Here is a 72,089-nt window from a genome sequence, read left to right on the forward strand (position 1 = left end):
AGTGAAGGAATTTCCCTTGATTCAGTGAGTCAGGATTTGCGAATCTGAGTCTGCTGTTGACTCGTGCATGATGAGTCTGCCTGGATCTCTGGATCTGCTACGGTTACGGCTCTGAGTCCGCACGAGTCTGCAGGCAGTTTCACTGATCCGCGTCCCCTGAGCCAAACGATAACTTCTGGCAGCTATCCTACTTGCTGAAGGGTAGGCAGATGGACTGGGGTACGTTGTAATGTGATTTTACATGTTATAAGGAGAGTAGAGAGTGACGCAATTTATAGTTTTAATTTGTACGTCACCAGGTGTAGGACTCAAAGGACTCGGGTTAATGGAGAGGGGAGACTCGTCACGACCAGCTCACTACTAGGATCCGGGTTAATGATCCGGATGAATCAGGACTCACCCATCTCTATACCCCAACAACGTCCAAAACACATCCTTAGAATGTTGCAGGCAAAATGTTCCACCTTTGTTAACATATCACATTAAAGGAACATTTTATAAAACAGTTTCTGTCATCTCAGGCCTCAATAACATCCTGAAAACATTTTCAGAATGTTACTTGGAGAATGTTCATCATTTGTTATCATGTAACATTGAGGGAACGTTTTATAAAGAACATCTTTAATGTGTTACCCAACAACGTCCAAAACACATCCTTAGAATGTTGCAGGCAAAACGTTCCACCTTTGTTAATATATCACATTAAAGGAACGTTTTATAAAAAAACTTTCTGTCATCTCAGGCCTCAATAACATCCTGAAAACATCCTCTGAATGTTGCAGTTAAAACGTTATGTCTTAGAAAAAAGAAAAAAAAACATTATTTAAAAAAAAAAAACATCCTAAAAAGGTTCTTTGAACATCAGATTAAAACGTTTCTTTAAAACCTTATTAGAACCTGTAGGTAATGTTAGCCACAGTTGTGAGAACGTTCCCCGCTAGCTGGGTTACCTACACTGAGGCATGCTGACTTACCGGTGTCGGGACGGGTGGCGCAGTGGTCTGTGCATCCGATCATCCGATCATCAGATCAAGGGGGAGTGCTGGGGAACTCCAGTTCGAAACCCACTCCTGCCGCCACTGCGTCAGGCCGTTGTGTCCTTGGGCAAAACACTTCACCCGGATTTTTTTTGTGGACAATACCCACAGTACATGTATAATACCAATGTGTACTTGAAAAAGCGCCTCGATGACCTCGAGGTGTGAAGATGGACGGTGTGAAACCCGCCGCTGCTGCGTCTGTAAAGCCGGTGTGTCCTTGGGCAAGTCACTTCCCCTGAACTTGCTCCTGTGGGTATTGTCCACAGTATCTGACCATTGCATGTATGATATATGTGTAATGTGTGTATATGTAAAAGCGCTTTGAGTCATTGAAAAAGCGCTATAATAAATGTAAGGAATTATTATCATTATTACCTTCACAAATAACAATTATTGAGAAATATAGAACCAAAAAGAAGGGACAACACAAAATATGTCTTTTGTCTTGGTAAGAAAACCGCAAAACCAACAGAAGCTGGAAAGATACCAGTCCCAGATCACAGACAATATATGGAAAATCTATCCTAAAACATGGAGCCAGACTTTAATTTGCTGACTACACCACATTCATTAGTATTATCACATTGCATACATGAGAGATGAGGCAAGTCTGGGGACTCTCTCATCTCAGATAAGAACAAAGAGATGACAATGAAAATGAGGAAGGAGACTCCACCAACCGCTGACAATCTGTGAGGTAGCAGCTATACATTTCTTAGCTTGCACATCATTGATGATCTCACCCAGACATATAACATCACCCATCTGGTCAGGAAAGCACAACAGCGGCTGTTCTTTTTGAAGAGAAATCTGGTATGACAGCAAGGATTCTCAGCAGCCTTTCCAGCTGCATCATAGACTAGCTGCACCACTTGTGGTATGGTAATCAGAATACCTTTATTAGTCCCACAGAGGGGACATTTGCAACAGCACCGCCATGGACTGCAAACACCTTCATAGAGGTAAAGACTGCTTAGAAGATCATCAAGATAAGCACAGAAGAGCCAACAGCATTACTACGGACCCTACCCAACCAATCATGGAGAAGGGTCCATTCAGGACTTTGAGGCTGCATATAGCAACAAATGCTTTAACTTGAATGGTCTTAACTCTTAGAGACCAACATAGCAACATTTGTTGTCTTTTTCAGCTTTTCAATCGGCTATAGTTGGTCTCATAGTGATGGTGGCAAACGTTTTGCATATTCGTGTAAGTGGCGATATTTGAAAGAAGAAATAATTGAAATACAAATATTTATGACACCATCCCCTCAGTATTAATTATATATAGAGGTTGCATTCACAAGGTTAGTAGTGAAACATCATTTTGCATCTTTGGAAATTGTTTCAGATGATTACTGGGATGATAACGTTACCTTACATTTTAGCATACTTAGCTTAACATGTTAGTGTACATATGTAAACATATATTTCACTAGCACAAATATTAAAATGTAGAAAAGTTTAGGTACACATGTTTAATATAATAACGCCAAGACCTATTTATTGACCATTAAAATAATATGGCTATTATCATGGGCGTCACTTTGTTAGAAAAAGTGGTGGGGACACTTTCTATAGATAAAATAAACACTACTCAACCCACGAACAATACATATACATACATATGCTTACAATAGCACTTTTTTGGAATTCCCTACAACTAGTGCAATACAATGCTACGCTGCTGCAAAGCAGGAGCAACAATTGCTTTACTAGTCTGTCTTCAATTATTACTAATATTAAACGTGTCGCAGGTCCAAAAAATAGTAAAAATATAAATGTTGCTTAATCAGAGCTCATGAAAATGACTTACTGTTCATATTTGTGCAAGGTTGTCCTTCTCACAAAGGGCACAACTTGTTTTTAGTAGTCATGAGGGACAAAAAACAAACACCATTAATCTAGGGACCAATCTTGCCCCCACAGCAATTACCGACATTCGAGTTCCACATTCCAAACACAGTATTGTCTTAAAGCAACTAATGTAGCCTAGGCTAATTCCAATTACTGAAAAAAACAATAATGACGCAAGAGAGGAATCAACTTCTGGGATAATGTTACTGTTATCCATTTCAAGAAGCCCTCCCAGCTAGCGGGGAACGTTCTCACAACTTTGGCTAACGTTACCTATTGGTTCTAATAAGGTTTTAAAGAAACGTTTTAATCTGATGTTCAAAGAACCTTTTTAGGATGTTTATTATTTCAAACAATGTTCCTTTAAGGTTTAAGGTTTAATGGTTTTTGTTACCATTCATTGTTCTAGGAATGTTTTCAGCAGGATGTTTTAGTTTGGTTCCCAGAATGTTCTTCTGAAAGGTAGGATAACGTGCTCTAAAAACAGAACGTGTGATAACTTTCTTAAGATGTATGAGCGCATTGAGACAATGAATAGGACGTATAAAAACGAATTTGCCTCCACTCCCAGCTGATTCCGAGTCTGATTCTGGGTCCCCTCCAGTACATGTGACACCGACAGTAACTTGTACTAGCTGGTACAATGCTGGTCGCATTTACAAAAAGAAAAGAAACGGATGAATCGGAACGATAAAGCACGTTATCCTACTCTAAAATAATAATATTCTGGCAACATCAACAAATCTAACTTGCAGCTGAAAACGTTTTAAGAATAGTAGGGCATAATGTTCTACGGTAACATTTAAAAAAGGTTATTACCAAACATTTTAAGAATGTTTTTAGAGAAAGTTATCCTACCTTTCAGAAGAACATTCTGGAAACCAAAATAAAACGTCCTCCTGCTGAAAACATTTTAAGAATAGTAGGGCATAATGTTCTAACAATGTTATCAAAAACATCTTAAGAAGGTTATCACCAAACATTTTAAGAATGTTTTTAGAGAACGTTATCCTACCTTTCAGAAGAACATTCTGGAAACCAAAAGAAAACTTCCCGCTGAAAACATTCCTAGAACAGTGAATGGTAACCTTCTCAGAATGTTTTTAGAACCAAAGATTTCTAGCTGGGCTTACTCTTCTCATGGGCTTGTACCTCCTTTTCAGAATTGGTGTCCTTCCTCAGACACAGTTCCTGTCCTGAAGAAAACCCCAAGGATAACTATGGCAAAGCGGAATGTAACCTCCATTTGCTCCAAGAAATGTATTGTCTTAACTTAAGAGTTCCCGAGAACTGTCTTGTCCATGTCCGCTTAAGGTTACTTTATTGTCTTGTGGACTATCTACTTCATAAAACCTTGTTTTCTCAAGACGTTATCAGTGAATCCCAACATTCACTCAGTCTGACTGCTCTCACTCACACACACACACACACACACACACACACACACACACACACACACACACACACACACACACACACACACACACACACACACACACACACACACACACACACACACACACACACACACACACACACACACACACACACACACACACACACACACACACACACACACACACACACACACACACACACACACACACGCTGTTTATCTACATTATCTTAGCTTTGAGTTCCTGTGTTTGTCCAGCTTTCACAGCGGTTAAGGGTCAATGGAATACAATGTGCCTGGATGACTGGAGATACAAGGCTTTGCAAAGCTGGTGAAGTTGTGAGCTGAGATGTTAGGCCGAGGGTTCAAAAGATAAAACACCATCTGAGGTCTATTAAGGGCGTCGTGAGGAGGACATGGAGGAGAAGTGTTAGTTTGTGCGGAGACAGGTCAGGAGTTGACACTCACTGGAAATGGAGCTACCCTCTTACACAAACCTCCACAAATCACTCCAAGGCTTTTATGGTTATTGTGTTACTTTCCAGAAAACATTTACGATTGACCTGCCAAAATAAATGCACAGAGTGAATTTGAGGGCAGAACATTTGAACTTACGGTTTCAAATTCACAGAAAAAACTGAAGCGTTGACTTTCATTTAATGTATTATGTCTCTTCACACTCGCATATCCACCCTGATCATTATCCATCACACATCCTCAGTTTTTATTTATTTGGTTATTTGATTGATTTATAAACTGCATTCATTGTCTTGTTTATGTCTCTTATGCTGGTGTTATGTATTGTGTATCTTGTTTTTTATGTGTTTGTACGGCGACCTTGAGAGCCTTGAAAGGCGCCTATATAAAATAAATGAATTAACAAATGTCACATGTATTAGGTTGGTTAAAAGCAATACTATACAGTTAAAACGATTTAAACTAAGTAGTATTGCTTTTAACTAACCTAATACAGTTCTGTGAAATATGTTGACATAATACATTTAATTATAGTCAACATTTCAGTTGTTTCAGTGTTGTCTGGAAAAGAAAGATCTGTTTCCAAAGCAAGCTAAGAGGGGCTGGGGAAAAGTGTTTCACTCATTCTCTTTTACATCCTACAATTCCATTCCAAAAATAGTCTCAGTCAACATAAGTTAGATAGGAACGTGATTTCGCTGGGGTCAATTGCATTTCCCTTTCCCTACATCGGTGGTTTAAAATAATGCCATGCTGTTCACACCCTTTGGGGGCACTCTAAGAGTGGTATACGTGCTTTGGTTTGAGTAACCGTAGCTGGTGTTAAGCATTATGTGGAGGCACAGAGGCCTTCACACAGGAAATTGTGAATCCAATTTTAGGTATAGCCCATCTGAAGAAGGGGATCATGTTTGAAGAGTCACCAAAATGGCACTGAAGACCTTGTATTAAATACATTACAGACAGGAAAGGAGTTATTTTAACTTTATAAGCATGGACACGACGTGGTTCTGCTGGGTGTTGGGGTTCCAGGCTGGATGTTGGTAAAGCTGTCAGAAGATGCCAAAGGGGGATTGGGGGTGGGGAGCCAGACGAAGGAGACAAAGTGGCTCCATCCCTGCTCACTGACCCGGGGTGCCTGTCACCGGGTCACCTCCCCGCCTATTAATACACCACCCGCGTCCATGTGGAGTGACCTGTTAATGGAGAATACCGTGGTGAAAGTATGTGTGAAAGGCCAAAGGGAAGTTAATACGACATTAGAGGCTGAGTGCGACTGTGTTGAACCTTCTGACAGTGTCTCGCTCTATAATATCCTATATACTTTTACACTTTTTTTAGACTGTTTTTGGGTTTTTGATTTTTTTTGGGTAGTTTTTGTTAAGGCCACGTGTGCCTTTAATGACATGACGGTGTTACAATGGGTAGACAGAGTGGATGACACAACATAAATGGTCCCAGAAATCAGGGCTGTCAAGCGATAACAATATTTTATCGCCAATAATTGCATGTTATCCAGATAACTCAAGATTAATCGCAATTAATTCCCCTTTTTTATCTGTTTTAAATGTAGCTTAAAAGGATATTTTGTCAAGTTGTTAATACATGGGAGTAGACAAGTATACTGGATTTATAAACATGCAGGTTTATTATTATTGCAACAATCCTATACAGTTAGTACATTGACCTTAATCGGCATGCAAGTGATATGGGTAAAGATTTATGTATTTTGACGTGATAATGGAAACTTGCATACACTAGTTTATACATTATAAAGTGTATTAGCACATTGAAGTGACCATTTATGGTCTCAATATTATCTATAGGGCATGTCACCTTTAAAAAGACATGTAATTGGTCAATTTTAACATTGTATGAAATGTGCAGTTACCAGGCAAAACTAAACACTGTACGCACAATAGTATAGTATTAGTACAGACTAAACAGACTATACATGGAATAACATGTCCATGTTCATTATTATTTTCATAAAGAAGGGTAAATGTTGATAACAACAAATGTAGCCGTTACATAGAAGAAAGACATTTAAAGAGCTAAACAAATATAACTTTAAAGGTCTCCTATCATGCAAAATGCACTTTTTGATGTATTGTATACATAAATATGTGTCCCCGGTGCGTCAGGGAACTCACGCAGCGTCAGAAAATAAAACCCTCTCTCTTTTCCTCCGTACCCAAATCTCTAAAAACGGGGGAACAACTGAGCTGATCCAGATTTGCGGCCGATATGACGTAATATCGGCGGCGGACCCACAGCACTATCAGAAACAATAGAGTGCCACAGTGACGCGTCCTAAAACCCGGAAGTAAGTTAGCATTTGACCACTTCCGGTTCCTTCGACAAAAAAGCAATGCAATTCCTCCATAGGATTTTGGAAAATAGCTGGAAATAAGTTCCGTGGTTGAGACACATTGAAGAGACGGATCACGTTTTGTTCTACGACATTAAATCCATCAGCAGTGACCCCGCTGGTGATTTTTGAAGAGTTTACGTGTCTGAAAAACGATGGTTGTTACCAAGTGGCTGAATAGGACTACAGAAGTTGTCGAGGCCGTTTTACGTCATTACGCCAAACACGTAAAACACTAAGTTTGTTTGCCCCTGTTCTGCTTGAAAGCAAGTACCTGCCTCCTGCAAAGTGTTCAAACACTTCAACTCGTACCATTTACAATCTGTATGTTTGAATATGGATCTTAAGTTGGCGTGACGTTGAAGTAGCGACCCTGCTGTATTCCTTTATAGCATAACGTTAGCATTTTGCTTCTGGTGACTAGATTTATGATTAGAACATTATAAAAGTAGGGTAGACATGTGGATATTATCCGGCTGAACAAAACGTGATCCGTCTCTTAAATGTGTCAGTTTTAGGACGCGTCACTGTGGCACTCAATGCCCGACTGTTTTGGACGTAATATGGTCGGTGTGTACATTAGCATCGCTAACACTCAGAGCTAACCTGTGCTGGAGAGAGCATGTGTGTGAGCAGGAAATAAAAAGGAACTCGCCTTGTGGTATAACCGGCAAGAGAGAAAGTCTTTGAGCTCCATACTGTTTCAGAAATAATCCTTGATCTAATAATCCTTGTGTTTCATCACTGCACCATTCTAGACAGTATCTGCCAGGTCCCGCATGAGCCGGCATAAGATCCGCCCCCTCTTATTAAAAAATGCTCAGTTAAAAAAAAAAAGAAGCTTTATTTATTTATTTTTTATCTAGCCTTTATTTATACAGGTGAACATCTCATTGAGACACAGGGTGTCATTCTCAAGAGAGACCTGTTTATACCCAGAATCAGCACTTTTGAAACAGGAAGTGACATGGAGGGATATGAGGCATGAGGCTAATGGGTGATTTGGTCTTTTGACCAAAACTCTTCAAAGACATGTTTTTTATATATTTGTATATATCTGAAACCTATGATATTGCCTAAAACAGCATGATAGGTGACCTTTAATGAAAGTACTGCATTTCAGATGGAGGAAACAATGCTAAGACATTAGCATTACATTAGATTTGCCTTTTGTGATTGCTCTGCCTAAAGCTTTCTGATTTTGTTAAGAAGATTTTGATCAGATATTCATAAATCAGATAATGCATGAGCCACAGACACCTCACAAGGTTTGTTACACGGTGTGAGGTAAAAACAACATTTAAATCCACTTCAATTAAAGGATCAGAGGGTCTTCAGTGTTGAAAGATGATAAACCCTTCCACAGCACCAGCTTAACAGAGAAACACTCCGGAGTCCTGCTGAAAACACGCCTGTTTTTCTTAGATCCTGGAGAGCTCAAGTTGTCTTCAAACACCCGCCAGACGTGTGTTTCAGCACTAAATGTGGGGTTAAGCCTTCAAATAATTCAATGTCATTACGGTTACATGTCCTTTTTCTCTTTGTGGAGAATGAATTAGTGGACCATCTGGGTGGCAGACTGACACTGAACCTTAATTATTCATGTCTAACTAAAAACACATGGAATTATTGTGCCTCCACTACTCAAAGTAGAAACTGGGCAAAAAAGATTTAACTGATTTCCCCCGGGAAAAAAGTAATCTGATTCGGATTCTGACACTGAAAAGACAACAGCGCCACCTGCTGGAATGACACCACAACTGTAGCAAGATGTACCATACTGACTGTGATGTAGGTTTTGCTTGCAGTATGTCAAAAAAGAAGGGCTTCTTTATTCTATTTGAACAATGCCTTTCTTTTTGTCTTCACAAAACACAGTCATGTCCATGTGTAATAAGTTGGGGTAACACCATAAAGCAAGGGAATTAAGCTTCTCTCATCGTGGTATAGCACTTTTGGGCTGATAGAGGTAATTAGGATGGTTTTATTGATGATGATATATCATTTCCGACAGAATAAATAAAGTATTCTGATCATGTTCCAATTTTGCTCCTCAAATATGTTACACTGCCCCTTTAAGTTTCCAATTATATAATGGCAGATAAAGAACACTGTGACACAGGGGGCTAATGTCAGGCTGCATATTGGCAGGCTGAGGGCCACACATTGACAGGTTGCTGGGGGCTTCAGCTTGGCTCCAGCTCCTGAGGTTTGCTGCCCAGCATATCAATGGTGTTGACTACACAGGGGACACATTCCTCAAACAAGAAGTGACTGCTGAGAATAAAAGGGCCGTCATTTACACCCCTCCACATCCTGCAAACATGGACGATTTGGGGCTGGTATCATTTTAAGGTTTTAACAATTTGTTCTAGACTTCATTTAACGTGGACTTTTTAACAATTTAAAGGAGAATAAAAAATTCAGCCGACATATTGAACTTTTAAATATCTATTCTGAATAAAGGGGTGCACGAATGAGTCCTAAAACGTGGACATTAGATGGCATTTAAGCACATTCTGTTGTCTCATCTTGAACTCAACAAATGTTTGTATGAGTTTTGGTTAGAGGCCAAAAGAAAGGCTGTGGTTAACACAAACTGAGGATATTGTCACGGTCAGTAATTAATTACCCCACTGGTGAATGTCTGAGGCTTCTGTGTGTCATTTGAAACAGTGACACAAGCTAACGGCACAAGTCTGTCGTTTTCTTGTAAAAAGAAAAATGCATTGTTTCGAGATTTCATGCGAAATAAAACAAAAGAGACAGAGATTAGATATAAAAAATATAAAAATAAATTAACAATTATAATAAGGACCTGCAAAAGTGAATACTATCGGAAAATACTAGACAAAAATAAAAACAACATTAAAGGAATATGGAGCATACTGAATAGTATTATAAAAAATGGGTCTAGAAAAAGTTATCCCACATACTTTATTGACAAGGATAAGGAAGAGGAAAATATGGATGTTGTATCCAACAGTTTCAATGATTTCTTTGTAAATGTTGGACCTGAATTAGCAAGAAAAATCCCTGATGGAGGAACATCAGAAAAAAAGCTGGAAAACTTAATAACACTTAATCCTTTCTCAATGTTCCTCACAGCAGTGGATGAAAGAGAAGTAGTTGATATTGTAACGAAATGTAAAAACAAAAAATCTACCGATTATGATGACATTGACATGACTGTATTAAAAAAGGTTATAGATGTTATTTCAAAACCATTCACACACATATGTAACTTATCATTCCAAACTGGTGCATTTCCTAACAAAATGAAAATAGCAAAAGTCATACCTTTGTTCAAAGCTGGGAACAAACATCACTTCACAAACTATAGACCTGTCTCACTTCTACCACAATTCTCAAAAATTCAATAACAGACTGGACAATTTCATAGAAAAACACAAACTTCTCACCGAAAGTCAATACGGATTCAGAGCCAATAGATCAACATCGATGGCTTTAATAAACTCACTTGAAGAAATTACTAGCTCAATTGACCAAAAGAAACATGCCATTGGAATATTCATTGACCTAAAAAAAGCATTTGACACAATTAATCATGACATATTAATAAAGAAACTGGAACGTTATGGAATCAGGGGTGTAGTTTTGGAATGGGTAAGGAGTTATTTAACCAACAGGCAACAGTTTGTGAAGCTGGGAGAGTGTTGTTCTATTTCGTCCCTACTGACCGCCAGAGGCGGTGCTTTAGCACTGGATATGGCCATCGCGCGCATGCGCAGCTCGAGTACCAATAACAACAAAGTCACCTGTGACCCTCGTCAGAGGATCTGTTCCTTTCATCTTCTCGCTGCGCGAGGGTACCGCGGCTACATTTTTGTAGCCTACAGCGTTCAGGTTTGAACGTTTGATCGGAGGGATTTCTCTGCAAGCAGCTGGCCGCGTGCAGCTTCGCGACTGACAGTCGGAGCTACGGGTCGTTAACACGTCCTCCATGAGCTGTGGCCGGCTGTGCGGTGTGCAGAGCCTCGACAGACAGGTTTGTGTCAGCTTGTTGCTGGTGATGGCTGTGTCCCCGCACCCTCTCCCAGCCAAGTTGTCCTGATTGCCGTCTTATTTTTTGTTTGGCTTAGACTTTCTGGTGACGACAGTGTTCCCGCTTCCTCTCCCATTAAGTTGCCCTTATGCTCTTTTGAAAGTTCTGCTTGTGGCGTTGTGCCCGAGCTATCATTAGCATTTGAGTCCCAGCTTTGGCTGTGTCCCTCATTCAATTTACTATGGAAAGCCCAGAGTGTCATACTTTAAACCCGTTTTTCGTTTTTATGCAGAGAGTAAGGTAAGTACTTTCTATTTCCTAGAAGCTATTATCTGGTCTTAACATTTGTGTTCTGACTTGGTCGCTTGATTGTTAGCAGCAGGCAGCCGCTTGGCTAACACCTTGCTGTTGAGCTTAACTATTAACTCAGGGCAGTGCTATCGCTCCCGGTAGCATAGGGTTTGATTGCAGTAGCGCTAGATCGTTGTATTACTGCTCCTAGTACTAGACTCCTAGCACTAGGATGATATGCAGAGAACATCTTCACTGCGGGTGCTGTGTGCTCTGCATGTGCGGTTACTACTGTAACCATGGCCTATGGTTCTATGCGGGCTGTTCTCTTTGTTAGAAGCTAATTATCTGGTCTTAACATTGTGTTCTGACTTGGTTGCTTGATTGTTAGCAGCAGCCGCTTGGCTAACACCTTGCATGTACTGTTAAGCTTCATTATTTAACTCAGCCGGTGAGGGCAGTGCTCTCGCTCCCGCTCCCGGTAAACGCATGGTATGGTTGCAGTAGCGCTATATCGTTGTATTTACTGCTCCTAGTACTAGACTCCTAACACTAGGACGATATGCAGAGAACAATCTTCACTGTGTGTGCGTGTGCTCTGCATGTATGGCCATTAAGGAGGATTTCATCCTCCCAATATTATATTGTCTAGTGGGCAGCCGTTGGCTGACACTTTTAGGCACCGGCCACAGTTACTACTGTAACTACGGTCCAAGCCGTGTAAGTACTGGCCATAGTTACTACTGTAACTACGGGTTTAAGCCGTAAGTACTGGCCATAGTTACTACTGTAACTACGGTTCCAAGCCGTGCAAGTACTGGCCATAGTCAATACCGTAACTACGGCTCTATGCTGTGTAAGTACTGGCCATAGTTACTACTGTAACTACGGTTCTAAGCCATGTAAGTACTGGCCATAGTTACTACTGTAACTACGGTTCCAAGCCGTGCAAGTACTGGCCAGAGTTACTACTGTAACTACGGCTCTATGCTGTGTAAGTTCTAGCCATAGTTACGTCTGTAACTACGGTTATATGCCGTGTGAGCCCTGGCCATGGTTACTGCTGTAACTATGGCTCTGTGCTGTTCTCTTCTTTAGAAGCTAGTTATCTGGTCTTAAACATGTGTGTTATTTGACTTGATCTCGCTTGATCGTTAGCAGCAGCCGCTCGGCTAACGTCTTGCGTATACTGTTAAGCTTCTTTATTTTACCCAGCTAGGTGAAGGCAGTGCTCTCGCTCCCTCTACCGGTAATGCGGATGTAGCTACATCCCTTTTTCTGTTCGGCGAGTAGTAGCACCGCTCTACTCTTCCCGTTCAGCAGGTAGCTGGTGAAGGCTGTGTTCCCGCACCCGCTCCCGGTTACACTGCATCTGGCATTCGTCTCTAACTCAACCAGTGAAGGCAGTTCTCGCCCCCGCTCCTGGTAGACGCCAAACTGCCTCGTTTTTCCATTAAGCAGGTAGCCGGGGAAGGCTGTGTTCCCGCACCCGCTCCCGGTTACGCTGCATCTGGCATTCATCTCTAACTCAACCAGTGAAGGCAGTGTTCTCGCCCCGCTCCTGGTAGACGCGGAACTGCCTTGTTTTTCCGTTAAGCAGGTAGCTGGTGAAGGCTGTGTTCCCGCACCCGCTCCCGGTTACGCTGCATCTGGCATTCGTCTCTAACTCAACCAGTGAAGGCAGTGTGCTCGCCCCCGCTCCTGGCAGCCGCGGAACTGCCTTGTTTCTCCGTTAAGCAGGTAGCTGGTGAAGGCTGTGTTCCTGCACCAGTTCCCGGCTATGCTGCATCTGGCTACCTACAGAATGGTTCATTCATGTAGCGCCTATATGGCTTCTCTTGAGCCCGAGGACGGCCACGACCGCTGCCCCTCCTGCCTCGGCCGCCTCTGGCGGTCAGTGGGGACGACATTCGAGCATCTGAGGGAGGTTCTCACGGTAAACGCCTGCATGAGCTGTAGCTGCATGCCTCGAGTGCTCAGAGTGGCTAGAATCACTGAGGTGGAACGTCTGGCAGCAGCCAACAGACACCTCTCCTTGTCACATCCTCCTTCAGATAAATTTGGCCGTTCCCGGCGACTTGAGGGAGCGATGGCTATGTGTGCTGCCCCCAATAGAAGGACTAGAAACAGGCTGTCCTCTAAAGTGGATCGGTTAGCTGCCGATAGGGGCATGATGAAGTCGCCTCTTGGCCCTTCAGCCTGGGCCCGGTGTAGGGGCTGCTAGCGGGCCGCCTGTCCCCCCCGGCCCCCCTCCTTCGGTTGGCGCCCCTCCTTCGGCTGACGCACCTCCTTCGGTTGACGCACCTCTGTATGAGGACGCCTTGTCACTGGTACAGACTCGTCGCCAGGTTTCGTAGGTCAGCTGCCCTGGAGGCACTGGAGCGTGCCGCCCAAGCTAGGCAGACCAGGCAGCAGCACTCGGGTCTTCGCAGACCTGTGCCCACTCCCAGCAGGCCCAGGGGCCGCTCTAGCAGCCGCACTCAGCCGCCGGATTACAGGGGTGGTCTGCAGAGGTCTTAGCGGCCCACTCAACCGCCTCCCAATGACTTTCGTGCCCCAGGTCGCCCGCCTTCCAAGCGGCCTCGTGCCCCAGAGCCTTACCGGAGCCCCCCAAGAGGCTCCAGGGTCTGGGGGTCTGGGGGGCTGGCCCCTGAAATCCCGGGGGTGGACCGCAGCTCCGGCCCCTAGCCTTCGGCTGGGTCTAATTGACAGTCGTCAGCGATCCGGCAGGGGCCCTAGCTCTGGGCCAAGAGTTGTCCGTCCTTCTGTCCAAGGATGCAATCAAGCCAGTAAGACCCTCTGCTTAGCCCAGGGGGTTCTACTCGGCGTACTTTCTTGTGAGAAAGAAAGTCGGCGGATTTCACCCGATCTTGGACCTCAGAGGAATCAACAGATTCCTGAAGGTGCTGCCATTCTATATGCTGACCACTGCATACGCACAGGTGGAGTGGTTCCCAACCGAGGACTTGAGAGATACCTACTTCCACGTGGACAACGTGCTAGAGCTTCGGGCTGTGCAGCTTGCACTCACGCACTTTCTACCCCAACTGGGGGGCAAGAATGTGCGTGTTCCTTGGGGACAGCATGTACGTTGTTGCTTAGACAACAGTCCCTTCTAGATAGCGGACATTCTCACTCCACTCTGAATTTATGTGTGCAATCTCTGCCCGACATGTGTCCCTCTTTATGAGAGGGGCTTTACGGCAGCGTCCCCCTAGCACCCCGAGGGCTCCGGCTTGGGACCTGCCCCTGCTGCCCTATCATCTCCTCCCTTTGAGCCCCTGGCCCAGGTGGGGCTTAGGTGGCTGCCCACAAAGGCAGCATTTCTGCTTGCCATAGTCTCAGGGAAGTGAGTCGGGGAGGTGCATGTCCTCTCCATAAACAATATATGCCCGAGGTGAGACTCTCAGGCGTTGCCCTTTGGGCAAATGTGGCATTCCCGCCCGGGGTCCTTCCACAAACCCACTTCAATCAGCCTGCCCAGCTGGCACGCTTTGACATTCAGGAGTACGGCACGTCGAAGTTGCTGTGCCCTGGGGGTGCCCAAAGGGCATATATCAAGGCTACTGCCTGTATACGGCAGGAGGAGCAACTCTTGATTTTGCCCTGGCGGCACTAAAGGAGGTTAGGCCCTCTAACCAGTGGCTGCCCCACTGGGTTGTCGATACCATCTCACAGGCTTACGGGGCCAGTGGCCGCCCCCTGCCATCAGGCTGAGATGCCACTCTACAAGGAGCATCTCAACATATTGGGCTGCCCTGAGAGGGGTGCCCCTGGAGACCATCTGCGCCGCGGCGTCGTGGGCGTCTTCTGGCACATTCTCCAGTTGTCATCAGGTCAATGTCACCACTCCCCATTCTTTGGGCGTGGTCCTTTTGCCGAGCTCCGCTGCTTCCAGTGGTGAGCAAGGGCTTGGATTCTTCATGACATGGTTGGTATAGTCATCCAGTGCTAAAGCACCGCCTCTGGCGGTCAGCAGTGTTGGGCAAGTTACTTCCAAAATGTAATATATTACATATTACTTATTACTCTCTTTTGAAAGTAATAAGTTACATTACAAAATTACTCTCTCTGAAATGTAATGAGTTACACTACTTTAGTTACTTTTCTAGTTACTTTCACCAAAATAACCGCAAAAGAATGGCTAGGTATTTTAAATGCTAAAATGTAGTTTAGTGCAGCTCATTATACATCTAATGAAGGGCGATGTGGTATAGCATAAAAACTGTGTAGGCCCTTAAGGCTACTGACAACTTGTATTACACGGCTTAGTTGAATACTCCATTCTGATCGTAATTCTTAACATGTGACACGTTGTTAATACAGCAGTACAGACCACTGTCAAGGACTATAACGAAGGTTGCTAAGGAGGATCAAGAAAGAGAAAGGAAAAGAGGTTAAAAGACGGAGCGCTGGACGTCAGATAAATCACCAGAAGAAGGCAGACAGGAAGTAAACACTAACAGGACACGGAATGGTCTCTGTATTTTGTTTAGTATGTGGCCGTGTACAGGCCCGGCTCCAGAACAACATGACTCAGGGTGCCTCTGAGATTACAGGGGGCGCAGCAGTAGCAGGTTTACATGAGCAATAGTGGCCGGCAACAGCAATGAGAAATAGCATTGATGGTCCCAATGAACAGATTATAGCATTTGTTATGTTTTGAAACCACGCAAGTGAGAACATTTCAAGTGAGTTAAAAGTGCAATCCTGAAATATCTCATACAGTCCAAAGTGGACTGTGGCAAAGAAAAGCACAAAAGCTTCAAAACTGTACTGATAAAAGAAATGAGAACATATTGTAAATCAAGGCAAATATTATTTGAACCAGCTCATGGTTTGAAATGGCAAACATTGAAAAGCAAAAGTATTATTAAAACCATGTAGCCTACTAAACATCACCTTGGTCCCATCATATACTCTGGGTAGAGAACATTTACTGTGCTTGAAAACTGGATCACATCATCATGTGAGGTTGACTTTGTGTGATCATTTCAGCTGCAACATTAGCTTGTTGATAAGCTTGGGATATGAGATCTTTGTGTAGCCATTCGTGGTGAAGGCATCTGTGCTATTGTATGCATTATTTTTGACCCAACATTTCTACAGGCATGGCAGAATATGGCACTATTTTCACATATTCTAGCCCTTGTCTATTTGTATACCACGAGCTGCAAAATGACCACCTAACACCACTGTACAGGCGGGTACTTGTTTAGATTTACCTGGGCAGGCTCTGTGTTGCCGTGGTATCCTGGCTGGCACCCGCGGGCCGCAGAGGGGCGGCGTAGTTTCGGGCGACGAAGAGTGCTGCTCCGGGGTTGAGGGCGGCGAGTCAGGCGGGAGTAAGCTAGTGTCCACAGCGGAGGGTAACGTGATGTCCCCATCTGACCCGTTGCTACGGTCTGCAGTAGATGCAGTGGTGCTGGCGTTTAGTGACGGTTGCTTTAACCATGTTCGTATAAATGATTATCCACAGATGTGTGTCACTGCTGTGGAAGCACTTTGGAAATGATGCACGCGCAGCGGAGCAGGTCACGCGCACCTGACACAATTTGTTGTTAGTATTTTTCGCTCCGTTCTCTTTTTTGAATACATCCCGGCGCGAGGCCTGAAGGGTAAACACCTGGTTTACTAATCTACTCGCACGTATGTCTGGTGTCGGAATGTCTCGCTATGTTAGTACATTGTTAAAAAACAAAACACCATTTAATTTCGGGTTAAAATGTGTTGTAACTGCGTTACTGAGCATTGTAACGGGTAATATATTACCCACATTTCATTAGTAATGCGTTACATTACTTCGTTACAGCAAAAAGTAATATATTACTGTAACTACGTTACTTTTGTAACGCGTTACACCCAACACTGGCGGTCAGTAGGGACGAAATAGAACGATAGTTACGGCTGTAACTATGGTTCTATGAGTCCCGGATGACCGCCAGAGTTCCCTGTCACTCAGAATTCTTGTGTGCTCGCGAGAAGATTCTGGGAACAGATCCTCTGACAATACCGGCTGATATAGCCGGTGTCACGTGGGTCACAGGTAGGGTTGGGTACCGAGAACCGGTTCCGGTTCGGAACCGGTTCCAACATTTCGATTCCAACGGTATCATTTAGAAATGTGAATTTCGGTTCCGCTTTTCGATTCCTGAGGAAATGTTTCTCGCCGCTCTCCGTAGCCTACTGCATGACTGCAGCGGGGCGGGAAATGTAGCGTTGTATCTACATTTCCTACAGTGTAACCTGAGACCAGGGCCGGCCTGTCGCACTGGCATTATAAATGTTCGCCTAGGGCGCCAGATCTGTGGAGGCGCTGCGCTGACAGCTCTGGGAGAAAAAATAAATGTTTTGACCGTTGGTGCTCATCCTAATTTTCGGCCTTGATGTAACAACATTCATAATTAAGTAAATGTAACACCCTTTTCATCCCGGTTACACTTTTCGTTTGCCCTGTACGATGGGCGCTGCAAGTGATGAAAATGGGGGATGTTGGCTTATCTGGCAACCGCAGGTCACGAGGGTGCACTGGAACCGGCGCTGTTGTTATTAGCATCTGGTGCTAGCTGCTCTTACGGAAGAAGAAGATGTTTCTACAATGATGTGGAGGGAGAGTCCTCTCCAGTCAGACTGAGAGGCTGATAACTTCAGCTCAGTGAGGTAAAGGACTCGCAGTGTTTAGATAGTTCACTTTAGTCTAAGTTATCTCAGTGGGTCTCAAACGTTTTGATCACAATTTATGTAAACACATATTTCCAAGGCACTCTTTTATAATTATTGGGATAAAACAGGTTTGAAATCATTCCAATGTATACTATAGGACAGTAAACCAGACATATCGTTTAAAACTGGAGAGATAAAATAGTAAAATAAGATATGAATGAACAACAAAAATAAAATGCATTACATGTAGGCTATTTGTTATTTAATTATTCAAATGTAAACCGATCTTTTTCATATGGGTGTTTGGAGTTGTACCCCCTAGATCTAGTCTCTAGTAATTCTGCGTGTGCACCAGATTGAAGCATTTTACTTCAAAATGTTCAAACATTTCTTCCCGGTATGCCTGAGAGGCAGATATGCTTGTTTTTCTCAACAAGAACTGTTTTTAAAAGTTGAACTGTTGTAGCTTCAGTGGTTCTCAGGTTAAAGTTACATAGCAGTGAATATAAACAGACTGATTAATGTGAATATTACTGTAAACTAACCTGTGTAAAAGTTTCTCGAATAAATGTAATTTTTTTGGTGGAAGAAGCATGTATCATTTTTTTACCCTGCCCCTCAAAGAATCGGAATCGAGAACCGTTAAGAACCGGAATCGAAAAGTAGAATCGGAATCGGAATCGGAATCGTGGAAATTCAAACGATACCCAACCCTAGTCACAGGTGACTTTGTTGTTATTGGTACTCGAGCTGCGCATGCGCGCGATGGACATATCAGTGCTAAAGCACCGCCTCTGGCGGTCATCCGGGACTCATAGAACCGTAGTTACAGCCGTACCTATCGTTCTTCATATTTGGACATTACATGCGGTGTCCTCCCTATCATTAAACTTAAATAAAACAACATTAATCATATTTGGAAATAGCAATACACTAGCATCCATTAAGATAGATGGGATTTTCATTGAGAGAGTTAAAGAACATACATTCCTTGGAATCACAATTGATGAGAAACTGAGCTGGAAACCACATAAAACCTATTCATTCCAAAGTCTCAAGAAGTATTGCAATATTAAACAAGGCAAAACAGATTCTTGATCAAAATTCCCTCTACATTCTTTACTGTTCATTGGTGTTACCTTATTTAAGTTACTGTGCAGAGGTTTGGGGCAGTAATTATGAAACTACAACACAACCCCTATTTATTCTACAAAAAAGAGCAATAAGACTTATTATTAAACCCATTATTCTTAGAGCTAAAATTATTAAAACTGTCAGATCTTGTTGAATTCCAAATTGCACAAATCATGTTTAAGGCAAAAAACGTTCAATTACCTGGGAATATTCAGATATTGTTCAATGAAAGACAAGGGAATTATTATTTACGTGGTTCATTTATATTCACTAATGTTAGGGTACGCAAAACAAAGAGAAGTTTTTGTGTTTCTGTTTGTGGGGTGAAGATCTGGAACAATGTGAGTGAGGAGCTGAAGGGATGTCCAAACATCAAATTATTCAAAAAGAGGTATAAAGACACAATGCTCACAAGGTACAGGGAGGAAACTGCTAAACCATAACTGTTATGTTCTTGATTTGTATTCTATTTATGAATTTGTGTTTGTATGAATTTGTGTATGTACATATGTATATATATATAAATATATAGAGACAATTCTCTTAACTTGCCTGTATATATTATATGAATGATTATATAAATTATTCAAGGTTAAAGTATACATTGATATTGTATGTTAACATATATTAAGATGTAAAAAGAAAAAGAAAAAAAAGTTTTTAAAAAAAGGGAGAAGGGGTCGGATTAAATAAGTGTAAACTTCTTCCGACCCCTTTTCGGACGTGTAATTAGCAAAAGTGTTGTTGTTTATTGATATCAGACAATGATACTACAGATTATTCAATGATTAATTAAATATTTCGTTTTGTTATTGCATTCATTTGTATAGTACTGTATCATGTCTGTATCATCTTTTGTTTCATTTGTATTTTCTTTGGTTTTACACGCTCGAAACAAATAAATAAACTAAACTAAACTAGCTTAGCGGAGTAACGTTAGCTTTTCACTTCTGCCGATATTATAAAATTGGTGTCAACAGGAAATAATGCTTTGAACAAAACGTGTAAATATTATCTTTGCAATATTCCGAAAATCCAATTGAAAAATATCATTGCTTTCTGTCAAGGGAGCCCTTGCGATGCTAACTTTCTACAAACATCCTTATCACTGCAGTGCACCACTTATTTTATACTGCTTTGTGTGCCAACATTTTTTTTCAGTTATGCTAATATCCACAAGGTGCCAGTGTAGAGCTGCTTGTATTTGAACTGACTGTAGACTTGGTTCAAAACTTCGAATTGGCAGGCTTTATAGGCTACAGTTCAAGCTCAGCGGTGATGTAAGCCAGTCTGAAATGTGCTGCCAGGCCCCAGCAGCTCCCAACTTCAGACCAAAGAGCAGCACTCTGAACTCTCCAGGAAGGGAGGGGGGGGGGCTATAATGTGAGCTTACCTAGGCTCCATGATATTAGAACACTTTGGTTTCTTTGCCCATCGGTCATCTTTTGATTACATTGTGTATATAATTGGATAAACTCTTCCTCAAACTTCATTTCGAACAATCAATCAATTTTTATTAATATGGCTTAATATCAAAAATTCCAAAAGTGTCTCAGTGGGCTTCACAGACTGTACAGCAGCAAGAACTCCCAAAGAAACCCCACAATTAACAGATGCAAATGTTATAAGAGCCGGAGAGAGTGACGTACAATAGATGTCATGTGTACAGCATTAACAACACAATAAAATTACAACATAGACAATACAAGTGACACAAATGATAATGCAAACATATGAGAGATTAACACACATGTGGTCCAGGTATAGTTATCATATACTAAATTGACATAACATACCCATACATTCATTCAGTGGGAATTTACTGGGAAATATGACATTCAGACTAACTGTCAAATATGTTTCGTAACAAATCACTGAGATGATGCCACACATGTTTAGATGAAACATTCAACACTGTCATGGACAATTACAAATAAACTACTATATAAACATTTAGAAAAGAATGGATACCACTACTGGCAGGTACAAACAAAAGGGAAAGCCCACCCCTGCAAAGTGTTCGGTTACCTCATAAATAACCTCTGGAATGCTTTGATGATCTGCCTTGTCCCTAAACCTACATCACTTCCTGCCTCTGGGGTTCTGGGAACAATACGTGCCATGCCCCTTACTCAGAGCACAATGTATTGTGGTTGCAGTATAATCTACACAATGTCCCCCCTTTCCCTTTCTAATGTGTTGGACTGACATCAAGATAAGGCACATGTTGGCTCATAATCTCCATTATAGCTGCAGAAAATAACATGGCACAAAGTTAAGTGGTTATTTTTTGTGTGCTTTTTCATCGGAATAATTATTGGCATTCACTTTTTTAGTTACCAACTACATTTTTCAATGCTATCCAACAGCCAATTAACCCACACATTCAGCTCCAGTCAGTTCTTTATCATACCCTGATCTTCATCACATCAACACCAGTGTCAGGACCACAGGTGGGGAGTTCCTAATCTACTGACAGCAGGACCTCCTCCTTATGATATCTGATTGATCACAATGGGGTCTCGTCTCCAAATACCATTCATATTTCTATCATCTTGTGCACAGAATGCAAATGTCTTTTAAAAAAAGATCTCCTGATTGAATTACATTTAGGATGGATTATTAAAACAACAGGTTTAATGATGGTTGCTCGGATTTCATAGCAGTCAAACATTTAGACTTCTATAATGTGGCCCGAGGTGCCACAGATCACCCCTGCGTCTTCATAGTGGGCACAGTTATTGGTCCCCACCCCGGTGTGTTGGCAGTCCAGCAGACTGGACTCTGTCCCGTCACACTGAACGTCATCCAGAAGAATCCGCAGATCCTTCCCTTCCCCGAACTCTGAGTTCTTGGCCGCCTTCAGAGCCCGCGTGAAGCCCAGTTGGCGGCACACCACTTCAGCGTTATTGATGTTCCACAGGTCATCGCACACGGTGCCCCACTCCCCGTTTACGTAGAGCTCCACCCTCCCACGGTCGCTCTGGCCTCTTTCGCCCCCAACCAGCCTCACCATTCCATTCTGGAGCTCGCGGACACTCTCCGTTCCGGTTTGACCTTTTCTGCGTCTGCCTTTCCGCCTGGGGGGTTTGGTGGTTGTGGTTGGCAAAGGGGGGGTAGCACCATCCGGCAGTCCCAGACGGTCGACGAGCTCTTGGAGCCAGTCGGAGGAATCTGTGGGCTGTGGCTCAGGCTTGGCTTTGTGAGGTTGTTCAAGACCAGTTAATGCTAATGGAGAATGATGAAAAAAACATGAGAGCAAATATGAATAAAATCAGATTCATGTCACAGAATGAATTGGTTTGGAATAATTCAGTAGTGTTTGGCTGTGGACTCACTTTCCTGAGGAACAAACTTGATGAGGTTACTTTTCACTCTGACAGGAAGAGGGTCATAGTGGCATTGTCTCGGTGGAGCGCGTCTGAAAAACAAGCAAAAACAGCGGATAATGTTTGTATTATGAAAATAAGATCTTTGGCTTACAAACGTTTATGATACGTTCACGTTTCTTCAGCAGGATAAATTATGAATGTTAAAAATGTTTCTTAATTTGAAAGCCAAAAGTCAAAAGCTAACAATAGTCTTTAACCCTCTGGAGTCGGTGGACAAGAATACAAAGACAACAACAAGGATCCCTTTGGACATGGGTAAGTGTAAATATTACAGTAATGGTGTACTGGCAATGTGTGGGGAATACCGCGAAAATGAACAATAGGTTTATTGATATATATTTTTTATCGATAGTCATGAACTTTTTCTTGGGACAAAATAGACTACATTAGCAAACGTTTACTCTGTGTTAACGTTATTTTGGTGTGTAAAGTGAGATTACATGTGTAGATGATTAAATTATTCGTCCCACAACGGAGACATTTACAGTGACATGTTTTTGCCATCGATTATTTTATCATACAGATGAGACTTTGTCATAGATTTATTTATATGTGTGCCTGTTATTATTTTTACCGTCCTGTACAGATGAGACTTTGTAATTAGATGTAGCCTATGTATATGTGTGTCTGTGATTTTATACTGAATGTAACGTGTGTGTGTGTGTGTGTGTGTGTGTGTGTGTGTGTGTGTGAGTGAGCGAGAGAGAGATCGAGAGAGACTCCTTCTCCAACCTCTCAAACTTTCTTTTATGTGTGCATTGTTATTTGTGCTTGAGCAACATTTTACTTGAAATTAGTAATTATTGTCCTACATTTGTATTTGTTTTACAGAGATGTTTCACAGCTGTCTGGGCCTAGTGGCCCACAGGCAGCGTTTATCCAGCAGCCACAACATCCATCTGTGCCGGCCCCCAGGTCAAGATCTACTGTGGCTCAAGGGCCTTCACCAGAGCCATCACCACCAAGGACCAGCAGCCTCCACCTCCATCTGCGGCTGCCACCAGGTCAAGATACACCTCAGCACAAAGGCTCCACCACAGCCACCACCTTCAACCCAGCCAGCAAGGAGGTCTCGTGGAGGTCTCGTATAGCACTTGTACACCCCACCTACAAAGGTTGAATGCTCAATTTGTAGTTTTACACCTCACATGAACCTTGGTATGTAATACGAAGTCCTTATTCAGTCCTGATGTATCTCAGTCCCTGCTGTGGTGAAAGTAGAGTGATAAACACCTATTTTACTCAAAATTCGAACTTAATTTTTTTAATTTTCGACATGAATAACACATTTATATACAGTGTAATTCAAATATTTCACTGCTTTTGTGATCCTAGGACTTTGTTAACCAAATCTAAAACACCAAAACAATTCGATCACATGAGTACATTTGTGTTTTCACAAGAGTTTTGAAGATTTTCCGAAAATCGGATGTAACATTTTAAGCTTTTGAGCTACTTATCGCATCAAACAGTGCTCCAAGGTGAGCAATTTGCATATATAGCAATACCAGAGATTGTCCTGAACATTTTGATATTTAACACATGGGGTGCCATGTGAGAAGAAATACATTTTAAAAGGGGATTTAAGAAAACATCTAAAAATCGAGAAAATACCCTTACGGTACGTCCACACAGCAGCTTTAGACGAATCTTCCACCGCTTCCAACACTTCTCCGCCCATTGACTTTGAATGGGGATGACGTCACTTTGGCTCGCTTTTCGCCGAACTGCATTGTGGGGGAGCGAAGCGAAGATTTCCAGGATTCAAAAGTTGAGCAATGTTCAACTTTTGAAGCTGAGCTGGAAGCGTCAGCCAATCAAACACGTTTATGCAAATCTGACAGTAGAAGCGCTAGCCAATCAAACCGCGTGTAAGCAGGGAGAACCAAACGAGAAATCACGGTAGCAAATCACCCGGTTCTTTTCGACCAGAACTATTAACGGGATACAAACCGGAGGAACCAGGCATGGAGGGAGGGGGCAGAGACAGTGGGTGAAACTGGTAAGCTTTCGCCTGTTTGGGGATTTTTTATATATATATATATTGCTCGCATAAAATCCCCGGGGTTTTTTGCTTTGTATGTCGGGGGCGGGAGATTCATGTGATTGGTTGTTGGTCGCATTGCTCGCAAAAAATCCCCAAGCTGTCAGACACGCCCAGCTGCTGTGTGGACGTACCGTTAGACTCCAGAGGGTTAAATAAACACATTCACGGTCGCATAGCACGGCTACGCTAACGGCGGCTAATGTTCGGCGTGATGACTTTTAGTGGTGGTCTCATTTAGACGCTTGTTATCAACTGCTGCTTTTAAGACACATAGACGTTTCTGACATTCACCAGGCTGAAATTCTTGTCGTAGAACAAAAAGGTAATAAATCAAAAACATGTTAAAAAACGTCTTCAAGACAAGGGAGCTGTACAATGCTAACTCTTTCCCAGGTTTTAGGACTCAGTCCTTCACCACTCTACTGCTTTCACATTTCAGCCAGCACTGCTTTCATTTCCCCATCTCTACCACAAGAGACAGGGAGTATAACCTCCTCATTCAGCAGCACCGAGACCCTGAGAAAGCACAGATCTAATCTTAGGTCCAGGCCCAGTTTGATCTCAGTACTGCACATCCCTCGGGCCGACAGAGAAGAATGACATGCCTGTGTTCCTAATTGTGAACAGATGTGTGTCTTACATATCCATTCCACAGAAACAGTATTAGGACTGTCCATACCCTGCACATTGAGCAGTTATTGCACATGACACACGTGTTTACTGTAATCATGGTAATCTAGTGCGAAAGAAGAAAAGTAATGATTATGTTAAGCACTGTATGAAAACCCTGTTTCTGCCCCAGCTTGGACTATTCCATACCCCCCGTGTCAATGGACTGAACCTTACGAGTCACTCGTCTGTTGGATCACATTGTCTGACTGACGGATTGGGTGGTGGTTCTTTGGAATGTGTATATTTTAATATACCATAACATGTTTATTACACTTCATCATAGTGGGTCTAACAGAGGGCAGGGATATCTTACTGCAGCACAGTAGCAGTACATTATACACAGTGTGTGTGGTACACACCTTGAGGGGTCCACCACTTTATAGACGACTCCTGAAGGTGATGTCGCGCTCGGTACTCCAGTGGACATGAAGTAAAGCTCGCCTGAAAGAAAGATCAACACACTATTACATCAAAGCATATTCCACAGGTAAAGACATCTCCAAATGACAGCTAGTGTGAGTTTGAGGATGTGTGTGTGTTCATGCGTTACCAGCTTCATCCTCTGCGAAGGAGATGATGTACTGGTGGTAGTTGTTGATGAGTCCAGGGAAGGCACAGGTCATGCCCTTCCCCATACAGACCTCATTGTACTTCCATGTCCCTGTGTTTCTGTCTTCCTGCAGACTCATCAAACGTCTGGGGAGGAAAGCAAGAGTGTGTGAAACCTTCTGATGGAGCGTTGGGAGAGCTTTTGCTCATGTACCAAGTAACACCAACTTCTACTTCTATGTGTACACAGATGTGGAAGAAGTACTCAGATCTTGCACTTGAGTAAAAGTAGAAGTACCAGAGTGTAGGAATACTCTGTTACAAGTAAAAGTCCTGCATTCAAAATGTTCCTCAAGTAAAATTAGAAAAGTATTATCAGAATATAGTGAAAGTAAAGACAGTAAAAGTAGTCGTTGTGCAGATTGGTCCATTTCAGAATAATATATGATATGTTTTATAATGATTGATCATGAAAGTGTTCTCAAAGCTGGTGAAGGTGCAGCTAGTCTGAAGTACTTTGTAGACTGCAGGGTAGCTGGTGGATTCACTCCAGGTGGAACTAAAGTCTGATTCAACACTTGGTTAGATTTCACATCATTCATCCACATCTGTAAAGTAACTAAAGGTAGTAAATACATGTAGTGGAGTAAAAGTACACCATTTACATCTGAATTGTAGTGGAGTAGAAGTACAAAATAGCAAAACATTTAAATACTCAAGTAAAGTACAAATCTCTCAAAATGGTACTTAAGTACAGCACTTGAGTAAATGTACTTAGTAACTTTACACCTCTGTGTTTACGTGTATCATTTTCCAAAGCATGAACTTGATTTTTACGATACAATAAAACATAAGATCAAGTTTGAATATATTCTTGCATCACAGTAGCTCCATTTGCAAAACCATCAAGGACACATATCTAAGACATGAAGGAACCTCAATAACTGAGTACCATACTGTATGTTGAAGGCCCTTTAACCCTCTCGAGTCGAAGGGTATTTTCTCGATGTTTTCTTAAATCACCATTTAAATGTATTGCTTCTAACATGGCACCCCATGTGTTACATATCAAAATGTTCAGGACAATCTCTGGTATTGCTATATATGCATATTACTCACCTTAGAGCACTGTTTGATGAGATAAGTAGCTCAAAAGCTTAACATTTGACAAATCCGATTTTCAGAAAATCTTCAAATCTCTTGTGAAAACACAAATGTACTCATGTGATCGAATTGTTTTGGTGTTTTAGATGTGGTTACCAAAGTCCTAGGATCACAAAAGCAGTGAAATATTTGAATTACACTGTATATAAATGTGTAATTCATGTCTAAAATTAAAAAAATTAAATTCGAATTTTGAGTAAAACAAGTGTTTATCACTCTACTTTCACCACAGCAGGGACTGAGATACATTAGGACTGAATAATGACTTCATATTACATACCAAGGTTCATGTGATGTGTACAAATTAGTGCTGTCAAAATTATCGCGTTAATGGCGGTAATTAATTTTTTGAATTAATTGCGTTAAAATATTTAACGCATTTAACACATGTGCAGAATGGCCCGCCCCATACGTGCCACCAGTGGCAGCGCCAGGGTATGGCTGGGGTAGGCTACACCAGAGTCCTGCATCGGGTCGGGTACCCGACGGGTGACCCGCAAAAAAGGTGATTCGCGGGTGGTATTTTTCCAAACGCTTTTTTCCGGGTTCGGTTCTGGGTAAAACAAAGATGATGCGGGTCGGGTCGCGGGTGTTGCATAATAAATATATTGAAATAATGATAATTTAGTTTAATGTTTAAATCCTCAGACCTCTCCCCCGCGGGACCGCGCATAATCATAACCTCTGCAGCGCATCAATCTGCTGCTGAGCGCGCCACATTCGAAATGGCTGAGGTGAAGCTCTAGCGGAGAATACAGCATTTTCAATAACACTTCCTCAAGAGCGAAACCCAGCGTCTGGAGGCTTTTGGTTCCTAGATGGAGAAAATAACCAACATCCCACGCTTTTTGAGACAAATATGCAACTGCGTGTGTTAATAATTGCACGTTTTCACTGCTCATATATAGGCTATGCGGGTTCGGGTCGGGTCGCGGATCTTGTGCCGACGGGTCGGGTCGGGTCGGGTTGCGGAACTAATTGGCAATATGTGCGGGTAGCGGGGCGGGTTCGGTATTGCACGTTGCGGGTGCGGGGCGGGAGCGGGTCTTGAAAATCAGACCCGTGCAGGACTCTGGGCTACACCCATACCAAGAAATGGCTTAGCCCCACCATGACAAATGATGTTAAAGTAAGCAAAATAACGTCTGCCAACTCGCGGAGTAAATTGCACAGACGGCAGTTAGTAAGATTGATTTCAGTAGCCACGGTTTTGAAAACTTTTGTCACGTAGTGATCGTCTTCTCAATAGAACATCTTTGATAACGGCGTGGTGTTGTTGCAGGAAGTCCCGACGCAGAATACTCTTACTGTAGTACAGGGCAGAGCCATATAATAGTAATAATATGGCTCTGGCACAGGGGTGCACATAACTGGTACGCAGGTTATGTGCGTAATCTGAAATGCGTACCGTCACTTGTGTCACAAAGCGCATTTGCGTACCGACGTACTTGTGAAGCTTTTCCAGAAGGCGGTTAGATCACCGGACGACAGAGTCGGTCTCCGTGTGTACAGACGTCCATTGGTCATTTCAGACCATGATGGCTGCCGGCCGAAATTTCCTTGACGGACACACAAATCCACCAATCCCACACAGTGTAAAGTCAAGCTGCTTTGAGCGGCCATATTGGGTGCTGTGCCCTGATTACAGTCTCACAGGAGATACCGCTGGAAAGCTACTCTTCCAGCGATTCCGCGGATATCTGAATCATATTTCTACTCCTTATAATCGAAAATATATGATTAATTAAGTACAATTATGCGCACCTGGACGCGCCGGCGCGTCCACCGACTCCAGAGGGTGTACATTTGATCCGAAACTAAACTCCCTCTTTCATTTTAAGAGTTACTGGTGCATTAAAGAGTGCTTCAGTCCTATTTTAAATGCATTTGATCACATAAAGCTTACCCGCTCATGAAGTCTCCAAATATGTACATGCCGTTCATGTTAGGGTATTCACAGCCTCGGTAAACATAGCCCCCAGTCACCGACTTGCCCATCGTGTGAGGGTACGCATAAATAGGGAGGACATCATCTGAGAAGAAACCCACAATTACATTTTACTGAGTTTCTCCTTTGTCTGTGCTAGCCATTTCTCTTTACAGTGAAGCCAATTCCTCATGTTGTATTATCAGCAGTAATACATATGAATATGTGTGTTTATTAAAATAATTGATCAGCCTTTTCGATTGTAGATATTCAGTGTCCAAGTAGTATTGGAAATGAACAGTCATGACACTAAATTACCATGATTACAGTAGTATAGTAAATATCAAGAAGAAGAACAATGCAGTTCTAACTATTAAAGTAGAGTAGAAGTTACTAGTTACTCGATTTTTTATGTTTTTGAAATTTGTTTTATGGTTTAACGTCTTATACCTATATATTATGTTGCATTGTTTGAGGAGCCTGGGACTTAAGACTTTCATTGCCCAAACTACACTGTAGCTACAGAGCATATGACAATAAAGCCTTTGAATCTTTGAATCTATAAATCTTGAATCTAGTGGTAATCAAATCTAGAATATGGCAAATAAATCACGTCATAGGTTAAACTGATTGATGTTTTAATAAAAGAGGTTTCCTATGGTAGATGATGGTCAATTGGTGCTTTCACAAAGTCCCTCTGACACCCGTTCGAGTTGGATAAGTTCTAATGATGAGTTCATGACCACTGTTTGAATAATAATATGTTTCCAATCCATTGGACTGACCGGAGCCGGCCTACCTAGCGAGCTGTTGGCACACAGCTTCTTATCGTAGCAGGAGAAGCCCTCTTTGGCTCTCCATCCGAAATTTCGACCTTTCTCGATGATGTCTATCTCTTCAAACTTGTTCTGGCCCACATCCCCGCAGAAGATACGTCCTTTGCCCTCTTTGGTCCGAGGGTCCCCCCGGTCCACGGAACACCTCCACATATTACGCACACCGTAAGCATAAACCTCTGGTCGTGCCCCCCAATTTTGTACAAAGGGGTTATCTGGAGGAATTCTGTACAATGGACCTCTGCTATTGTTATCCACATCGATCCGGAGAACTTTACCCAATAGAGCCGACCTAAAATAGATATGGAAAAAGTCATATTTTATCCCAAATGCAGAGAAATGCGCATTTACTCTTCATAAGTCTACAGTACACAAACATTATAAATGATGAATAAAATCAGATCTTGACATCAGGAGCAAGAGTCTTTACTAAGTTTTCTGAAATGTGGTTCATTCATTGTTACTTAAGATCATTTGAGGGTTTCAGTTTGCGTCATTGTGTAATTCTTACTTGTTCTGGGCATTCCCATATTTCCCAAATGGATCTCCTGCCATTCCCCCATCGCCTGTGAAAATGTACAAGTAGCCATCATCTGCAAAGAGTAGTTGCCCTCCATTGTGGTTGGATGCTGGTTCGTCGATCTCTAGAATAACCCTGGAAGGAAGTGGATATCAGACAAGAATAGACCAAGTGTAGGACATGTGTTGGTCCCTACCTACCGCTCAGAGGCATGATCCACCACATTCATGTCATGGGCTGACACTTGAAACTCACTGATCCTGATCCTCTCATCAAAACCCACCTCCACTGAGTAGTACACATAAAGCTTCCTATTGTACTTGTGCTTGGGGTGGAAGGTAAGACCCAGAAAGCCCCTCTCGTCTCCTTCCCATGAGGACGTTAACACTACCTTGGTAATGTTCAAAAATGGTTTCTCCAGTTTGGATCGGTCAGGAAGGTAGGTCCACACCAAGCCCACCTGCTCCGCCACGAAGAACCGGTGTGTGCCATCGTTGGCGTGCACCATCGCTAGCGGGTTCCTCAGCCCATTCGCGACTTCTTCCAGGCACAGCTGCAGACACCCGTCCACGTCTGACTGGACCCGGCCCAGGTTCAGGGTGAGCTTCTGGTCGCTGAGGAGGTGAGGGTAGCAGTAGTCTGCGTCGTCCAGCTCCAGATACCGGCAGAGACGGGTCCGGTCTTCTTTGACTTCAGCTATGTGTGGGTCGTCAGACAGGAGAGGGATGGTGGACCTGCACTTATTCCAAAATTGTGAGCAGTAGTCAGGACAGAGGCCAGGGATGGTCCTTACCGGGGTGGTGGGGTCTTCAGCATCAAATAGATGAGCTGCAAATGGAGAGCATTCCTGCGCAGAAAGGAAGAGAGATGAGGGATGACGAAGAGACAATGAAGAGGCAGAGTAAAGCACAACCTCTGATCTAGAGTTAAACCTGCCACACCGTATGTAGTCCTTAAACCTGCAATAGCAAGGTTGCAAAATAAACACTGACAACATATTTTATCACTACACATTTTAAGTTGAAGTTGTGAACTTGGTAGAACACAGTTACCTCGTTTCACATCCAGTACATTTCACTTGAAGTCATGTCTCTGCCACCTGGTGGGTGTAAGGCCCAATTCCAATCCGGGCCCTACACCCTCCCCAGTCTCACCTTCACTTGTCTGCACATTTGCATGGCGGGTCTGCCCTCGTTAAGTGTAGTTAAAAGCCAAGTACCAGGACGTGGGAGTGGGTTACCAAACTCTCAAACAACTCATTTAGCTGAGAGTGAGACTCATCCGGTCAGAGCGGCAGGGTGGAGAGGTCTGTTTGGAATCGTTCCATATGAAACAGTTATTTGCTGTGTTTTGTTCTTCATTACCTCCTCATACACACTCTGCTCACCAGCTTGTCTCTTTCTTTGTCTTTGCTGGTTGCTGTAGGCAGGTAGTTAACAGTGGGTTAGGGTTAGGGCTGCTGACACATGGTTGGTGATAGTAGTGAGAGCAAACTAGACATGGGCATTAAAACAAAACATCAGCTGAGTGTTAGTTTGACCTGGCATTATAATATCGGGTTCAACACCGAGATTCAACACGAGACTTTTGATCAATTGTTAGAATAAAACATCTTCGTAGGCAAATGAAAGGATTCGTTCTTTGGCCAGTACACATTTGCATTGGACTGAAGAGGTAGAGGCACGTGTACATGTATCTTTGTGAACCCTCGGATTGCTCCTGTAGGCTGAGCCCCTGGTGAGAATGGAAATGGGCATTAGATCTCAGAACGAACAGTTTGGCACTGAGTGTGTGCATGTGTGTGAATGGGTTCTTGAGTTGATAGAAGCCATAGGAAACATGTACAATTATATAAAATAATATATGATAGATAACTGTCAACTAACTTATGGCACACTGTATGAGCTGGACACACAGGAAGTGCACGCGTATGCATGCATGTATGTCATGAGTAGAAGTTGCAGAAAGCAATGGTGTTTGTCAGACTCAAAGAGACGGTTTTGTTTTTTTTAGATGGGAAACATAATAGTTCATTTTAAATAAGCCTCCTAATTTAAAAGGATACATAATGTAATTGGTTGTTTCATCCTTCAGATCACTAGTAAATAAGGCATATTTCTGAAAAATGTCAAACTCCTTTAAGGGGAAGGGCCCTTTTTGTGTTCCAAGACAAGTGCACACAAAACATTAGGAAATGTTGAGCAAATCTTGGTCTTCCCCCCAAGCATGTTAAAGAAATACCCATGGGTAAATAAAACGTTCTTAATTTTCAGAAAAGTAGCCTACATTAAAATGCACATTCTAAAGTTGGCTACAGAGGGTGGAGCCCATGGGGCGGACTGTTGTGAGATTAGGAGATGCCTGGAATACTAATTGTATATGATATCATATGATAAGATAAGTGGTACACCTGCCTCATAATAAGTTGCTCAATCAGCGGTTTCAGAGCGTCCAAGCCTTTCCTCTCGACATCTCCTCTGTGTGACTGCTGATCATCGGGGAACTTCAAATAGAGGAAGCCTTCATATGTTGTACATTTATTGTAAGATTAAACTGTTTCATAAATCCTACTTTAGTGTTATGACAGCTTTAAGACTCGGTGTGGGATGCAGGCGGATGAAAGAGACTTTGGTCCCGAAAGTGGGGACCCATTTTCTCTACTCCCCTCCCTCTTCAGAACACCTTATAGTCCCTACAATTCATTGCTCAAATACCTTTCAAGAAGCTGGCACTTGATAAAAGCAATCAAACATTACATCAATGATTATGGACAAAGTGGAAGAACTTCGTCCAAGAATAATTTGAACCCTTTTTCTGACCAGCAATCCATGAACCAGAAACTGAAATACACTAACTTCCAATATACCATATAACAGGGTTATAGTTTGCATGTCAACTGCAGCATAAGAAAGAGCAATACATGATTTCATACATCATGTTTCCAGTGGTAAAAGCATCCAGGATTCACAGGAAACACATTCAAATATGTTATACAAATAATAACATGTTTTATGGTCTGTGGATCCTGGATGGTTTTACCACCAGCAAGTTCCTTGGTATAGTTTTAATACGTTCTGTTTCATAAAGCATTTAGTCAGTGGTGGAATGTACAGAGGTCAGGGTTCATACACTTTTTCACCAATGATTTTCCATGACTTCTCCATGACCTTTACCTCATTTTCAATGACCAAAAAAAAATGACCACTGAAAATGGTTTATTTTAACATGGAACAGGAACATAAGGTCTCTGCATATGAAACATGTTGTGCCTATCTAAAACAAATCCAATAGTAGGCTTACTAGCTTCTACACGCTGAAGCAACTGTAGTCAGGGAGGCAAAGTCATCAGGTATGGAAAAGGTGACAAGGACCCGAGCCCCCGACCCCACGGAATATCGGCTTTAAAATGAGGAATAACAGGATTTTAGCAGTCAGACTAAACAACTAAAGCAGCAGTGTTAATAATAACAGAAACGTTAAAGAGTCACATCTAATAGAAATATATAAAAGCATTTATTTTAATTGTGTAGCAGTCAGTTTATAATTTTGGCAGCACTGTTGAGCATTTTGAAAATGTATTTTCATGCCTCTGTGCAAGGCTTAGTCTTTCTATCTGTATAGCCACTGGTGTAAAGTAACTAAGTTCATAAACTCAACAAGTACTATACGTGGGTACAATTGTGAGAGACTAACTTAATGAAGTATTTCAATGTCAGCTATTTTGTAATTCTACTCCACTACAATTCAGATGTAAATGGTGTACTTTTCCTCCACTACATGTATTTAATCCCTTTAGTTACTTCACAGATGTGGATGAATGATGTGAAATCTAACCAAGTGTTGAATCAGACTTTAGTTCCACCTGGAGTAAATCCACCAGCTACCCTGCAGTCTACAAAGCCATTCAGACTAGCTGCACCTTCACCAGCTTTGAGAACACTTTATGATCAATCTTTATAAAACATATCGTATATATTATTCTGAAATGGACCAATCTGCACAGTGACTACTTTTACTGTCACTACTTTCACTATATTTTGATGATAATACTTTTCTACTTTTACTTGAGGAACATTTTGAATGCAGGACTTTGTTGAGAGCTTCATAGTATGAAGTGAATACTTAAAATGAAAGTGAATTATAAATCATATATGATCAATCATATTCTTGTATGAACCCATAATGAGAATGCTTCTTGATGGTTTTTGAATATGTATGTATGCTTACAATTTTAGTTGTTGCTGTTTGATAACTTTGCGTTTTAAAAAGAGGGTGTTGAGATCTTCATAGTATGTTGAATACTTAAAACGAAAGTTAGTTATAATTAAATATAATCAATTATATTCCTGTATAACCCACAATGAAAATGCTTCATATTTTAGGTTTTTCTATATTTACAGCATAAACAAAACAAAGTGGTTTGTTAAGTTGAGTGTAAGACCTATAATGATTTATGCCTACTCTCTGATAAGAGAGTAGGCAGGTTCTTTCCTCTCCTCTCACAGCAGGGAGGGGGGCTCCTGACTTAAGGAGAAACACATTGAGGCCTCAAAAAGGTGGTTATGTCATAGCCATAAAATATGTCGGGTCATGTCCTTTTTTTTACACAAATATGGGAAGGTGTGTCTTATGCCATAGCCAATAGAAGATGTTGGTTGGGAATAGAGGAGGTGTTTTTTTGGGGTTTCGATCTGGTTTTTTGAACATAAAGAGACTGGTTTTTTGAGAGAGTGCGAGAGAGAGGGGGAAACCCCTGGTATACTCTCTCCCGGTAGGCTCTGGCCCTCAGAGCTGGGTTAATAGCTCTCGGTAAGGTTCTCTCAAACTTGGTAAATATCTCTTGAATGTTTTGGTTGAGATGCTGAGTGAATTTCTTTGGATGCTGAGTGGAATGATTTGATGGGATCTTAGATTTAATTATGCTAGTTAGACCTTGCCTGGAATGCGTAATTATTACGTACAGGATCTTATAACTAGTAGTTAGACTCTACCTGGAATGCGTGATTATTACGTACAGGACCTTAGGACTAATAACTCTAGTTAGACCTACCTGGAATGCGTAATTATTACGTACAGGACTTTAGGACTAATACTTTTAGTTAGACCTACCTGGAATGCGTGATTATTACGTACAGGACCTTACGACTAATAATTCTAGTTAAATGGGAGAAATATGAATTAAGGTTTTAGATAAAAATATAACCCCAGCATGATATGTTTCGTATGATTATAATGTGTTAAAAGGTAAAAACCCTGTATTAGTTTGGACCTATTTTTCTTCAAATAAACTGATCTCACCTTTTGGACTGGGACAACTAAAAGAAAATCTGTGCTCTCCTCTCCTGCTTCAAAGGTAAGACTGCACCCTGCCACACACACTTAGGTAGGAACACACCTCATTTACTGATATCAAAATCCTTCGGGATCGCTTAAACAGATTAAAAAGAGTTGTCTGAATAGAAACAGCAGTTAATTGAACCTGGTTCTTCGGGGAGTTAATAGAAGTGAGATCTTGCTGACGTTGGTGGATCTGAGCCAAGCAGTAAACTTACATAGACGCAATAACTTCGGTCAGGTCAATTAGTAGGTCAGAGTAATTTACCGGAATAAATTATCAGGACCTCACCTACTCTAAACAACTTTTACTGTGATAGAGTATTCCTCTGGTACTTTTACTCAAGTACAAGATCTGAGTACTTCTACTTTTATTAAGTACAAGATCTGAGTACTTCTACTTTTACTCAAATACAAGATCTGAGTACTTCTACTAAAGTACAAGATAGGTGTACTTCTACTTTTACTCTAGCACAATATCTATACTTATACCACCTCTGTTTATCGCCTATGAAAAAAACTATTAGAAAACGAAGGCTAAAGCTAACGTTAGCAGATAGTGACAATGTATACTAGCTAGCTAGCTCAACGATTCCTTAAATGATATTGCGACAGAAAATATTTTCAGTTCACATCACGCTCTGCCGCTCTGCTCTGAACACCTGAACGGCCCGTTCTAACAGCTGTTCACCAGCGGCTCAGTCTGTGCCTCAGTGACTCCGCACAGTTAAGGAACGCACCGTAGATAATGTAGCTGACCCTCATCCCGGAGCAGCAGAGTTCAGCCGGCCCGACAGGCAGGAAGACTCGAGCACACAGTTTGCGCTTCATATATAAAAAAATAACACCATGCTGATGATGGCAGCTCGCGACCGCAGATTATTTCGGCGATTAGATAAAATGTAAATTATATTTGACACAACTTTAGTTACATTTCCATGACTTTTCCAAAACTTTGGGAAAAATATTGTTTTCCAGAACTTTTCCAGGGCCTGGAATTTGCATTTTGAATTTCCATGACTTTTCCAGGTTTTCAATGACCGTACGAACCCTGAGAGGTTCATTTACTCAAGCTTAAGTACAATTTTGAGGTACTTGTACTTCTTTTGAGTATGTTCATCATGTTATGCTACTTTACACTTTTACTCCACTACATTTTTTTAAACACCTTCAGTTACTAGCTACTTTGCAGACATAATATAAATCAACCAATATATCATTATGTATTATTAATGGCAGTATCGAAAGGAACTAAGTGGATTTAATGAAGTACAATTGTGAGAGACTAGTACTTTAATGAAGTATTTCAATGTCAGCTATTTTGTACTTCTACTCCACTACAATTCAGATGTAAATGGTGTACTTTTACTCCACTACATGTATTTAATACCTTTAGTTACTTCACAGATCTGGATGAATGATGTGAAATATAATTAAGTGTTGAATCAGACTTTAGTTCCACCTGGAGTAAATCCACCAGCTACCCTGCAGTCTACAAAGTACTTCAGACTAGCTGCACCTTCACCAGCTTTGAGAACACTTTCATGATCAATCATTATAAAACATATCATATATATTATTCTGAAATGGACCAATCTGCACAATGACTACTTTTACAGTCACTACTTTAAGTATAGTTTGATGCTAATTCAAGTAGTTTTAATCATTCATGATTCATAAAGCCTATCCCAGTGACAGCTCTGAGGGTCAGTGTTCTGTGTGTGTTGCTGTGTGTGTTGCTGTGTGTGATGATGTGTGTGTTGCTCTTGGCTCGTACTACAGGCGGTGATGGAGAGGGTCTGGACGGAGACCTTTGCCCTACCTGGCAGATCATCTCCAGCACGAACCCAGCGCAGTTGGCATATCCATAATAATCAAAGTTATCCATGATCCGGTAGTACTTTGCCCTCAGCTGCTGGTCCTTCTCATAGTCGCAGCAGCCGAACTCCTTGTACATGACGCAGAACTGGAGCTCGCGCAGCGGTCTGAAGGGGGGCTTGAAGTCCAGACACTGGGGATGAGGGGCTGCAGGTGCGATACACAACACCAGGACACACACCGTGAGGGCCCTCAGGACCCCCAGCCCGCCCGGGACCCGGACACACTGCCTCATCACGGCTTGCGGTTAGGATTCTGCAAGATGAAGCGACTTCCGGTGTGCACTTTGCCCGTTATATGGTCCTCTGACGTGGGGAACGTGACCCGCAGTGACTCGTGCTGTCCCGGGACAAATGGGCAGAGAGAGAGTCGAATAATACCAACACGAATACCAGCAAGAGTTAATATCGCCAATATTAATTTAGAGTAATAGTTACACAATCAAAATCATTTCAAAGTAAAATGTAATAAAACCAAAACCGTCTTTGAGACATAGTTAATAACACAAGTAAATGATGGTAATGAAATCAACAATAGTTAGAGTTAATAACAGCAAAATGATCCCAAAAATAATAAATAATAACACCAAAATCAGCATAGACTAGAGTAATAGTAAATTATTGTAATAACATCGACAAGAGTTATAGTTTTTGATGGTAAATCAAAGCACGATATTGCTGTTTTTGTAGATGTTAGTCTTGGAGTGATATCTGTTGCAACATGTTGATGTTGAATAATCATGCAGTTACGCCTGAGTCCAGCAGATGGCGACATTGCCCGTCTCCAGAACATCTATAATCTATCTATAATAATAACAATATGTTTTTGTCTTGAACACCGCAGCAGGTAGTCAGTCATGGAAGAAGGAGAGATTCATGTATTTAAGAAGTTAATTGATTTATTAGTCTATAGAAGTGTGCAAGCAAAGTAGGCCCTCGTCCACCCTCTTGATAAGGCGCACACATTTCAGTGAATGCACGCCACTCAGGATAAATAAATGCATTCATTTAAAAGAAAGAAAGAGAGGGGGAAAAAAGAGAGAAAAGAGTAAGAAATGTCTGCTGTCCTATTTCACAGACTTATGTTTGAAATAAGCCTATTTAAAAAAAGGTTATCATGTTATGGTGCGCCCATATTTATTCATAAATAACCCAATACAAATCTGTGCAATAACATAACCATATTACCAGTTGCACTTGAACAACAATCAAACATTTACATTATAATATCAATAAAAACATTTGCAACAACATAACCATAATGAAATGTGCACTATAACAACAATAACCCATTTGCATTTAAATAACCATTTTTGCATCAAAAAAAGTTATCATTAATATAACAACAATTATATTTGCATTAATCTAACAATAAAACGTTTGCATGAAAACCACAATAAATGGATGCACAACACATAAAACTACATTTGCATTATTAAACAATAATAAAATGTGCATGAAGGACTATTACAATAAGACATCTGCATACAAATAAGTAACAATAAAACAAAATGCATATATAACAATATAACATTAAAGGTGGGGTAGGTAAGTTTCAGAAACTGGCTCGAGATACACTTTTTGTTATATTCCATGGAATGCTCTTAACATCCCGATAGCAATGAATATCTGAAGTGCTTTGACAACAAATCCATAAAAAAATGTCATCTGTAGAAGCCGTAATACTGTAAAAAGTACAACCAATCCGTTTAGCCGGCCCGGCTAAACGGATTGGATGGCCTACCTGCCTGTCAGCCTTCCATCGGGGCACAAACTTATCTCATTGGTCATGTGCGCGTTCGTGTGTGTTGGAGGAGGGGCTCTATAAGGAAGTGGCAGATTTTCTCCGGTTGTGTATTTTCAAATTTTAGCGATCTCGAGCCGGTTTCTCAAACTTACCTACCCCACCTTTAACATGAATATAACTATACTTTTGCACTAATATAACAATAAGACATTTTAAATGATTATATACAACTAACAACATCTACATGAATGTAACAGTAGACATTTGCTTCAACTATGGCTGACTGAGAGCAGTTTGCACCACCATGAAGTGTACGTTTAAAAAAGAAAAAGAGCTGCAATTGATCAATGAGGCAGGGGGGGGGGGGGCTGCCTATAGAGCACACTGTGTAGGCCACCACCTACCTGTGTGTGTCCCCCACCACCTCTCCTCCTCCCCGGCTCCAGTCCCCTACTGCAGCCAGCACTCATCGCGTCTCAGAGCTTCCAGTAAGACACTGAGACAAATGGCGGGGAGCTGTGTCTGTGGCCCGGTGTGTCTGTCAGCTGTCATGGATCCGGTCTAACCCAATTTAGCCCGCTGGTAGGACTCTGTGATTATCAGCCAGCATTCGAAGCTGCGGGGATGGACGCGGCTGATGTGAGCCAGCTGCCCGACGAGGAGCTGCTGATGCTGGGGAACGATGACCTGGTCCGGAGGCTGAGGCGCTTCGAGAGCCTCAACATGGACCTGATCGTGGAGCAGGGAAACATGATGAAGGAGGTGAACCGGAGCCTGCAGGTGCACCTTCACGAGATCCGGAGTCTGAAGGAGGCCAACCAGAAACTGCAGGGAGAGAACCAGGAGCTCCGGGAGCTCTGCTGCTTCCTGGACGATGACCGGCAGAAGGGCAAGAAGGTGTCCCGGGAGTGGCAGCGCTTCGGTCGCTACACCGCCAGCGTCCTGTGGAGGGATGTCGGGCTTTACCAGCAGAAGCTGCGGGAGCTGGAGGGCAGTCAGGAGGCGCTGAGGAGTCGGACAGAGAACACGGAGCTGAAGGAGATCCTCCTCATGCTGGATGAGGACAGAAGCGGACCTGGCTCGCGGAGCTCCATAGACAGCCAGTCCAGCCTCAGCAGCCTCACCTACCCGGCGCTGCTGCGGGACGCCGGGGACGGGAGCAGTTCATCCAGCACCGGAAGCGCCGGGAGTCCGGACCACTCTCACTCAGGGCCTGAGGGGAAGATGGGCTCCATGATGCGGGCTGCGGACCTCCACAGAGGAGCCGGGCTCAGCGGTAAGAGATTACCCGGTGTTCCCTGACAGAGATAACTAAGTATATTTACCCAAACTGTACTGCACACGTTTTAGGTATGCCTACTTCACTACGACGCTGAAGTTGGCTTCCGATTCAGAGCATCCGATTCGGCAGTTAAGGGGAAAGTTAAGGGACATTTAATTTACAGCGCTGAGCGAACAATCCTCCGTGTTTGAACGTCTTAAATCGCTGCATAGCCGATTTATTTGGACTGGATTATCCCAGAGGGTCTACAGATTCGTTATAACATAGTTTCAGATTTGTGAAACCTTAATTCTATTTGTGAAAATACAAACAAGGGAGATTTCAGTGCTTTTTTTAAATCTAGACCACATTAGACCAGGTCCTGATCTGAAACCACTAGAACTACACTCATCAAATCTGGACTGGATTATCGCAGAGGGTCTAAAGATTCTTTATAACATAGTTTGAGATTTGTGAAACCTTTATTCTATTTGTGAAAATACAAAAAGTGAGATTTCAGTGCTTTTTTCACATGTAGACCAGATTAGACCAAGTCCTGATCTGAAACCACTAGACCTACACTCATCAAATCTGGACTGGATTATCCCAGAGGGTCTAAAGATTCTTTATAACACAGTTTCAGATTTGTGAAACCTTTATTCTATTTGTGAAAATAGAAACACAGGTGGAAGGCTGAGGTTGCTGCAGCAGGCCAGGATCAGGATCAGAAAGTGAACCTCCCAGCTGGGCGAGCAGGGCACAAACAGGACAACACTCCCAGTACCTGCCAGAGGACAGCAAGGCAGGGAGCACAGACAGGCAGAAGGGGTCGTCACAACATGTTCTTTTGTTTTGTTTTATTGTTCTGTCTTTGTATTTAAGTATTCCAGTAATGTATGTTGCATGTTTTAATTTGATTGTATTTACTTGTTTAAATAAAATTAGTTTTAGGTTCACTTATAAAATCTGTCCAGGGACAACAGATGATAGCCTCTTGGCTAACTCTGGCACATTTACAGGAATGTTAATTAATGTGCACTGTCCCTGTTAAACAAATGAATACATAAATAAAAATAAGTGTATGCTCCTCATTTAGGTGATAATTCTTTATCTACAAAGTTTTCGTATCTTAAATACTGTTTCATAGCAAACAAAAAAATGAAAGAGATGTTAAAGGAATTCAGGTTCATGAGATAAAATAGAATAAAGCTTTCACAAATCTGAAACTGTTATAAAGAATCTTTAGACCCTCTGGGATAATCCAGTCCAGATTTGATGAGTCTAGGTCTAGTGGTTTCAGATCAGGACCTGGTCTAATGTGGTCTACATGTGAAAAAAGCAATGAAATCTCACTTTTTGTATTTTCACAAATAGAATAAAGGTTTCACAAATCTCAAACTGTGTTATAAAGAATCTTTAAACTCTCTGGGATAATCCAGTCCAAATAAATTGGCTATGCAGCGATTTAAGAGGTTAAAACACGGAGGATTGTTCGCTCAGCGCTGTAAATTAAATGTCCCTTAATTTTCCCCTTAACTGCCGAATCGGATGCTCTGAATCGGAAGCCAACTTCAGCGTCGTTACTTCACTTGAGTATCTCCATGAAATACTTTACTTCTACTCCACTACTCTCTATGGAAGCCCATTTCCGCCACTTGAAAAAAATAAAATCCCCATGAAAAGTCATAATGATGAGATAAAAAAGTCGAAATTATGAGATAGAAAGTCATAATTATGAGATAAAAAGTTATAATTATGAGATAAGAAAGTCGAAATAATGAGATAAAAAATCATAATTATGAGATAAGAAGTGTGCATGCGCTGCAGCGGCGCTGTCTTTAAAGGTCCCTTCATCACCTTGCTGCTCTCCACCATGCAAACAGCATCTATCTAGTCCTAAATAAGGTAACTATTACAGGTGACTTTTGTAAATGTTAGATGTTACATATAACCTATATTGCAGCTAAACTACAACAATGCAGTTCATAGCTTTGACATTACCCGTTATGAACTATAATATATATGCCTATAGTTTTGTGGTAACGTTCACGCCACTAATGACAATAGTGTAGGCATACTGCTGCTGTGAGTTGCTCTAACTCTAACCCGTGAAGGTTACCACAAAACTATAGGCATATATATTATATTCATAACAGGTAATGTCAAAGCTATGAACTGCATTGTTGTAGTGTAGCTGCAATATAGGCTATATGTAACATCTAACATTTACAAAAGTCACCTGCTTCCATAACTCTCAAAAGGGAAATAATGTAATTTTACTTAACACATTTAGCTACTTTTAACTAAATGCATCCCTAGAAATGTAATAGTGGACTAACTCAGTCACAACAGTCAAATTATTTAAATATTTTACGAAAAGTCACTCAGAACTTTGTTTGTCTACAACAGTCAAATGTGATGCAACAATAATCTAGAAATGTCACATATAAAAATAATTACATACACATAAAGGCCATTTTCTATTTTGACCTTTAACAGCATCAATAATTATAATCCAGTAATTAGGCTGTTATGCATAACAAATTAACAAGTAGGCCTACTTTTACTTTTGCTACTTTAGGTAGCCTACATTCTGATGCCAATACTTACTTTCAATGTAATGTCCCCTATTATAGTCTTTGTCAACAATATATTGTAGGTCTCAGTTATATAGAACCTGTCTCTGAACAAAGTATCAGAAAATAAAACCCTCTCTCTTTTCCTCCGTACCCACATCTCTAAACAATTAAATAAAAGGGTGCTAACAAGCAGATCCAGAATTTTCGCTCCTATAACGTAATTGGCGACATCCGGCCGAAGTGACACGTCCCAGGCACACGTGACACGTCCCAACCTATATTCTCCGGCACACGTGACACGTCCCAACCTATCGTCTCCGTATACAGTCGCAGCTGTGTGTCTCTGTATTCAGCAGGATGTCTGGAGGAGGCACTTGTTGTTATTTATAATACATATAAATAATGGCACTGTTCTAGCAGTAAACACTTAAGAAAGAACATGTCAAGCTATGTGCTGTATCAGAAACAATGCGCGCCGTGTTTTGGGAGTAATATGCTGTGTGTTTTACATTAGCAAGCATGCTAACACTCAGAGCTAGCCACGGAGCTATCGCTGTAGGCTACTGCAGAGAATATGTGTAACGTAATGTCCTTGTGGTAAACCCTGCGAGAGAGAAAGGTTTGAGTTGAAGTGGTTGGGAGCATAATATGGCATTTAATCACTGCAGCGTTTAGCTGAGCTTCTCCTGGTAGAAACTCTCTTAGCAGGGGAAAGCTGCGTGATGCTACAAAGGGGCGTGGCTAGCAGCAGCCGTTCCACTTAAAGCAGAATCAGCCTTTTTGGAACAGGGCTGGAATAGAGGGGTATGAGCAGTATGAGGCATGGCTACAATGCAGACATGTTTTGTATAGGTATGGCCATACAATACATTTTTCAAATATAGCATAATAGGTCCACTTTAAGTTTAAAACCTGAGTACTTCTTCAACCTCTGATTAATTCCTCATCCAGCCATAATTGATTCTTTGTCCCTCTCAGTCCTTCCCTCTTTAACAGAGGGTCGGGGGGGTTGGGCGTGCTGACCGACTGTAATTCAAGAAGTCCTCTGTCCTTTGCTTTTAGTCGCTCAGCGTTGTCTCAGTGTGTGTGTGTGTGTGTGTGTGTGTGTGTGTGTGTGTGTACCTAGTGGGTGTGTTTTTCCCTGAGGTCAGCACTGTCTGCTTCAGTGACTTTGAATGCATCACAGAGGTCACTACCTCACGGCTAGGTGTACTGAACAAGCTTACACTAACATTTAAGTTTAATTTATCGTCATAATGCAACACAGGGTGTCACAATGAAATGCAACTGTAGCTCAGTACATCATCCTACACACAAATAGCTATTTTCAAAGTCCTAATCCACACTCAAGACTGGTGGTGCTGCCAAATGCAGGACAAACAGCTGGTATAAAATCACCACCTGTGTGAATGTGTACATTCACAGGATTGTAAAATCACTGCTCATCTACAGTAACTATGATAACTTTTGTTTTTTCTATTAAATGAATGTGTTTCTTTAGATGTATTCTTAGGAAATACAATAAAACTTAATTTGTTCATCTAATTTTGGAAATTCTGATGTGTATGACAATTGTTGTCTTATTTCTACTGCTGCGTAGATGTATTTGGGTATAGTGACGTAACGTAAAGTAACGTTTTTTTCCGCGGAGCCGTTACGTTAAAGAGCCTGTGACACGGTTTTCCCCCATCATCCAAACCCATCAATTTGAGTACATATTGTCCCCTTGAAAACCGTTACTGAACTGATTTTGGATATTTGTACTTTGATAACCATTAATCTGCCTTCAATGTTGACCATTTTCTGGATCTTCTCGCGGATTCTTCAAGTCCCGCCAAATGATGGGTGACGTCATTGCGGGCACAGCGCTCCAGCTGCACCGTTCAGGATCCCAGCTTCTGCATGTAAACCTTTATATATATACAGTCAGATGTAAACGCACGACGGCGCACACAGCAGCAAGCTCAGACAGCGATGACAGGTTCATGTTGAACGTGTCTGAGAGCTCATATGAGGCTGAAGGATCGGTTTATGTTGTATCTGTTAGAAGTTTAGGAATGAGGTGCGTCAATATGGGCGATCATAGGTCATGTAGCCAGTGGTGGAATGGGACTACAAATCATCCCGGGACTCTCGACCGGCCCACTTCGGTACCGCTAGTAAATTGTCAACGGGGGGAGTGGGGGATGTCAGGGGCGGCGGGTGCTGTAGGCTAGGGAAGGCTAAGCCTTCCCAAATATTTGTGTCACTGCATCCTGGTAAAATACAAATATAATGTATAATGTCTATGTCTTTGACATTAGCGCTGCTAGCCACCTGTGCCCTGTTTGAGTAACAAACAAACTAACAACAACAAACTAACAAACGAGATCTCGCTAAGCGGTCCTACGACGCTGGTTATCAACTCGTTAATCAAGCCAGGGTTTCTCTCACCAGCTGAGAGCGCGTTCACGTGAAAGGGGTGGGGTTAGCTACATTTGACCAATCACAAACAGGGACAAGTGTACTGACAGCGCAGCGTCATACTTCATTAATGAAAAGTAAACTAATATTAGACAAATATGAGCTTTAAACATCCATGACTTAAACATATAATCCAGGATACAAGCCACAGAGTTGCACCTGCAAGGTGAATACAGAACAACTGGTTAAAAAATACCTAGGCCTACCGAGTGTTTGAAAGCGTATAGTTTATGATATCACTGCCCCATCTAAGACACGAGTGGATCTGACTTTAATTACATTTGTCTCGAGTGTTTCGTCAATATAATGTGTTGCTTAAAATAATACTTCTGCATACAGTATGTGACACTGTGAGTGTTGCACGGCCAGATACGGCTGGAGAAGCTGACTCAGATAAGGAAATATATGATATATTATGATATTATATGATCGATGATCTGATTGATGATATCAGTATGATATGAATGATAAGTGCGACACGTCGGCGTCTTCTCTGCATACGGCAGTTTAAACTGTATTTCCTTTATCCTGTAATATGACTTGAGAGATTTAAACTCCGCACACTGAGTTGATCTCTTTTCTATAGACGCCGGAGGCGGGCAGCGTCAGGTAAAAAAAGTTATTTAGCCTTCTCAAACCTGAGCCTCACGCGCCGCCTATGGGGGATGTGCTAGTGACTTATCCGACCGGCCCACTTCGGTACCGGCCCATCGGGCTTCGTCCCGATGGCAGTCCGCCACTGCACCCAGCCCACGTAAACTGTCAACGGGGGGAGCCTCGCTGCGGGGAAACGGTGGACCTAGTGTCCCGATCGGAGTGGCAATAATAATAATAATAATAATCCGTGCATTTTATCCATTAATTTCCCCAACATTGTGGTAAAAAAACCACACGTTTCATCCATGTTGGTGTACTACAACTACAAAAAGCATCGGTTTGTTTTCTCATCAGGAAATGCAGACCGGCTCAAACAAACGATTTTTAAACATCATCTTCACGATCTTTTAATGTATCATATGTTCGCCGAATTGACAAGAAAGCACTAATAAATGTAGTTTCATCCACTTGAGTTTACAACTACAAAAATAATCGATTTGTTTTTATATCACATCCGACGGGAGGAAATTCAGCAGCTCTCACTACCGATTTTTAATCCTAATGTAATCATCATCTTCACCACGATCATTTATGTTTATGTCGCCGAATTGACATGAAAGCACTGACGAATATGAATATACTGTAGTCAACTTCATTAAAACGTTATTAACGTCTCAGTAATTCACCATTTCTACGCATGACAACACACTTTGTCCGTGTTTGGCTCTCTCGCCGCACAGTGAAGCGTTCCCGCTTGGACGTCACTTCCGGCTTCCCCCAAAACTTCAAAATGAGTCGAAGGAATTTCCCCGCGATGTTAGAAATTATTGATATTTATCGTAACGGTATCTCACCTTCTTTTTTAAACTTACGGTTCGAGATGACTAGTAGCCCAATATTCCATTGCACAACAGTTGTTGGGATGCTGTCACAGGCTCTTTAAGTCTTCCTCACACACACACACACACACACACACACACACACACACACACACACACACACACACACACACACACACACACACACACACACACACACACACACACACACACACACACACACACACACACACACACACACACACACACACACGGCGGGACGTTGCGAGGCTCGCTGCTGCGAGGAGCGGACAGTGTGAGCTGGCCTGAGCACACACACAATCTCCCAGCCAGGCTGCGGGTGTGGTGTGTGTGTGCTCGGGCTGGTTTCGGGCTGGGTTTAGCTGTGTCTCGCTATCTCGCAGATGGCCACTGGGCTCACAAGGAGGGGGGGCAGGAGCTCCAACAAGCCGTTTAGGACAGAGAGTGAATACACATACTATACAGAGATGCTGTATGAGAAACCAATGTGAGTTTGGAACATTGCACAATATCAATCTATTCTAGTATACCACAACAATGGAAATATGATCAGTAGAAATGGCCATGACATGGGACTAGGATTGGGTACCGACATTTCGATTCCAACGGCATGTAAAGACATGTGAATTTCGGTTCCGCTTTTCGATGCCTGAGGAAATGTTTCTCGCCGCTCTCCGTAGCCTACTGTATGACTGCGAAGGGGCGGGAAATGTAGCGTTGTACCCATAGACTGTATATATAAATGGACGTAGGGTCCGTGACGTTACCCATAGGATTCTGCAGAGTTGCCGAGAAGCCCTTAGTAGGCGGAGTCGGCCACTAACGGCTCGACAGTGACGTCAGAGTTCAACTCCCGCCTTCTCCAGCCTGCTCCAAATAAGGGCAAAGAGGCGGAGCCGAGGCGGGACCTGCTGCCACCGAGCTGGAAGTTCCAGAGCTAGCTGAAGCTACCAAGCTAAGCTAACATGCTCCCCATCTGCACACTGCCGTCGCATTTTACGTTAAGGTAAGCGGACATGAAACTATTCAGCAAAACTATAAATAATAATCTAAGTTATTGAGTTTTTAGCATAATACTTCAGAATCTTAAAACCCCTTAACGTTTGAATGCAATTGTGCTAAATTTAACACTGGAATCAAGCAAATATTAATATGTTTGCATGACATTAGTTATTTATATTTTGATATCACTTAATTACACGTTTAATACATTTAAGTCAAGCTAAGGTACATGTGATGGTAGCTAGTTAGTGCTCTTACCTGTGAGGCCTCCTCCCAGGGATGCAAACTCATCAGGTATGAAAAAGGTGACAAAGATCCGAGCCCCCCGACCCCACGGAATATCGGCTTTAAAATTAGGAATAACAGATGATTTTAGCAGTCAGAACAACTAAAGCAGCAGTGTTACTAAGAACAGAAATGCCAAAGAGTCACATCTAATATAAATATATATAAAAGCATTTATTTTAATTTTGTAGCAGTGAGTTTAACATTTTGGCAGCACTGTTGAGCATTTTGAAAATGTATTTTCATGCTTAGTCTTTCTATCTTTATAGCCACTGGTGTAAAGTAACTAAGTTCATAAACTCAAGTACTACTTGGGTACAATTTTGAGATACTTGTACTTTATTTAAGTATTTCAATGTTTATTTTGCTACTTTGTACTTCTAATCCACAACAGTTTAGAGGTACATGGTGTACTTTTACTCCACTACATGTATTATATTAATCCCTTTAGTTACTTCACAGATGTGGATGAATGATGTGAAATATAATCAAGTGTTGAATCAGACTTTAGTTCCACCTGGAGTAAATCCACCAGCTACCCTGCAGTCTACAAAGTCATTCAGACTAGCTGCACCTTTACCAGCTTTGAGAACACTTTCATGATCAATCATTATAAAACATATCATATATATTATTCTGAAATGGACCAATCTGCACAATGACTACTTTTACTGTCGCTACTTTAATACTTTTACTTGAGGAACATTTTGAATGCAGTACTTTTACTGTAACAGAGTATTCCTTCACTCTGGTGCTTCTAGTACAAGACCTGAGTACTTCTACTTTTACTGTCGCTACTTTAACTATATTTTGATGATAATACTTTTGTACTTTTATTTGAGGAACATTTTGATTGCAGGATTGTTCCTAGATTCTGGTACTTCTACTCAAGTACAAGACCTGGGTACTTCTACTTTTACTCAAGTACAAGATATATAGTTATACCACCTCCGTTTATAGCCTATGAAAAAAACTAATAGAAAACGAAGGCTAAAGCTAACGTTACCAGATAGTGATGCTCGTTTGCTAGTTAAGTTTGCTCAACGATAATATTACGACAGAAAAACTTTTCAGTGCACATCACGCTCTGCCGCTCCGACAGGGAGCTCTGCTCTGAACACCTGAACGGCCCGTTCTAACAGCTGTTCACCCGCGGTCCAACACAGTGACTCCGGACAACACAGTTAATATTAACGAATGCACCCGTAGGTAATGTAGCTGCTGAAGCTAGACACTCATCGTGGAGCAGCAGAGCCTTATTATACATCCATGAACAGAGCCGACAGGCAGGAAGACTCGAGCACACAGCTCGCGCTTCATTATAATATATAAAAAAAGAACACCATGCGTGTCATGATGGCACTGGCACATAGCAGCTTGCGGCCGCAGATTACTCCGGGTCCCAGACCCCCCCCATACCCCAAAAATATTTTTATTGCAGATCTACATGAATCACACAAACGACCTATTTTGGATTCAAAACGGTGAATTTCGCCGAAAGGTGACAAGTTTGCATCCCTGTCCTCCAAACAGCATAATAACCAGACTGTATCATTACAACTAAGTACCAGTTCTAGATCCTTGACTTTAGACAAACAATTCAAAAGACAACATTTACTTAAAGACCAATCTTTATTTGAATGTGCCTCTTAACCTGATATATTAGTTATACAGTAATAGTATTGACAATCTAAAAAAACTGAGCAACTCAACAGTCAACTTTATATTTCTTATTGTCCAAAGCATTTATTATTTTCATTTTTCCCCTCTCATATTCAGTGTGGACGGAATTGAGACAGCCTGGTGTCCAGAGAGCTGCAGAGACTTCAGGGAGAAACCTCCGTGTGATGGACGTCCTGTCTGTTGGTTTGGAGAGGACTGAGGGTCTTTCCTCAGCGAGGAGGACCAGGCCTGATGGAGGAGCCCATGCTGGGCAAAGCTGATACCAACTGCACAGGCCTAGTCTGTCACTTTATTTGACTAAATGTGTTTATTTATAGATTTAATAGGTTGACACCTTCTGTCCATATGTGCTTTTTATTTAAAACATGTTTGATTCACTTTTGGTTCACACTTCAATAAATTGTATTTGCATTCCTTTTGTCCATTATTCTTACTGAAAATGTTAGATTACACATTCACATCTGACTGAAGATTGGCCCCATTTATTTGTGACATTGCAAACTCTGCGGTTCAAGGCACAAGTGATGTGAAGCTCATAAAGCGAGGCACATAGAAATAATCAGCTGATGGAGTGTAGATGTGGAAATAGCTGCATTCGATCAGCTGACTGTTTTTACAATAAAAGTAGTTTCTTAGTGAATGTCCTGTAATGGTCTTAAAATCTCATAACATCAGCTTTTAATGTTCCTCTTGGATGTTCTTCTTGACCCTCAGAGAAGGAGAAAATGTTGTGTCTTTCAGGCATGTCCTTTCCTAACAAAAATGACAGGAAACATAAAACATATTATTGCAGAACAAGTGTGTTATTTATGAAAGTGGTGTGTTTGTGTGTTTAGGGGCTGTAGATATAATTATTTTGTAATTGTAATGTTTTTTTTTTATTTCAACAGTGAGCTACAAAGACGATCAGATTATGAATGAACAGTATGAAGCTCATCAACATTGAAATATATGTTATTAATATCAAATATATATCAAAATAATATTTAACTGTTATCAAAACGTAGTGCAACTGTAGAAGCTTGCTCCGTTGTCTCACTGAAAGAATAACTTTTACCACGTTTTTTGCAGACAATATTGAGAGATAAATAGTAGCAGTTCTCACTATGTGTTACATATCTTTGCCTTCAATACATTAAATTAGAAAGCTGACAAAACCATATTTCTTTAGCCTTTATTTAAACAGGTGTAGATCTCATTGAGACACAAGGTCTCATTTTCACACAATCATATTGCTTGTTAACATCTAAATGTAACCTTTTGCATGGAAAAAACCCTCAACTTAACTGATGTGTAGGTGATCTAGTATTTAGTATTGTTTAATGGAATGTATATCAGTGTATTAAAGTCAATACTTCATTTATTTAAACAAATATCTTTCTTTATTCTTTGTACAGTATGAAAAATAGAGTCTTTGTACCTGTGCTGAAGTTCACTGCTGTGAGGAGTCCAGTTCTGTCTCTCACTCTCTGGTCCAGCCTGTCTGCATCACCTGGACACCTTAAACAAACAGATATATATATATATATATATATATATATATGTAAAGTACCATGTGTACAAACAATATAACTGATTCTCTTCTGTTGAACATGTTGGATTGTGTATTGTCCGAGTCAGGGTCCTTTTTATTTTACTGTAACTTTGGAAGTTGTGTTACCAATGCTTACTGTTTATTTGATACCCATTTGGTAATGCAATTAATAAAAACAATAAGGTTTGGGTTCGTTCTTCAGATGACTGTGACGTTAACGTGTAAGCTCGATCATGAACTCCAGCTCAATCAACCATATTGTAATATCTAAGTAATCATCTTGAAATATGACATTATTATTTGTAATATACACACATCTTATTGTGAGGTTGATTTCACATATACACCACTTCGACATGAGCTTGTCTACATACTTGAGCATAGCCAATTTAAATTAACCTTAGCGATGCATACAGTTCCTACGTATAATAAAATATCTCTCTAAGTTACAAGGATGACCTTATTTTATCAACCTCAAACAGAAGCCGTTTGTTCTACAGTATTATCCCACTTAACGCTTAACACTTGTCTATTTCGTTTTAACCTTTATATATACAGTCTATGGTTTTAACTTGGAGACTACGATTAGCATCGTTAGCACCGATGTAGCTACCACTCACTTACACGCTAACCCAAGCCTTAACATTCATTACGTAGCTGATTCAAATCATAAACACATCAATAAATACTCAAATTTCACTTACCGCAAAAACCGCATTCATGCACCGTCTGTTTTAACCGCAGTGCAAGTAACAATAGTCCGATATATAAGCATGAAGAACAAACAACCACGGCCGGCTTCAAGTTGAACTTCTGGATGAGCTGAGCAGGCAGAGTCCCTGTAGCTAGCTTCACGGAGCAGGTAGCAGAGAGACAAGAAGCTAGCAGCAGCAGTCACTTGACAGAGCTGTCACTCAATGTGACTACGCCCTAATATATGCATAACTTTAAGGCTTAATATTAATTAAACAGATGAGTTGAGAGAAAATGCACCCCCCACACAGTAGTCATGAAGGGGGAATCTGACTATACAGAGAATATGGTTTTTTGAACCACGATGTAAACATGTTTATTTCTGCTGTAAAGTTGGGCATTTTAACATGGGGGTCTATGGAAATTGCTCCCTTCTGCAGCCTGCTCCTACTGGCCACTAGATGAACTGCAGTGTGTGGCACTTCCGTATTGGCGTCCCGGCTCATCTCCAGAGTTTGCCGCTTGGTTGTACCCAAAGTGTAGCGTTGTACGTACCCATAGTACAACGACAACAACCCACACATTGCGGTTGTACCTATACTTCCTACAGCGTAACCTGAGACCAGGGCCGGCCCGTCACACTGGCGTTATAGATGTTCGCCTAGGGCGCCAGATCTGTGGAGGCGCTGCGCTGACCGCTCTGGGAGGGAAACAAATGTTTTGACCGTTGGGGCTCATCCTAATTTTCGGCCTTGATGTAACAACATTCATAATTAAGTAAATGTAACACCCTTTTCATCCCGGTTACACTTTTCATTTGCCCTGTACGATGGGCGCTGCAAGTGATGAAAATGGGGGATGTTGGCTTATCTGGCGCCCACAGCTCACAGCCAAAGTGCGAGTAAGCGTGGAAGCGAGCGAGGGAGAAAGGGAGGGTACACCGGTACGCGCTGTTGTTATAACGGCCCGTCCACACAGCGGCGTGCGCTGACGCTTGCCGGCGGGCGTGTCTGAAACTCGACCAACAACCAATCACATGAATCTCCCGCCCCTGACACACAAGCAGCGGTTTGATTGGCTAGAGCTTGTACTGGCATATGATTCGATTGGCTGACGCTTCTGCCGAGGCGTCAAAAGTTGAACATTGCTCAACTTTTGCAGCGAGCCACGCCAGCTCCGCGTCGCTTCCCACGATGCATTTCGGCTAAAAGTGACGTCACCCCATTCAAAGTGAATGGTGAAGCGTCAACGCACGCCGCTGTGTGCATCTGGTGCTAGCTGCTCTAATGAAAGAAGAAGATGTTTCTACAATGATGTGGAGGAGAGTCCTCTCCAGTCAGACTGAGGCTGATAACTACAGCTCAGTGAGGTAAAGGACTCCGAGTGTTTAGATAGTTCACTTTAGTCTAAGTTATCTCAGTGGGTCTCAAACGTTTTGATCACAATTTATGTAAACACATATTTCCAAGGCACTCCTTTATAATTATTGGGATAAAACAGGTTTGAAATCATTCCAATGTATACTATAGGACAGTAAACCAGACATATCGTTTTAAACTGGAGAGATAAAAAAATATGCATAAATAAAATAGAAAAATAAGATATGAATGAACAACAAAAATAAAATACGTTACATGTATTTGTTATTGGCTATGGTAGGTTACTGGTTATGCTCACATACTTATTTAATTATTCAAATGTGAACCGATCTTTTTCATATGGGTGTTTAGAGTTGTACCCCCTAGATCTAGTCTCTAGTAATTCTGCTTAAAGTGCACCAGATTGAAGCATTTTACTTCAAAATGTTCAAACATTTCTTCCCGGTATGCCTGAGAGGCAGATATGCTTGTTTTTCTCAACAAGAACTGTTTTTAAATGGGGGGGGGGGGGTTCCTTTAAAAGTTGGACTGTTGCACTGTTGTAGCTTCAGTGGTTCTCAGGTTACAGTTACATAGCAGTGAATATAAACAGACTGATTAATGTGAATATTACTGTAAACTAACCTGTGTAAAAGTTTCTCGAATAAATGTAATTTTTTTGGTGGAAGAAGCATGTATCATTTTTTTACCCTGCCCCTCAAAGAATCGGAATTGAGAACCGTTAAGAACCGGAATCGAAAAGTAGAATCGGAATCGGAATCAGAATCGTGGAAATTCAAACGATACCCAACCCTACATGGGACCTTTAAAGATGGTTTTGATTTATGGCTGCTGAAAAGCGCCTAGAGTCTATTGACTATATTGATGTGCAAGTGTTTCATATTGTTAATCCTATATATTTAGCAAAGTAACCTTGTCAATGTACTGCTTAAAAACTGAAAATATGATGTGATATGAATGATAAGTTTGACACTAAGATGTGTACACTCATTTTACAGATTCTCTGTGATACTATGCCCCAGGAATATATTATATATATATTTTTATAAGACTACCTCTCTCTCTCTCTCTCTCTCTCTCTCTCTCTCTCTCTCTCTCTCCTCTCTCTCTCGCTCTCTCTCTCTCTCGCTCTCTCTCTCTCTCTCTCTCTCTCTCTCTCTCTCTCTCTCACACACACACATACCATGTATACATCACTTCAGAGGACATTACATTGACTAAAATTAATGATTCCCCTTATGGGGACCTCCATTATGTCCCCATAAGGGAGGCGAGTCCCCACACGTGACTGTGTAAACAGATGTAGGTCCCCACAAGTATAGTAATGCTAGGCCACACACACACACACACACACACACACACACACACACACACACACACACACACACACACACACACACACACACACACACACACACACACACACACACACACACACACACACACACACACACACACACACACACACACACACTCAGGACAGTTTGAATGACATATCATCACTATGTGTGATTGCTAATATAACTGTTGTGTTGTAAGTGTGAGTCTTACATGAATTATCTTATTATTATATATATAACTTTCATGACAATAACTGTACATACATAAAGAGACGGGGGGGGGGGGTTCGGGGTTAAAAATACTTTTCTAATATTACATTCACATGCTTATTTTAGAAGTATCCTACATAGTGCACCCATATCCTCTGATCCTTACTTATTTTTGAAAAATCCGATTCACCCTATTTTCTACACAAATAAAGAAAAAAGAAAAGAACAAAGCTTGATGAAAGATCAATTCCAATCAAAGGACAAACGGGTTCATCATTGGTACACATCACAAGCTATGCAGTTTGAAGGGGGAAAGCCATTCTGCAAACTGTGTCTATACACTGCAAGGCATTGCAATGGTGAACCGTAGCTATATGCGGTATACTGTCTGCAGGGTTGACCACTTGCCAGATCGTTGGTGTACTCTCACGTTACTGTGTCTGTTCTCCGCCAGGCGGTGTGGAGAAAGCTGGATGAAGCCGTGGGACCCAGCACGCTGTTTTAAAAGACCCTTAAAGACAACAAGGGAGCCACCAGAGGTCCCAACATCCCTACACTGAACGCTCTTCAGCACAGTGTGTGTTCTGTTGGCCGTCAAACCGGTCTCCTCAGTCTGAAGACAGAATGGATATCCTGTCCTGCAAGACATTCATAACAGCCACTCTTCTACTCTGGGTCACAGACTTGTGCTGTATCTCATCTTGGAAACCTTCATTATGACACTGCCATGTCGCACACTATGAACACTGCGCAGTGTGTACACTTAGACCATGTTGTGTTGACTCACATCACACACTGCTGCTGTGCCATCGCCAGAAGTGATGCATGCTGCTGTTAGCTAGCTACCAGTGTTATCGTGTGCGGTAGCCAATCATTACGTACTGCTCAATTAACCAAATAGAAAATGGATAGCTTCTTTTCAACACCAGTGAAGTGATACGTTAATAAATTGAGAAAAAAGGCCAAATGTATAACCTTTATTTTTATAGTGCTACGTTCACAGGAGCAAACACATCACGGCTGGAGTTGCACAGCAATTCACAGAAAGTGTTTTCGTCGTTACTCCTACATGTTGCCATGCTTTTGATTTGTTTTATTTATTGGGAAAATATCCAAAATGCTTTTTTGGTCATTGAGTTACACCTTGAAGGGGTAGTTTAGAGAAAGAAGAGGGCTGTGTAAAATATATATTTATTTCAGTACATAGATATCTATTTAGGTAACCTTGGACTAGCATGACTTGTATTTCTAAATAAGCTGTATATCGCTGACAGTATTTCAGCAGTCTATCATAGTGATATGAACACATTGAAAAGGCCATTTGTTGGTGATCGTAACATGAGGAGGAATTTCTGTCAGAAAAAGTACACAAAAGAAGTCAAAGTACCTGTGATTGAACAGGATACTTATATCTGATGATCTGAACAACCAATTCATATAATGTTGGGCAAGTTTAACCTACAGTATAAAAAGGCATTGTGTTTAACATCCTATAGTCTGTTTCCAGACCTATGATCACTACATAATCTTCTATTGGTTCAGTGATTGATAGGGAATACATCCCAGCAAAATGGCAATTAATTTAAATCTAAAATGTTAGGTCAGATACATTTGGATTCAAAAATATGTAACATAAAGCCTAAAAAGTAAATACTTACATTGATCATTGGGCCACTATAATAAAAGGACATGTACTTAAAAAACTGAGAAATATCTGTTTATACAAATATTTGTATCTTTTAGTTTCATTTTTTATTTGGGAATGCTGTCAGTGAGGAGGAAGGAAACAGTTACCAGGGGAGTTTCAGTGATGGCTGCCAGTCTCCATGTATCCACTAGGTGACACCATAACCCCACAAAATGGAATCTGGAAGGACACTATAGTGAGATGAGTGTTACATATGTGTGTTGATGTCTGTGTAGTTAGTATCCTACATGTACCCTAACATGTGCCCTGTGGCTCAATAGTGCACACATAAAATCGACTTTGTACATATTGTAAATAAAATCCCAAATTGGGATCAATAAAGTATATCTAATCTAATCTGATGAACACTTAACACCCACGTGTGAGTATATTGCAGTTGAGACACACCAAAGGTTTTTACTTGCAAAGGTATTAAGTAAAGCTTTTACGAAGGTTTTTTGAAAAAAGGTTTTATTTAATTTGTCTTCCTTTGTGAGATTAAATGTAAAAAGAGGAATTAGAATAGTGCAATTACATTACATCTTATATCAGTATGAGGTCTGATTATGTCCATTACAGTCCATTACTCAGAACCATTGTGTATTTCGGATATTTGTGTTATCTCTCCAAAGAATGTGTCATTTATTCACAACATCCGTACAGCATTTCAACAGAAAGTAAAGTTCAGTCAGACGTCTCTGAAATGGATTATTATGTAAATGAAGCATATGTGTGGTCTTTGACTTCTTCACTCCCCACACAAGGCAACAGCTAAATGAGCACAACAGGGAGTGAGGAGAGACCCTTAAACACCCCACAGGGAAGTGAACTCAGGAGCTACAGCCTGTCCTTAGGTGGAGGCAAGCTAAAAACATCTATATATCCGGCAGCAGCAAGTGTCGGCAGAGCTTTCAGGTGAGCAGTGATACTTCAGGCATGTTGGCCAGATTGAGCTTCAGCTGCAACAACGTGAAGCAGCACAGTCTAGTGCCGTGTTTCTCAAATAGAATGTTGCAGTAATTACATATTCTTGTAGGCCCACCCTGAGGTTAGCATCCGTAGGGCTCACGTTAGACTAGGAACACCACGTCACCACCTCTAAGGTAAAGGCGGCTCATGTTTGGCGTGATAACACAGTCTCTCGGCATTTCGTGTCATAGTCACGAAATTAATCTATTGATTCGTGTTCACCAACACGTTTTCCCCATTTTTTTTCGTGTCACACAGAACGATTTTAAAAGCAATGTAAATAATAACAAATTAGAAGGAAAAAGAGATTTAAAAAATACAGATTTCAGTATTCTGAAAGCGATTCTGAGAACGATTTTAGAAGCAAATGTATTTATATTGGTAGCATGTTTCGTGCCTGCACCAAATAATAACAAATTAGAATGAAAAAAAGATGACAGCGGATTCAGCTTTTTTGATGCCACAGGCGGCTGCTAAGAGAAGGAGGCGCAAAGCCAAGCTAGCAGCCATGCCTCCATGCCTCCATGCTCCAGTACCGGCCCACGCAGCTTTGCGTCCACACTGGATTACCTGGCTTACACAGCCAGGGTCCAGGCTTCCGCTCCAGACCTTACAGCCAGGTTTCCGGCTCCAGAACCGGACCTTACAGCCATGTTTCCGGCTCCAGAACCGGACCTTACAGCCATGATTCTGGCTTCAATACCGGCCCCCGCAGCCATGTTTCCAGACCCAGCTCTGGCCCCAGCTGCCACAGTCCCATCTCAAGTTTCCTCTCGAGTCCCCTCTCCAGTTTCCTCTCGAGTTCCCTCTCCAGTCCCCTCTCGAGTCCCCTCTCGAGTCCCCTCTCGAGTTCCCTCCTCTAGTCCCTCCTTTAGTCCCTCCTCTAGTCCCTCCTCCAGTCCGTCCTTTAGTCCCTGCTCTAGTCCCTGCTCTAGTCCCTCCTCTCGTCCCTCCTCTAGTTCCCCTCGCAAGTCCCCTCTCGAGTTCCCTTCTCTAGTTACTCCTCTAGTCTCTCCTCTAGTCCCCTCTCTAGTTCCCCTCTCGAGTTCCCCCTTGGTTCCCCTCTCGAGTTCCCCCTTGGTTCCCCTCTCGAGTCTCCTCTCGGGTCCCTACTCCGGGTCCTGTCCCGTTGGGGGCTCCGTCGACTACTCCTCTGCCGGGGGTCCTGCCAATCGTATGTCTGTCCCGTTGGAGGTCCCGCCGTCTACTCTCCTGCCGGGGGTCCTGCCAGCTCCATGTCCTGTCCCGTTGGAGGTCCCGCCGTCTACTCTCCTGCCGGGGGGCCTGCCAGCTCCTTCTCCTTTCTCGTTGGAGGTCCCACCGTCCACTCCCCCGCCGGGGGTCCTGCCAACCCTAGATCCAGTCTCGTTGGAGGTCCCGCCATCTGCTCCCCTGCCGGGGGTCCTGCCAACCCTGTGTCCTGTGCCGTTGGAGGTCCCGCAGAATACTCTCCTGCCGGGGGTCCTGCCAACCCTTTTTCCTTTCTCGTTGGAGGTCCCGCCGTCCACTCCCCTGCCGGGGGTCCTGCCAACCCTTTCTCCTGTCTCGTTGGAGGTCCCGCCGTCTACTCCCCTGCCGGGGGTCCTGCCAACCCTGTGTCCTGTGCCGTTGGAGGTCCCGCAGAATACTCTTCTGCCGGGGGTCCTGCCAACCCTATATCCTGTGCCGTTGGAGGTTCTACCGGGGGCCCTGCCAGCCCCATGTCCATCACCTGTCTCGCCGGGGTTCCTGCCAACTCCTGGTCCACTTCCGTGGGGGATCCTGCCGAAGCCTGTCCGACCGGCTCCGGTTTCTGTCCGGCCGACACCGGGTCCTGCCCGGTCTCCGGAGCTGTCCCATCAGCGCTTTCCTGCCCGGCCTCCGGATCCTGTCCGGTCGACACTGGCTCCTGCCCGGCCTCCGGAGCTGTCCGGTCTTCGCCCTCGAGCCCGGCCCTCTGAGAGCCGGAGTCTTCACCCTCGATCCCGGCCCCCTGAGAGCCACGGCCTTCGCCCTCGATCCCGGGCCCCTGAGAGTCACGGCCTTCACCCTCGAGCCCGGCCCCCTGACTTTCCCGGCGGCGGTGGCCTTCGCCCCTCCATAACCCCCACCTTGGACTCTGTCTTGCCCCCGGGCCGTCCGTCCGAGTCCCCCTTCTCGGCTTTTACCTTGCCCCCGGGCCGTCCGCCCGAGATCCCTTCCGGGTCCTCCGCGGTGCTCCTGGGTTGTCAGCCCAAACCCGTCCTCCTGACCCCCTAACCCCCTCCACCCACCCTGGTGGCCCTAGTTTTATGTCCCTCCTCCGGTCCCCCTCCACCCACCCTACTGGACATTGTTTTTTGGACGTTTATGGGACTGTTTTGGTATTTTAGGGACGTCTGGAATCCGTCCCTTGAGGGGGGGGGTTCTGTTACGATTATTGTGTTATGTCACGTTATCTATGTCTTGGTTTGGGTGTTTTGCTGTTCTCCCCGTCATGTTTTCCTCTTGGTATATTGTCTGGTCCTTTTCCCTGTGTTTTTCCTCCCGTCGTTAGTTTCCCTGGTGTGTCTAATTTCCTGATTGTTTTCACCTGTCACTCCTTGTGTGTCTCCTGTGCTCATCAGTGTTGGCCCCGTCCCTGATTGTTCCCACCTGTGTCTAGTTACCCTGTGTTTAAATTCCCCTGTCTCCCAGTGTTCAGTGTCGGTTCGTCTTGTGTCATGACCTGGGTCACTGGTGAGTGTTCTGTCTGTCCAAGTTCTATTCGTTATCCTTGAAATAAAGGTATAATCAGTTTAATCTGCTTCCTTCGCTCTACCGTAACACTCTGAGCCTATTATTTTCCTCGCGGACGGCAAAAAAGCTCTGATATTGTACTATTTAAAGATATTGAATAAGAAAATGTTTGTATGAACCACTCAGCTTCCGGTCTTCCAAGACCTGACCGGACAAAAAGACGAAACACTACCAATACAAATACATTGCTTTTAAAATCGTTCTGTGTGACACGAAAAAAATGCTTTTATGTTCCTGTCTGAAGTGAAACTTACAGGAATTGAAAGTTAATCGTTGGCTGGTGGGTGACATCTTCCCTGGTCTGATTGGTCAGTGTAGCAAAGCGAATGCTCTTTTCAAGCCACCTGTTATTAATGAAAAGTTGACCATCATGTCCAAGCTGGGGGGGGTCAACTGTGATCAACCGATTGGCTGTGATGTGTGATCCAAGCCCACATTAACTGTTCCTGCAGCAGAGACAAAAGGATTCCATTAAAAGAGCTTGCATACAACAAGGGACAGAAAGAGAAGGTTGGAAGACAAGGCCCCCACCAAATGGGGGCCCCTGATCTACAGGAACACAGGAGACAGGTGAGGACATTGGAAAGGCAGGGGATGGAAAATAAGGCTGAGGAAAGGAGGACCTGCAGCTTCAACAAAAGTACAGAAAAACTATGATGATATTCCAAATATTGCGCTTGCTAGTGTAAGGTATGGCATAGGGCTGAGACCAACCGCAGCGATAGCAACTGCAGCTCTGATTGATGCAGGAATCATCACAGAAGACAACACAAGTAAAGTGATTGATAAGAACAAGGTCAAGAGAGCACAGGACAAGTTGATGAGAGAGCTGGGAGAAGAGTCTGAGGAGAAGTGCAGGGAGATGGGGGGATCTCCTGCATCCTCTTTGATGGGCGGATTGACCTGACCAATGTGCTGATGGAAGCTGAGGGCAGTGACACATCTTTTCCTGCAAAGATCAAAGAAGAACACTATTATCCATGTTGGTTTAACGTGAAGGTCAAGCACTCCTGGATCGAAGGGCCAGGGCACATCCTGTTTCAGCTGGACTGCCTCAAGTCCCAGAGGAAGGAGGTGCTGGACCTGAGAAGATCTGCTTGGTATGCCCACAGTGGCCATCCTCCGAACACTGCTGTTCTCTGAGGATCAAAAGGAGAGAATTGAGGGGGTGGAGAGAATCCTGGCCATTTGGGGAGAGGGGGAACCTGACACTCAGCTGGGGGACTCCTCTGTCAGGACCAGAAGGACACCTGACATCAATTGTGATGCTTCCAGCATTGGGGACTTGTTCAGCTGGTGTCAGAGCCACCTCTCGCCTGCTTGCTAAGCACCTCGGAGGTGAACAACGTCATCAAAACCCCCATGGAGGTACTCAACTGGCCTTGCCATACTCAAAGCATTGAGAGGGTTGTTAAAATGGTGACCGAGGCTTCTGCTTCTCACACGAAAAGAGGGATGGAGGGATCAGAGCTCCGGAGACCAGCAGGAGACTGATGTCCAAGAATGAGTCAAAGCAGGACTTGTGCCATCTGGCAAAGTCCAAGAAGTCAGAAGATGGATCTTTGTAATCTTATCCAGTTATATATATATATATATATATATATATATATATGCGCAGTTCACCTGTTAATAAATATGTAAAAATGATTTGGCTTTGTCAATATAAATGATTTCCCTTATATCTTTTACTATCTTACATAGAGGTTTGAAAGGGTAAAATTGCCAATTTAGAAATACAAAACGAAGTATGTTAGAGTTATCCTATCCACAAAATAAGCTCATATTTGAATTCCCCATACAAAACACATACTTTAAACATGTTAGGATTTCCTTCAGATTCATGTTGACACCTGAGTATGACCTGCCCTACTGGGTTGGGCGTGATGACGTTTATTTAGCCACTTGGTAGCAACCACCATTTTAATGATACATACAAGCTTCAGACATTCAATGGTGGTGTGTTGACTGGCATATTGTATGTCGTAGGACCACCTACAAATCTTGTGAGCCAGACCTTATTTTAGGAATTGTACCAACAATGAATTTAAAAAAAAAAGATTTAATTTGAGGCGTGGTAGCTCGCAAATGCTAAAATGCTAACGGACCCATTTTTGCACCACTCTATTGGGGTATGTGTGCCCCTAGGATTTTTTTTTTTAAATGCTCGCTTCACATTATCCCTTGTTTTTTGTATTGGTAGTTGGTGAAGGGAAATCAACGAAATGTTCCCTGTGGCTGTATCATGTCATGTCATCTGACTTTGAGTTGCTCAGACCCAAGCAATCTTAACACATACAAAACTGTGAAACATAAAGACCGGTACCTTCCTTTCGGCATGTCTGAGTTCACTAACAGCCTCTTTATGTTATTTAATCTTAAAACCAATTCAGTTTGTCTATCCGTAGACATGTGTACCTGTCTATAGCTCGTTGTGAAAGATGATTAGCATTGAATGACCCCTGCAGGAGTTACGGATTAACTCGCAGGGTGAAAGCTTTTAAAGTGAGCTATGAAGTCAGACTCGTAAAACCGTAACTGCATTGTTTACTTTGCAGAGAGCAGGTGTAAGAGAGGGTTGAATGCGGTCCTTAAACCACAGCCTAGAGCCTGTAGTTTCCACTATAACAGTTATTATTAAAGTCTTATCTCACACCCCTGCTCTTGTCCGCATGCTACTTCGGCTCTGCTGCCTATTCATTAACAACATCCATGCACATTCTTTGTAATAAACGTACCACACTTTCTGCATGAAATGAGTTTTGATGCTGTGAGGTCATGTTGCCAGCTTGAACGACCCGGCTGCCCAATAGGCAAAGCTCTAAATGACCACTAGACCTCTGTATCTGTGATCTCATCAGTACAGACATAATGAGTCCTTTGGGTTTGGGTTACCCTCAGGGTTAGGGTGAGGAACTCAGACAATTGGAACAGCTTGTACTACAACTGTTGATTCTTGGCATTAAAGGAGTTGTTGTTGCTGGTGTGCACATCTGGAGGTGTTGATGCAAGCACATCTAGTTTAAGGGAGCCAGACCATGCAGGAGGTAAACCATGACCCATCTGCTCTCGGTCCACCTTGACAACCACAAGAAGAGCTTGACAAAGATGCTGGACAAAGGGTTATCTCAAGTCGTTTGCTACCATAACAACCAGGTCCCAAATCTGTTTGGCGATCTCCTGACCATCAAACTAAATGTTTGCCTTGAACCCTTGACGATCCTTAATGAGTTATCTCCCAAACAACTGTCTAGGTTACCAGAAAAGTTTTCTGTGCGTTACATATTATTCAAGCTCCCCAGAGGATTAACCAATTTTAATACTTTATAGGTTCCTTCCTTCCACAGTCACGTCAACCTTTGAGTACATTTAGATCCCAAATCGTTCTGGTTCTCTAAAAAAGCAACATGTATTTATGGGTTTAATTTGCTTTAGTTTAAGTGTGATGTTAATAACGCCAAGGCCACTGGTTCAAAACCTATATGGGCCCAACGTTCTTTAAGGGGGGCTGTAACTTAGGAACTTGGTTTAGGAGGGTCCCTGCTTGTAGTCCTTGAATGGATCAAGTGTGGAGTGTGGACTGGTGCTCTTAGAGGTAACATTTCACGTCCTAGGCAATGCAGAGGTGCCGTTAAGGAAGGCACCGGACCACAACACTAATACCAGGACGCTGTATACCATATAATACTGGGAAGTGTTAAATGCAGAGACCACATTTGCGGTGCTGATTTCGATTGACTCCTCAATGGTCATGTCCATTTGTGTTCAAACATTTCTCTGTTCTTTGTGAATATACAGCCTTTTCCTACTCAGTATGATACGTAGCTTGAAACTGAAAACGGACAAGTTCTACTGAAAACAGAAACATGTCCTTTTTAAACTGCCAGTAGAGAAACAAAACATAAGGCCTTCAGTCCTGTGTTTTTGTTTAATCTCTTCCTCTCTCCGAACCACTTTATTGACGTTATCTCCAAACAAAAGAGAAAAAACATTATGCCGAGGAAGAATTGGGCAAAGTGCCGGAGAATGCACCTGGGACTCCCAGAAGGTGTTAAAACACCAGGAGCCCTCTCCCAGAAAGCAGGGGAGGGATCATATTAGGCTAGCAGGTGCAACCTTCACATTAAAGCAAGAACTAAGGCCTTCCTAATAAATTTCTTTATGACTGCATCTGTTTTCAAGTCCTGTGGTAGTAATGTCAGTGAGAGGGAGGAATGTTTTATGGGGATAGCAAACACACCATTTACGAGTGGTATAAACAAGTATGTTGTACAGAAACACTATAAAGACTGGAGAAAATACTCTGTGGATGAGATTCCCATTATAGTGCTTTAGGGCAGGCCAACCCCAAACCCTAAGCCTAACCCTAAACCTGACCCTAAGCCTGGGCAAAACGCTTTTCCTTCACCCTTCAAGAAAAGCCAATAGCTAAACATTTGAATTGTGCAGTGTTTCCTAGACCTGAGAAAACATGCTAACTATGACAGTAAAACTTATTTTTATCCCACATTACAGTATGTATTATTTGAAGACTATGGGGACTCCCAGCTATACTGACAAAAGCAGTACGGCTTCCTGATAGGTCTATATTGACATATTTTTTCAAAGCAAGCTACCAAAAGGCCTAAATGTCAGCCAGACAGATGTACAGGTTGTTGTAAATTGAAATACCCATAAAATCTTAAATGTACAAAATTCTTTGATTAATTTGAAGAAATTGCTCTGGCTAACGTAAAAAATATAATAAGGGGTATAAAAGAAAGAAAATGGCAAACAGACAGTTTCTTTTAACACAGCATTTCAATTAATGCTGGGTGAAAGTGCTGGCTGCACTTTTTTTATTGTTTGTATTGTTGTTTTTACAAGTATCACCATTTTATTATGACTAGCATCACTGTGAACATAAACCAGTAGATTCTTGCTCTCACACTTTGCATGAATAAGCGTCACCGCTCAGTCTGACAGCCGTACAGCGAGAAGAACAAACAAGTATGAATTTTCCACCAGCTTCATTAAGGCTGCGGCCACACGAGGACGAAAACGGCTAAACGCATAGGATTAACGCAATCGCAAACAAGCTTCCGTCCACACGCAATAGTTATCCAGATAGTTTCTGTCCACACGAGACCGCTCCGTTTAGCTCCAACTGCTGGAGAAGCTGCAGTACATATGCAGGAGCCTGTAGGTGGCGCTGTAACTTCCTCCACAAAAGCAGCGAAGAAGAAGGTTGTCATGGTTGCCCTTCTGTTTATTCTCCGCGGTGGGGGCCGAGGGAACCGGGCAGAGTTTTTCGCCAGTCAACGTGTATTAAAGTTTAAATCTTCCGACAAAATGATAAAAGTGTCGGTCAAAGGTCTCCTTTGTTATTTATTGAGCTTTAAAACAAATGAATAACAACTCTATATATTATAATAATAAAATACACGGAGCCTCTCTTTTTCCTCCCTCTCTTCGGACAGCGTCAGTGTCTGTCTCATGCAGCAGCTGATCCAGTAATGAGTGACCCGGCCGACAGTAAAAATAAACATATTTATAACTAGCTTAGGGAGTTTGAGAGGTAATTAAAATAGCTAAGGGTGATGATCTGACTTGAAGTGTGTGTCTTGCTGCAGCGGGAGGAGCTGCAGGTGAGCAGAGCTGCGTGTCTCCGTCCTGTCAGATTAGACTTCACTCGCGTTTAGGTCCATATCCAGAGAAAGATAAATCATCTGAATTCAGTGTGCAGTTTACTTTGACGCGGGGGTGAGCAGCAGAGGTGGGGAGAGGCGGGGCTATTGCCTCATCATTATCAGAAAATGATCGTATAGGGCATACACACGGAGCTGTTGGACCCCCCAGAGCATTGCGTATGCCATTCTATCCACCTTGGGACCCGTTATCGTTTCCTCAGTCGTTTAGTGCCGTATTCGGTCGTCCTCGTGTGGCCGAACGGTCTATATGACACTAAACAGTAACGCAAACGACCGTTTTCGTCCTCGTGTGGCCGCAGCCTCAGTTTCTGCTGCCAGATCTACCAAGAAGTTTTCTGTTCTTTGTTCTGATTTTATCTGTCGGGCGAAAGCACGATTTTCCTCAAATTTCTGCGGCGACAACACCAGCGCTTTTCTCAAAAGTTAAGATATTTTAAACTAGGACTACTATGTGTGACTGCACAAAAAATGGCGGTGTGCTTATAAATACATTGCGGGTGCTGCACTTTTTCACGAGGCAGCATGTAAGAGCATTTACTCATTCCTCATTGGAAACAATGGAAAAAGACGTTACAACCACGAGAAAAGCACTATGTGAACACAGGCCTTTAGTAATGCTTTAGTTAAGAAGTTCTGGTGGCACATTTTTAAACGCTTCAACGCATGGTATATTGCAGGCCTTGGGCTTTTCCAGCTGCACAGTTTTCATGAGGGGTTGTTATTATTTTGATGTATCAGTCTTGCCATCATTAATTTATCGGTCAAGGCTGTTTCATAGATAATGACAAAGAACAAGGGTTTATTCCTGTTGTAAAACAACATTTCCAGTGACATCATGAACACATCCTCACATCTCCTGCTTGTTTAGATACCTAACTTCATTATGGCTAACATTGTGGTTTGTCCACTGAAAGCCTGGGTTTGTGTTTATAGCAGCAACATTGCTTTTAAGTGACTCAGTATTTGAAACTTCTCTCCGTCTGAGGTCACTGTCGAAGATCTCGGCTTGTGGTCCTGCTGCTGTTTGTATTCAAGGGGGGGGGGGGACATTTTATGGTATCGCACCTGTTTGTTTGCTAATGCCATGACTCATTTGCATTCATGTAGAATTGTTATAGATTGTTGTTTGACATCTTGTTCTCATTTGTTGCAGGCTGTAATGATACACCGTGAAATAACAATACGGTCATCTCTGAGCTTCTTTGCACGTAGCTTGTGGTTTTATGGGTTTATTCTATTAAAATGTAACATGTTTACATGTTGCGAAAGTCCCACAAATGTCAGTACGCATAAAACTGTCGTGTCCGAGTGCATGACATCATCAGGAGTCGATCAGAGCTCGGTGAACTTCACCATCTTCTCTGTAAACTGTGCCTGGATGACGGCTGCTTCCAGCGTACCCAGAAGCTTTTTGACATCCATCTTTTTCAATAATGTTCTCATAATCATTTCTGTCATGTAGATTGTCTACGTTTTACTTTATTGTGTTATTATTCTGGGAAGGGTTCCTCATCAATCATTACTTCCTTGAGCTTCTGGGAGAAGTTTCCCCCATTAATAGTTTATTTTGGGAATCTTTCCTAGTCTAATATGTCTGTGCTGTACAGTTTGTAAGGTTCCCCAAGCTTTACTTGGAATTTGTGAAATTGGGCTATACAATCACAATTTGATTGATTGAGCCAAGTATGATCAGTGCCCAGATGGTGACCTTTAGATATGTGTCATGACTTTTTTGAGGGAAGTCAACTTCCGGCGTTCCTTCTCAGTTGCAGGTCTCTCTTTGACTCTGGGGCCTTAATGGTAGCCCACTGTATCCATAACGGTGAACAGTACATTCCTTCCTGGACCGGCAAAAGTGGCCAGGCTGCCCACACCACATGCACTCCTGCCCAGAGGCGCGGGAAGGGGTGCTGAGGGGCTGGACTCCAGTGAACACTATTACGGGCACTATAGAGCACGCACAACAGCACTCCCCACACGCAAGTTACACACAGTACACCCGCGACTGTTACAATGAAGGCTCGATAATCAGCTCACGGCATATAGGCAGGGGTAAAGTACTTTTTTTTTTACGAGTGGGGAGCGGACCTCACCTCCTCTAGGGGGGTCCAGGGGGATGCTCCCCCGGGAAGATTTGTTTTAAATATTGAAGTTAAAAGCATCAATCTGGTGCACTTTAAGAGCAACATTAAGAGATCTATGGATACATCTCTCAACACCCAGATGAAACACAACTGTAAGCAGATGTTCTTTTCCTTTATGGATATTTTACAAATCACTCCCCTTTCAAACTGTATTCTTGTTTTACTGCCATATAGTATTTCATAACTGTTTTTCCTTTATTCTCTTATTTGTTTTATAACGATAATGATCATATGAAGGTGTGCCACGGAAATAATCTTTTGAATAATTTGTGACCAAACTGTTTGAGACCCACTGAGATAACTTAGACTAAAGTGAACTATCTAAACACTCAGAGTCCTTTAGCTCACCTGAGCCTCTCAGTCTGAGAGGAGAGCTCTCCTCCAGCTTGTTGTGGAACCAACAGCTCCGTATGTCCGTTAGTGCAGCTAGCTAACCAGATGCTAACAACACGGTCCCTGCTGCTGGCAGCGGTCCCTCTCTCTCTCTCTCTCCCTCTCCCCCACACACTAAATGCGCTATGTCCACGCACACGCACACACGCGCACGCACGCACACACACACACACACACACACACACACACACACACACACACACACACACACACACACACACACACACACACACACACACACACACACACACACACACACACACACACACACACACACACACACACACAGGGTTTGAATGACACAAGCACACTTTTATTTCCATGCAACTCTCTGATTGGTGTGGTGGCCTCTGTTGCATTCACCAAACACGGGAAATTACAGTACTGCCATCTTCTCGAGTGTCATGATGAGGTTCATGTAAAACACGGTTAATGTATTATATTATTGAAGTAGAATTGTCCGGTGCTACGGAAAAAACATTCGGGGCAGGCCAAAATATTATTTTACCAACAATGTGGAATTTATTGGCTCCATATTACACAGATTATGCACAGCGGGAGCAGCAATAATCGTCAAATAATAATTCAGACGGGGGAGCTCCGCACCCCCTGCCTGCCGCTAGGGGGTGCTGCAGCGCCCTCAGCACCCCCAGCACCCCCCTTCCCGCGCCCAGTCCTGCCTTAACTTCAGAAGAACCCTTCAGATATTCCAAACGTACGGACGTGAAACCGGATCCCATGGAGCAGTAAACCCAGTGCGGTTTGATGAACTGTATGTGTGAGTGTGTTTCGGTTTGTGTGGTGTGACAGTGGTGGAGAACCTCCTCCTTGGAACTCAGATGGGCCGGTCCAGCTTGGACAGAGGATGACCGTGATTCCTCCTTCAGGCCGCTGGGAGAGAGATGATCCTCTTCAAGTACGACCCTAACTACGAGGCTGTCAAGGAGTTGGCAATGCACTCAATTATAAGACAGAATGTCGAAGGCAAACTGCTCAAGAGTTAGACAACTTGACAACGCCCTTGGCCAAGGAGCTGTTACACGTAAGAAAAGGGGCAGCCGGCCAGCGATGGGGAGGCCTCTTAACTGGCATGCATAGTGTAAATTTTTGACAATTTGAACCTTGCAATGTCTATACCTAAAGCCAACAATGGGTAAGCATGTGGACTTCTGGGTGGTTGATAAGCATGATAGATTAGTATAGATATGATAGGATATATATAATATATATTTGCCATTGCTCTAATCAAGAACCCACTTACTTTATTACAAAAAGAAAGATTCCTCCACATTTCTCGTAATAAGAATAGCAATTATTAAACAAATTGCAAGGAATTGTTTAAAAGACAATAACTTAATGAACTCACAATGGAAGAATCTAATACATTAAATGTATGGAATGGGAAATATAAGATAATATGAGAATTAGAAACCAAGTTCATATCTTTGATAAAAGATAGGGAAAATGGGTGAGCTAAAGAACACAAAACATTTATAAAGTTTGAACATAACAAATTCAAATCTAATTTTCTTTCTACTTTCTCCTGATTTGTGGATTGTTATAAAGTTATTTTATGCATAGAAATGTTTTTTTTAATATATGCCTTGCAATCAAAAACGGCACCTTCTCTGATGGAATTATAACAAAACGCAATAAAGTACTTTTATGTGTATCAGGGGTTAAAAAAAACTATTTAAGAGTGTAGCGTAGGAGCCGATAGTTGGAAGTCTGCTGTGCAGTAGGGCAGATAGACAGGTGACGAGAAACATGTTGTAATAAAAAGCACACAAATATATATTTAGTTAGTTGGCCTTGAAGTGTAGCTACCACTGAGGTTATAACAGCAATTCAGATTAGATATGCTGTGAGCTGATGAGAGGCAGGGGAACAGGTTGGAATTGGGAACACAGGGAAGCGGAGACACATAGTATGCCAGGGAATCTTCTAGAGGTACGACCATGGCAAACAACATAGTGTGTTTAATTACCTATCCCTAACTATACCTTAACCATACTTTATTTGTGTCTCTATATTCTTAATAAGGAACCATACTGAAGTTACCATGAACAGATATAGCTGGAAGTGCACAGTTGAAATACATTTGCATTGTGTTTGTGCTCGTACCTGAGAAAAGCCTACGTCGATTAGATCATGGCGCTTTTTCAAAATCAGCTTGTGCACCTTCAGGGCCGTTGTTATCCTAAATGTAAGGGTTAAGCAAAGAAGACAGAAAAAAAAAAAAAGTCTAACTGTCATTTATCGTTTGTCCTAACAGCAACAGGAAGTCCTGTGAGTTTTAAAAACATAAGGAGATGTTAACAATATTGAAATACAAATAATATAGAACTTTTTTTTCTCTTTTCTTCGACTTTGCACTGTTAGGCTGTAGTATGGCCGTAAAAGTTAAACCTCTGTCCACCTCAAACAAAACATTATCCCTCATCTGAAAAAATCTGAATTTATTTAAATGTAGCACATTTCAAGATTGGTAAACTGCAACCTATCCTAATAAATGAACATCTTTCAATATAAATACATGAACTGAAAGGAGGAGAAAACATGAGCAGGGGGACCTGGCACCCGACCCGGTGCTGTCATGTATTCTCAATGACATCATCATTGTAAAATTAGGAACCTGGTTTCATTTTTCCTGCAGATGTGGAAGCTTGAAATTGCATTCCCTGGGCCGGTGCCACATTTCATCAGTGAATTTTCCCCTTGGTGGTGTCCAAAAAGGGGGCTTGGCTGCACACAGCCCTAGTAACCCCCACCGTGCCCCAGACCCCCACCCTAACCCTCACTACTTGGCCAGCACAGAGGAGTTTTACCTCCTCAAAACATTTGTTGGCGGCGGGGCTTCGCTAGAGGCAGATATAATGGGTACGTTAAATCTCTTAGGTGGGGTTGTTTTTCTTAATACCAGGTTACTGTACTGACGGGGGGCGGTGTCTGGTGTCAGATGTGAACGACTCCTGGTCCACGACCTTTGGATGTTCTGTTCTGATGGAGTCTCCCCTACAGCTGTTTCATTTCACCTGTTATTACGTGACTGAAGCTCCCTACTGACGATGACTGTCTCCATGGCTGTCACCATAATTTGCACTCCATGTTTTTTCTTTCTGTGGTAAGGAGACCTCACCTCATTGATTATTTAATCAGTTGAGAAAAAAAAAAATTGTATACAGTAAAGAAATTGTTTAACACATATAATGAAAACTTACATCTGAAAGGACTTTAGATATGGATATTTTATTAAATCCAGACTGT

At 42.4% G+C, this 72,089-nt stretch overlaps 2 protein-coding genes across 4 annotated transcripts; one reads left to right on the forward strand and one right to left on the reverse strand.

Moving 5' to 3' along the window:
• Nucleotides 1-21,474: 21,474 nt before the first annotated feature.
• On the reverse strand, nucleotides 21,475-37,866 carry hhipl1 (HHIP-like 1). The gene is made up of 9 exons (XM_034111663.2): nucleotides 37,498-37,866; nucleotides 30,542-31,188; nucleotides 30,333-30,476; nucleotides 29,785-30,113; nucleotides 28,965-29,091; nucleotides 25,896-26,041; nucleotides 25,705-25,786; nucleotides 22,573-22,655; nucleotides 21,475-22,462 (listed from the first exon to the last, which is right to left on the reverse strand). The coding sequence occupies exons 1-9, from the start codon at nucleotides 37,786-37,788 to the stop codon at nucleotides 21,909-21,911; spliced, it is 2,403 nt and encodes an 800-aa protein (XP_033967554.1). The 5' UTR covers nucleotides 37,789-37,866; the 3' UTR covers nucleotides 21,475-21,908.
• A 461-nt stretch (nucleotides 37,867-38,327) lies between these two features.
• LOC117467953 (coiled-coil domain-containing protein 85C-A-like) lies at nucleotides 38,328-57,165 on the forward strand. 3 transcript variants are annotated; one of them, XM_034111900.2, is made up of 2 exons: nucleotides 38,328-40,575; nucleotides 55,640-57,165. In XM_034111900.2, the coding sequence occupies exons 1-2, from the start codon at nucleotides 39,924-39,926 to the stop codon at nucleotides 55,660-55,662; spliced, it is 675 nt and encodes a 224-aa protein (XP_033967791.1). In that variant the 5' UTR covers nucleotides 38,328-39,923; the 3' UTR covers nucleotides 55,663-57,165. The 3 variants fall into 3 exon arrangements, with proteins under 3 accessions (XP_033967791.1, XP_071063326.1, XP_071063327.1); XM_071207225.1 differs by lacking the exon at nucleotides 55,640-57,165 and adding an exon at nucleotides 50,126-50,331; XM_071207226.1 differs by lacking the exon at nucleotides 55,640-57,165 and adding an exon at nucleotides 41,238-41,541.
• The last annotated feature ends 14,924 nt before the right edge of the window (nucleotides 57,166-72,089 follow it).

Source organism: Pseudochaenichthys georgianus, chromosome 22 (assembly GCF_902827115.2).
Source record: "Pseudochaenichthys georgianus chromosome 22, fPseGeo1.2, whole genome shotgun sequence".
Lineage (NCBI taxonomy): Eukaryota > Metazoa > Chordata > Actinopteri > Perciformes > Channichthyidae > Pseudochaenichthys > Pseudochaenichthys georgianus.

Bases quoted from the DNA above. Each gene is read 5' to 3' on its own strand.
- hhipl1 (XM_034111663.2), bottom strand. From the start codon at position 37,788: ATGAGGCAGTGTGTCCGGGTCCCGGGCGGGCTGGGGGTCCTGAGGGCC. The intron at 31,189-37,497 runs GTAGGGCAAAGG...CTTTCTGCGCAG, and splicing joins TGCTGGAGATGATCTGCCAG to GAATGCTCTCCATTTGCAGC. The intron at 30,477-30,541 runs GTAGGTAGGGAC...ACTTCCTTCCAG, and splicing joins GTGGATCATGCCTCTGAGCG to GGTTATTCTAGAGATCGACG.
- LOC117467953 (XM_071207225.1), top strand. From the start codon at position 39,924: ATGGACGCGGCTGATGTGAGCCAGCTGCCCGACGAGGAGCTGCTGATG. The intron at 40,576-50,125 runs GTAAGAGATTAC...TCTCATATTCAG, and splicing joins CAGAGGAGCCGGGCTCAGCG to TGTGGACGGAATTGAGACAG.